Below are 71,491 nucleotides of genomic sequence, written 5' to 3'. Positions count from 1 at the left end.
ATGTATTATTATAATAGACCAACTCCCCAGGATGTCCTTATTGAAGAACAGGAGTATACTATAAATAATTCTTATAATGGAAAATATTTATGAATGGAATATTGATGGTTATAACGATAGACACATTCAAAATATTATCCATAGAATGCTCATGTATAGTACTGTAGCAAAAAAACCTTGGTAATACTGATAGCCAAATTGCAAAAATGATAACAGCAGGCTTTACAGGTCAGTTAAAAGGTTGGTGGGATAATTACCCTCACCACAGAAAATAGAAATGTTATTCTTACAATCAATAAAAACTGAAGACAATAATGTTATAGAAAATTCTGTTTATACTCTTGTCATAAATATTATGGAACACTTTACAGGAAGATGGTCTGATAATAGTGAGACTATTAGAACTCTACTTCAAAATTTAAGATGCAAAACTCTTACTAATTTTAGATGGTACAAAGATACTTTTTTAAGTAGGGTTATGGAACTCCCAGAGAGTAATAGTGCTCATTGGAAGTCTAAATTCATAGATGGGTTACCTTATCTCTTTGCTGAAAGAGTAAGAACCCAATTAAGACAAGGAAATATTAATATCAATTATGATAATTTTACTTATGGTAAATTAATAGGATTCTGTATCCAAGAAGGATTATCTCTTTGCAATGAGATAAAACTTGATAGACAAATTAAGAAAAATAATCTTAATGAGAAAAAACAATTAGGGCAATTTTGTAACCAATTTGGTGTTGAAAATATCCCTGTTACAAAAGAAAAAACTAAAAAATATGATAAAAGAAAAGATTATAATGTCCCCACTAGAAAAACTCATAAAGAAGGGAAAAAAGAGAAAAAAGGGAAACTTATAGAAGGAAGAAAAATATCCCTGTTATATGTGATTTTTGTAAAAAACCAGGTCACTATGCTAGTAATTGTTGGGTAAAAAATAAGAAAAATATAAGAAGAAAAATTAACAATCTTGAGATAGATAAAGATCTCAAAGATTCTATTATAGAAATTTTAGAACAAAAAGAAGAATTTAGTGATCATAATTCCGATGAGGATATGGCTTGTGAAGAAACAGAAAATAGTTCTGTTTCAGATTCCAGTAATGATTCCTGTAATGATTCTTGTAAATGTGATAATCTTTACGAAATCATAGCCCAGTTTCAGGATGAAGCAGAAAGTAGTAGTATAAATGTTATAACTAATAATGATATAACAGAACTTTTAAAAACAATAAAAGATGAGAAATTAAGACTTGAGATCTTTGATCAATTAAAAAATAAAGGTTTAATTGAGAAAGATAACGATGATTATGAACCTTATACTATGACCTATAATAATTCAGAGCCATATACTATGGCCGAAGTTAAAGGTTAATGAATCAAAAATACTCTAATAAACCAGTGGTAAAAGATTTAAATTCAGAAATAGATAACCTTAAAAAAGAAATTAAAGAATTAAGAGATAACTTAAGGATCCAAGATTTACGTATCTCAACAATTGAAAAAGGAAAAGAAGTTTCTACTTCAAATAGCAACGACAAAGGGTTATTTCTTTCAAAACTTGAATTTATTACTTCTCAGAAATGGTTTATAAAAATCATTCTTCTTATTGATAATAATTATAAGAAAGAATTAATTGCTCTTGTTGATAGTGGTGCAGATCTTAATTGTATTCAGGAAGGTTTAATACCTACTAGGTACTTTGAAAAAACCTCGCATAATTTATTCTCTGCTAATAATCAAAAAATGGAAATTAGTTATAAACTTCCTAAAGCTTTTATATGTAAAATAAAGTTTGTATTCCTAATAGCTTTCTTTTAGTTAAGAATATTTCAAACCAAATTATATTAGGAACTCCTTTCCTTAGGAGAATCTTACCTATCAGAGTTGATAACAAAGGCATAATAGGAAATTTCGGTGATATATCTTTAGAGTTTCCTTTCGTCACAGAACCTATTACCAGAGTCCTGAATAATATTAGAGAAAATATTATTAATAAACAAAACCAAATTAATTTTATAAAACAAGAAATTAATTCTATTAATATTGAAGCCCAATTGGAAAATCCGAAGCTTAAAGAAAAAATTAAATTAATAGAAAATAATTTTACTGAACAAATTTGTAATGAACATCCTAATGCTTTTTGGGATAGGAAAAAACATATTGTTAACCTTGATTATGAAGATGATTTTGATGATTCTAGAATCCCTACTAAAGCTAGACCAGGTCAAATGAATAAAGAGTATCTGGATCTTTGTAAAAAAGAAGTCAAAAGTCTTGAAGAAAAGGGTCTCATACAACCCTCTAAATCCCCTTGGTCCTGCACAGCTTTCTATGTTAATAAGCAAGCTGAGCAAGAAAGAGGAGTTCCAAGGTTAGTTATTAACTATAAACCGCTTAATAAGGCCTTGAAATGGTTTAGATATCCGATGCCCAATAAAAAAGATTTATTAGATAGGCTTTTAAACGCTATTATATTTTCAAAATTTGATCTAAAATCTGGATATTGGCAGATTCAGATTAATAAAAGGGATGTTTATAAAACTGCTTTTAATGTTCCTTTTGGACAATTCGAGTGGAAGGTGATGCCTTTTGGTTTAAAAAACGCACCTTCAGAATTCCAAAAAATCATGAATGATATATTCAATCCTTACAGTGATTTTATCATTGTTTATATCGATGATATCTTAGTCTTTTCAAAAGACATCCAAACTCATTTTGAGCATCTCAGAATTTTTAAAAATCTTATCTCAAATAATGGCCTGGTTATATCCAAATCTAAGATGAAATTGTTTCAGATTTGTGTTAGATTTTTAGGTCATAATATTGAGAAAGGAAAGATAATTCCTATTAATAGAAGCATCGAGTTTGCGTCTAAATTTCCTGATGAAATAAGGGATAAGACTCAATTACAAAGATTCCTAGGGAGTATTAATTATATTTCTCCTTATTATAAAAATCTTGCTCAAGATACAGCTATTCTTTATGAAAGACTCAAGAAGGATCCTAAGCCCTGGAATAATAGTCATACAGAAGCTATTAAAAAGATAAAAGAAAAGGTTAAAAATATCCCTTGCCTCTTAATTGCTAATCCTGATTGGGAAAAAATTATAGAAACTGATACCATCTTTCAAGGTTTCACAAACCTTGAGGATCGTAAGAGGGGGATGCCATAATTATAGAATTATCATCCTAATAAGGGAAGGAGAAATATACCAAAAGGAATTTTACTGATTTCTTATTGATTAAGTATGGCCAGACATCCTATGTCAATGGAGGCAAGCCCAAGAAAACGCCTAATCATTGGCAACAAAGGGCGAATCCAGACCCAAGGAAATAGCCATAACAATCAATAATTAATCAAACCTGGGTATATTTTCCTTTCGATATTAAAATTATATTTCCATAATTAATTCCTTAGTATCTTATCTCCTAGTTTATCCAATACTTACAAACTTAGCCAATCATAAATAAATACTTATAAAACAGAGTAGTAAAGGAAACTTACAAAATATATATTGAAAAACCTTTCCCGAGGGATAATTTACAATAGGAGTAAGGATGGAGGGTTACAAGAGAGAGAGAGAGAGGGTTCTTATCTCAACACATGAGATTCTGATCTTTTCCTATCACAAGACCTTATTTAAAGACAACAAAGTCGGATTTCAAATCCGGATTTGAAATTTATAATTTTTCAGCTGACGTAAGGGCTGACGAAGGTGAATGCTGGCGAAAGCGAATGCACCCTTTATTCTTTCATCTTTCCACTTTGTTGGCTCTCATTTGCCTTATCTGGCGTCTTTTCTATCATTTTGATGAAGTTCGCAAAATTATCTTCTGTTGAGAAGCCTTCTTCTTCCTCGAATGGATCCTGAGCATCCCTAAAGTTTTTGTGCTCATTATTATTCGGAGAGAATTCTGGAGAATTAATATCTGTGTCTCCTTCTTCGTTTTCTTCTTCGTTTTCATCTTCATCCATATGATCAATGTCTTTTCCAATACTAGCCATATAATTTGCTATAAGTTCCTTCTCATTCATTTTTGAAATATTCTTTCTCAAGAATTCTTCAAAAGGAGAAATGTCTTTTTTCAGAGATTTATTAACTCTCTTTTGTTCTTTATAAAAAGAAACTTTCTCTTTTATTAATTGAAGAGTCTGGAGACCTTGAATATCTCCTGACTCGTCCTTCTCCATCATTGTAGGCCAAAACCTAGTGAAGAACTTCCTTTTAAGGCACGGAACATTATTATGATCAAAACCAATTTCTGGTTCCCATTTCCAGATCCATGGGATACCAAATTCTGCATAGAAATGAAGAGTCTCCATATTATGAAAAAATCTATTTTGATTCTCTGCTTCTATTAATGCAGGAGAAACTTGTTTCCATTTAAAAAATAAGGACTTAAACTCTTCTGGAAGTATTTTCTCAGAAGTTCCAAAGGTTTGCCACCAGTCATATACCCATGTTGGCAGTCCTTGTTCATAAACTTTTGGGCAGATTTTAATCCACCACGAATGTTTATGATAAGGATTTTGATAAAAGAAGGTTTTATAATAAGCTTCCTTAATATCCCAATAATTGAAGTTTATAACTTCTCTGCCACCATTATTATTCTTAACTTGACATTCTCTTTCTCTTAGGGTTCCAAAACCCCAATCTTCAGCTGTTATTATTTGCTTAATAATAATTCTGCTAAAATTATAAACTTTAGCTTCCCTAAAAGTTTTGAAATGCCTGATCTCACATGCTCCCATGCTTGTCAGGAATTCTTCATAAAAGATTCTTCTTTTATAAGAAGGAGCAGCATATGATGCTGTATCCATATAACGCTGCATAAGCTTCCAAGGCTCCTTTTCCCATCTAAGGTCATGAGTCTCAAGGAAGACAATGATATCTTTGAAGGGAGAAGGAATATACTTTTCCCTGTCTTCTGATGAAGCAATTGCCTCAGCATAAGATGTTGAACCTTGAACTTTATTAGCCCAAGATGATGAGGTTCCCTCATTATCCTTTTTCGAGTTCAGATATTCCTGAACTTTCTGAAATAATTCTGGATTATCTTCCAGTTGGTCGATACCTGTGATATTCTCTTTGAAGAGTTTCTTATTACCATGCTGAATGATGGGGATTCTTCCTCCTCTTCCTTTATAAAAGGAAGGGAATTGGCTCCTATGGCCTCTTCCTCTGGGGAGCATAACTACAAAATGAAACGTTTTTAGGTTAAACCAATGAGAATAATCATATTAATTTTATCTTCACAATTTCTTATCAGTCTTTTAAGATTAAGAGCTTCTTCCAAGATAGGTCTAAGGGAATCCCAAGGTCTCCATCTTCTAATACCTTTCTCTGTCAAGCTCTTCCATTCTAATCTTATAATTAAAAATCATATTTTGGAGATTCCTAATCTCCTGTTTATAGTGATTCCTGTAAGGATTAACCATTAGTAATAAATTCTCTGGTTAGGAAATCGGGTAAATTATTGTCCGATCCTTTTTTATAAATAATTTCAAAATCAAAAGGAGCAAGTTGAGCTTGCCACCTAGCAAACATCTGCTTAGAAACTGATGCCTCAAATATAGGATATGGAGGTATCCTTAAACAAATTGATCCAAAAAATAAACAAGAATATCTTGTTAGATTTTACTCAGGAAAATGGAATAGTAGTCAAAAGAACTATGCTACGGTTGTTAAAGAAATCCTGGCTATCCTTAAATGCGTTTTAAAGTTTCAAGACGATTTATTTAATAAGAGTGTGAATTTCCTAAAAACTGGATTATAGAGAACGCTGTCCCACGAGTTCCTCGAACTCAAAACAGGCCTTTAAGTATTACTCAAACACCTGATGGGCAAGTTCAAATTGAATTTGAAAATCACAGAAGATCTAGTGACAGCCTATGCTCTAGATCTGATAAAGAAAATTATTTCTATATAGCCCCTAATTATAAGGTTGAATATCCCGAGTCCTCTAGAGCCTCTACCTCCAGAATAAGAGAGACAGGAGTTAGAGAAGATAAAGTTGAAGGAATTAAAATAAAAGAAGATAATATTGCTAGAGGAATATACACTGTTGATCCTAACGCAACAGTATCAGAATTTAATTTCTCTGATTAAAATGGATAAAAGAAAAATTGATTTTAGTCAAGGATCCCCTGCTAGACTTAAAATACAGGAGGATTATAAAAAACCCATTTGGAAAGATTTTAGAGATTGGTTTGATACCAGCTTCTCTTTTCAAGAAAAGAAAGATTTTGCTGAAAAATTTTATAAAGAACTGGCTGAAATTAATCTAGAAATTTCGTTTGTTCCTTGGTTCATAAATACTTATGTAAAAAATTACATCTCTACTATTGAAAGAAATTATACTCTTTCCCAAACAGGAGAAATTATTAAATCTAGTTTTCCTCCTCATAAATCTTTTCAAATAGAAGAAGACAATGAAATTAGATATTTTAAAGCTTTTCATAAATTGATTGATAACGAATCCTTTATTAATACCATGGGTTATATTAACGAGATTATTAAACAAAGAAATTTTACAAATCTTTATCTTATAAGGCTGGGAGAAAATATTAATTGTATAACAGGTAAGATTGAAAAAATAACTTCTGAATTAAAGAGTATTAAAGAACACTTTTATATTGAAAAAGAAATTAAACAGGTTGTTTGTACTCCTAGTATACAACCTCCTCCTATCATAAAAGATTTTAAAATGAAAGCTAAGGATAACATTGAAGAAGTTATAATTAAACAATTCAATAAGTTTAAGATCAATACTCTCAATAAAGGAATGGAGGAAACTGATAGTGATAGCCAAAATATAGAAGAAATTTATAAACTGGAAAAATTTAAATTTGCTGATAGACCAACCCAAAGGATGTATTATTATAATAGACCAACTCCCCAGGATGTCCTTATTGAAGAACAGGAGTATACTATAAATAATTCTTATAATGGGAAAAATATTTATGAATGGAATATTGATGGTTATAACGATAGACACATTCAAAATATTATCCATAGAATGCTCATGTATAGTACTGTAGCAAAAAACCTTGGTAATACTGATAGCCAAATTGCAAAAATGATAACAGCAGGCTTTACAGGTCAGTTAAAAGGTTGGTGGGATAATTACCTCACCACAGAAAATAGAAATGTTATTCTTACATCAATAAAAACTGAAGACAATAATGTTATAGAAAATTCTGTTTATACTCTTGTCATAAATATTATGGAACACTTTACAGGAAGATGGTCTGATAATAGTGAGACTATTAGAACTCTACTTCAAAATTTAAGATGCAAAACTCTTACTAATTTTAGATGGTACAAAGATACTTTTTTAAGTAGGGTTATGGAACTCCCAGAGAGTAATAGTGCTCATTGGAAGTCTAAATTCATAGATGGGTTACCTTATCTCTTTGCTGAAAGAGTAAGAACCCAATTAAGACAAGGAAATATTAATATCAATTATGATAATTTTACTTATGGTAAATTAATAGGATTCTGTATCCAAGAAGGATTATCTCTTTGCAATGAGATAAAACTTGATAGACAAATTAAGAAAAATAATCTTAATGAGAAAAAACAATTAGGGCAATTTTGTAACCAATTTGGTGTTGAAAATATCCCTGTTACAAAAGAAAAAACTAAAAAATATGATAAAAGAAAAGATTATAATGTCCCCACTAGAAAAACTCATAAAAGAAGGGAAAAAAGAGAAAAAAGGGAAACTTATAGAAGGAAGAAAAATATCCCTGTTATATGTGATTTTTGTAAAAAACCAGGTCACTATGCTAGTAATTGTTGGGTAAAAAATAAGAAAAATATAAGAAGAAAAATTAACAATCTTGAGATAGATAAAGATCTCAAAGATTCTATTATAGAAATTTTAGAACAAAAAGAAGAATTTAGTGATCATAATTCCGATGAGGATATGGCTTGTGAAGAAACAGAAAATAGTTCTGTTTCAGATTCCAGTAATGATTCCTGTAATGATTCTTGTAAATGTGATAATCTTTACGAAATCATAGCCCAGTTTCAGGATGAAGCAGAAAGTAGTAGTATAAATGTTATAACTAATAATGATATAACAGAACTTTTAAAAACAATAAAAGATGAGAAATTAAGACTTGAGATCTTTGATCAATTAAAAAATAAAGGTTTAATTGAGAAAGATAACGATGATTATGAACCTTATACTATGACCTATAATAATTCAGAGCCATATACTATGGCCGAAGTTAAAAGGTTAATGAATCAAAAATACTCTAATAAACCAGTGGTAAAAGATTTAAATTCAGAAATAGATAACCTTAAAAAAGAAATTAAAGAATTAAGAGATAACTTAAGGATCCAAGATTTACGTATCTCAACAATTGAAAAAGGAAAAGAAGTTTCTACTTCAAATAGCAACGACAAAGGGTTATTTCTTTCAAAACTTGAATTTATTACTTCTCAGAAATGGTTTATAAAAATCATTCTTCTTATTGATAATAATTATAAGAAAGAATTAATTGCTCTTGTTGATAGTGGTGCAGATCTTAATTGTATTCAGGAAGGTTTAATACCTACTAGGTACTTTGAAAAAACCTCGCATAATTTATTCTCTGCTAATAATCAAAAAATGGAAATTAGTTATAAACTTCCTAAAGCTTTTATATGTAAAAATAAAGTTTGTATTCCTAATAGCTTTCTTTTAGTTAAGAATATTTCAAACCAAATTATATTAGGAACTCCTTTCCTTAGGAGAATCTTACCTATCAGAGTTGATAACAAGGCATAATAGGAAATTTCGGTGATATATCTTTAGAGTTTCCTTTCGTCACAGAACCTATTACCAGAGTCCTGAATAATATTAGAGAAAATATTATTAATAAACAAAACCAAATTAATTTTATAAAACAAGAAATTAATTCTATTAATATTGAAGCCCAATTGGAAAATCCGAAGCTTAAAGAAAAAATTAAATTAATAGAAAATAATTTTACTGAACAAATTTGTAATGAACATCCTAATGCTTTTTGGGATAGGAAAAAACATATTGTTAACCTTGATTATGAAGATGATTTTGATGATTCTAGAATCCCTACTAAAGCTAGACCAGGTCAAATGAATAAAGAGTATCTGGATCTTTGTAAAAAAGAAGTCAAAAGTCTTGAAGAAAAGGGTCTCATACAACCCTCTAAATCCCCTTGGTCCTGCACAGCTTTCTATGTTAATAAGCAAGCTGAGCAAGAAAGAGGAGTTCCAAGGTTAGTTATTAACTATAAACCGCTTAATAAGGCCTTGAAATGGTTTAGATATCCGATGCCCAATAAAAAAGATTTATTAGATAGGCTTTTAAACGCTATTATATTTTCAAAATTTGATCTAAAATCTGGATATTGGCAGATTCAGATTAATAAAAGGGATGTTTATAAAACTGCTTTTAATGTTCCTTTTGGACAATTCGAGTGGAAGGTGATGCCTTTTGGTTTAAAAAACGCACCTTCAGAATTCCAAAAAATCATGAATGATATATTCAATCCTTACAGTGATTTTATCATTGTTTATATCGATGATATCTTAGTCTTTTCAAAAGACATCCAAACTCATTTTGAGCATCTCAGAATTTTTAAAAATCTTATCTCAAATAATGGCCTGGTTATATCCAAATCTAAGATGAAATTGTTTCAGATTTGTGTTAGATTTTTAGGTCATAATATTGAGAAAGGAAAGATAATTCCTATTAATAGAAGCATCGAGTTTGCGTCTAAATTTCCTGATGAAATAAGGGATAAGACTCAATTACAAAGATTCCTAGGGAGTATTAATTATATTTCTCCTTATTATAAAAATCTTGCTCAAGATACAGCTATTCTTTATGAAAGACTCAAGAAGGATCCTAAGCCCTGGAATAATAGTCATACAGAAGCTATTAAAAAGATAAAAGAAAAGGTTAAAAATATCCCTTGCCTCTTAATTGCTAATCCTGATTGGGAAAAAATTATAGAAACTGATGCCTCAAATATAGGATATGGAGGTATCCTTAAACAAATTGATCCAAAAAATAAACAAGAATATCTTGTTAGATTTTACTCAGGAAAATGGAATAGTAGTCAAAAGAACTATGCTACGGTTGTTAAAGAAATCCTGGCTATCCTTAAATGCGTTTTAAAGTTTCAAGACGATTTATTTAATAAGAGTTTTGTAATAAAAACAGATTGCCAGGCAGCAAAATTTTTGTTTGATAAAGATTTTAAGCATGATGTTTCTAAGCAGATGTTTGCTAGGTGGCAAGCTCAACTTGCTCCTTTTGATTTTGAAATTATTTATAAAAAAGGATCGGACAATAATTTACCCGATTTCCTAACCAGAGAATTTATTACTAATGGTTAATCCTTACAGGAATCACTATAAACAGGAGATTAGGAATCTCCAAAATATGATTTTTAATTATAAGATTAGAATGGAAGAGCTTGACAGAGAAAGGTATTATATTAGAAGATGGAGACCTTGGGATTCCCTTAGACCTATCTTGGAAGAAGCTCTTAATCTTAAAAGACTGATAAGAAATTGTGAAGATAAAATTAATATGATTATTCTCATTGGTTTAACCTAAAAACGTTTCATTTTGTAGTTATGCTCCCCAGAGGAAGAGGCCATAGGAGCCAATTCCCTTCCTTTTATAAAGGAAGAGGAGGAAGAATCCCCATCATTCAGCATGGTAATAAGAAACTCTTCAAAGAGAATATCACAGGTATCGACCAACTGGAAGATAATCCAGAATTATTTCAGAAAGTTCAGGAATATCTGAACTCGAAAAAGGATAATGAGGGAACCTCATCATCTTGGGCTAATAAAGTTCAAGGTTCAACATCTTATGCTGAGGCAATTGCTTCATCAGAAGACAGGGAAAAGTATATTCCTTCTCCCTTCAAAGATATCATTGTCTTCCTTGAGACTCATGACCTTAGATGGGAAAAGGAGCCTTGGAAGCTTATGCAGCGTTATATGGATACAGCATCATATGCTGCTCCTTCTTATAAAAGAAGAATCTTTTATGAAGAATTCCTGACAAGCATGGGAGCATGTGAGATCAGGCATTTCAAAACTTTTAGGGAAGCTAAAGTTTATAATTTTAGCAGAATTATTATTAAGCAAATAATAACAGCTGAAGATTGGGGTTTTGGAACCCTAAGAGAAAGAGAATGTCAAGTTAAGAATAATAATGGTGGCAGAGAAGTTATAAACTTCAATTATTGGGATATTAAGGAAGCTTATTATAAAACCTTCTTTTATCAAAATCCTTATCATAAACATTCGTGGTGGATTAAAATCTGCCCAAAAGTTTATGAACAAGGACTGCCAACATGGGTATATGACTGGTGGCAAACCTTTGGAACTTCTGAGAAAATACTTCCAGAAGAGTTTAAGTCCTTATTTTTTAAATGGAAACAAGTTTCTCCTGCATTAATAGAAGCAGAGAATCAAAATAGATTTTTTCATAATATGGAGACTCTTCATTTCTATGCAGAATTTGGTATCCCATGGATCTGGAAATGGGAACCAGAAATTGGTTTTGATCATAATAATGTTCCGTGCCTTAAAAGGAAGTTCTTCACTAGGTTTTGGCCTACAATGATGGAGAAGGACAAGTCAGGAGATATTCAAGGTCTCCAGACTCTTCAATTAATAAAAGAGAAAGTTTCTTTTTATAAAGAACAAAAGAGAGTTAATAAATCTCTGAAAAAAGACATTTCTCCTTTTGAAGAATTCTTGAGAAAGAATATTTCAAAAATGAATGAGAAGGAACTTATAGCAAATTATATGGCTAGTATTGGAAAAGACATTGATCATATGGATGAAGATGAAAACGAAGAAGAAAACGAAGAAGGAGACACAGATATTAATTCTCCAGAATTCTCTCCGAATAATAATGAGCACAAAAACTTTAGGGATGCTCAGGATCCATTCGAGGAAGAAGAAGGCCTCTCAACAGAAGATAATTTTGCGAACTTCATCAAAATGATAGAAAAGACGCCAGATAAGGCAAATGAGAGCCAACAAAGTGGAAAGATGAAAGAATAAAGGGTGCATTCGCTTTCGCCAGCATTCACCTTCGTCAGCCCTTACGTCAGCTGAAAAATTATAAATTTCAAATCCGGATTTGAAATCCGACTTTGTTGTCTTTAAATAAGGTCTTGTGATAGGAAAAGATCAGAATCTCATGTGTTGAGATAAGAACCCCCTCTCTCTCTCTCTCTTGTAACCCTCCATCCTTACTCCTATTGTAAATTATCCCTCGGGAAAGGTTTTTCAATATATATTTTGTAAGTTTCCTTTACTACTCTGTTTTATAAGTATTTATTTATGATTGGCTAAGTTTGTAAGTATTGGATAAACTAGGAGATAAGATACTAAGGAATTAATTATGGAAATATAATTTTAATATCGAAAGGAAAATATACCCAGGTTTGATTAATTATTGATTGTTATGGCGTTTTCTTGGGCTTGCCTCCATTGACATAGGATGTCTGGCCATACTTAATCAATAAGAAATCAGTAAAATTCCTTTTGGTATATTTCTCCTTCCCTTATTAGGATGATAATTCTATAATTATGGCATCCCCCTCTTACGATCCTCAAGGTTTGTGAAACCTTGAAAGATATCGAAAGGAAAATATACCCAGGTTTGATTAATTATTGATTGTTATGGCTATTTCCTTGGGTCTGGATTCGCCCTTTGTTGCCAATGATTAGGCGTTTTCTTGGGCTTGCCTCCATTGACATAGGATGTCTGGCCATACTTAATCAATAAGAAATCAGTAAAATTCCTTTTGGTATATTTCTCCTTCCCTTATTAGGATGATAATTCTATAATTATGGCATCCCCCTCTTACGATCCTCAAGGTTTGTGAAACCTTGAAAGCCGTTAAAACCCATTTTGACTCTGTGAGTGTTTTGATAAATTGTTAGAAATTATGAAGAAAAAGTGAATGAAAAAAAATAGAGAAATGTGAGTTTTCAATTTTAGTATTCTTTTTATATTGAATTTTCAGTGTAATAACTAAATGGAGTGTAGGGTCACATAACAAAGTTATAAAAAAATAAATAGATCTTTAAATGAAAAAATGAGTTTTTGAATCGCGAATGAAGAGTGTAGTATTAAGTAGGTTGCATAGCGAGTCTCTGTATCCACCAGATGACGTACACATCAACTAGTGCTCACATTTTGACATTCTTACACTTTCCGCATCTAACACACATCAATCATACAACTTTGGCATATTATTTTTACTATCCAAGAAGTGATTTTGAGAACATGCTATAGTCATCTCCTCACCGTAGGATTATCTACAACCATTAATTCGCAAAGAACTAAATATACAACTACTATATAAGTTCTACTACCATCTCAAAACCATTTAACGCCATACAATCTCAAAACTATTTTTTGCAACTTACTAACGACAAAAGTAATTTGATTTTTTTTTATAGAACAATCGATTATGAATTCCAAACTTATGTCGCTAATTATGCCTTTGTTGGTTCTACTGGTTACAAGAGATAAGAGCCGGGCGTAATACAACCCAAAAGAAGGAATACAAAAGAGGAAACTGAACTAGAATGAGATTACAAATGTAAAAACGAAACAGTAACCGTGAAAAAAAGTTTGAGCCGAGTCGAGGAGGCCTCTTCCCGCAAGACGAGATACGCCCCGGTAGTGCTCTTCGGTTTGGCGTGTCGTCCCCAAAGGTAAAACGGCTACGTCTCTATTGATGCAGCACCGCAATCAGTAGAGCTCCGGCGAACTGGATGTAGGAGAGGGCAGAGCTTCGACAGAAAGACAATGCAGAGAGGGAGAGAGCTTAAGCTGTAATGCTTGTGAATGATGTTGTGTAATGCATGGAGTGGCTAGCCTATTTATAGGCTCAGTCCACTGCTGTGGGTCAACAACCATGAAGGCTCATCATGGCATATTTGTAACCGCCGACGGTTACGAGCGTGTGGCAGGAGTGTGCCATCCGTGTGTGGAGCGTGTGGATTTCTCACGTGGCAGCCGTGACTGTGCCTCGCTTGACGACGTGTCAAGCCACTTGGATTGCTGACTCGGCGGTGGTCCAAAAAGAATAGTTTGGGCCAAGCCCCAAGCCCAAAGACCAATTGCCAAGATCCAAGTCCAAGTCCAAGTCCAAGCCCAAGATCGAGATCGGGATCGGGCTCTGGCTCGGGCCCGGGCCCGCGGCCCGCGCCCACGCCCACGAGTACGAGTACGAGCACGGGCTCGGGCTCGGGCGGGCGGCGGCGGCGGCGCGCGCGTGTGGGCTTTTTCACCCATCTTGGTCCACTATAATTATTAAGTAACATAAAGTCACTTAATTTATACACATTAAAAGATGTGTTAATCTTCCAATGTGGGATAATTAACACTAGTTAATTATTCCCTAAGCTCCAACTCCAAGCTTTAATTAAAAGCTAATTATGCCCAACTTTAATCCACTATTTCTCACTCACCGGAAATCGGATTTGAGAAAGTGAATATACTACATTTATCTACGTAAAATGTAGATCGACGCTATGTCATTTAATTTCACAAAATTAAATGTCTCGTCACATTTATTATTTGGTCAAAATCCATTGACCGGGCATATTTAATACCATGATTTCTACAATCCCCCACATGAGTGGAAATAGCCGAATGCATATGCATGCAGACACAAGCTCAACCCTCGAGAGGTATATAAGCATAAGGATAGGTAGTTGTTGACTTTGAACCCTCCATAGTCGACACCATCGGATACACAGGCGGCTTAGTAGCGCGATGCTTTGAACTAATCCCCCACGGCGTGCACCGAGACAATGGTGTTAACGCTTAAACACCTCAACCTCATCCGTTCTCACGTTTTGTGTCCATTGCGGTCTTGGACACCACTTTGGATTCATAAGTACGTTTTATGAAGCGACCACACTTCGCACTTACATAGGTGATTCTTAGTCAAGTACCTTGCCATACTTGGTCTCTTTGAGAACTCCATCTCTTTGAGATCTTTAAGAACCATTAAAAGTCATAGACTTAGCCTTTACCACTAGGCAAGTTCTCCAACACTCTATTGCTCTTAGGGAATAGATATAGTTGAGTGTTTCTCATGAACTCTCATAGCTTAGTTGTCCCTTTGAACCAAGTTCTTGGGATCTCCAGTCATCATGGTTGGGTTACCACTGTGATAGTTCTTTTAGTTTGTGGATTTCAAACCCATTCCCTCTAGCAACTTATTCATTTGATCACGGTTTAACCCTTTGGTAGCGGATCTGCTAGATTATCTATTGACTTCACATAGTCAATTGTAATCACCCCTGTTGTGATCAAATGTCTCACGGTGTTATGTCGTCGACGTATATGTCGAGACTTACCGTTATAGAAGCCATTGTTTGCCCTTCCAATAGCTGCTTGGCTATCGCAGTGGATCAGCACTGGTGGCACTGGCTTAGACCAACATGGAATGTCTTCAAGGAAGTTCTTAAGCCACTCGGCTTCCTCACCAGCCTTATCCAAGGCAATGAACTCCGATTCCATTGTTGATCGGGCTATACAGGTCTGTTTTGTGGATTTCCACGATACAGCACCACCCCCAATAGTAAAGACATATCCACTTGTTGAAAGTGAGTCTCTATTATCGGATATCCAATTGGCATCACAGTACCCTTCAAGTACCGGGGGGTATCTCGAGAAGTGTAGCCCAAGATTTTGAGTGTGTTTTAAATATCTCAAAACACTCACAAGAGCTCTCCAATGCTCTTTGCTTGGATTGCTCGTGTAACGACTTAACTTGTTCACGGCACAAGCAATGTCAGGTCGAGTGCAATTAGTCAAGTACATAATGCATCCGATGACCTGTGCATACTCTTCTTGTGCAACAGGCTCGCCTTTGTTTTTGCTCAAGTGAACGTCGAGTTCAATTGGAGTCTTAACCGGCGCGCCATCATAGGCTTTGAATTTATTCAATATCTTCTCAACATAATGTGATTGTGTTAAGATGATTCCATCATTCGTTCTTAGAATCTTCATTCCAAGAATTACATCGGCTAGACCCATGTCTTTCATGTCAAAGTTTCTCTTTAACATGGCCTTTGTATCGTTAATTACTTGAGTGTTACTACCCAAGATTAACATATCATCAACGTAGAGACACACTATAACATGACCGTTATTAGTGCTCTTGATGTAGACACATTTGTCGCACTCGTTGATTTTAAACCCATTTGATAACATCACATTATCAAACTTCAAGTGCCATTGCAATGACGCTTGTTTCAATCCATATAGGGACTTTACGAGCTTGCATACCTTTTTCTCTTGTCCAGGTACTACAAACCCTTCGGGTTGTTCCATATAGATTTCATCTTCTAGTTCACCATTTAGAAACGCGGTCTTTACATCCATTTGATGAATCTCAAGATTGTGCAATGCAGCAATAGCGAGAAGCACTCGTATAGATGTAATCCTTGTTACAGGTGAATAGGTATCGAAGAAGTCATGTCCTTCCTTTTGTTTAAAACCCTTTACTACTAATCGGGCTTTATACTTATCAACTGTTCCATCGGCCTTAAACTTTCTTTTAAGAACCCATTTGCATCCTAAAGGTTTAGCACCTTCGGGCAAATCAACCAACACCCATGTGTGGTTTAGCAAAATTGAATCAATTTCGCTTTGAACAGCTTCTCTCCAATGCAGCCCGTCTGGGCCAGCAAAGGCTACTTTTATCGATGTTGGTTCTTCATCCAACATGAAAGCAATGTAGTCAGGACCAAAAGTTTTTGGTGTTCTGACTCTATTACCACGTCTTAGTACTGTATCTTTTGGATCGGGCCTTGCACGCTTGCGCGATTCAGGTTCCGCATCTGCTGATTTAGAACTAGTGGCTTCTTCCACTTGTTTAGAACTAGTGGCTTCTTCAATTCTTGTCTCAGAATTGGTTGAGACTTTTTCCTTGTCTTTGCAAGGAAATGTATTTTCGAGAAATACAGCATTCCTCGACTTAATTGTTGTTCCTACTGTGATAGTCGATATTTCATACTTGTGAACAACAAATCGATATGCACTACTGTTAAGTGCATATCCAACGAAGATGCAATCAACCGTCTTAGGTCCGATTGTAACTTCTTTGGGCGGAGGAACCATCACCTTTGCCAAACACCCCCACACTTTGAGGTATTTGTAGGATGGCTTCCTTCCCTTCCACAACTCATAAGGAGTGACATCTTTTCCTTTGAGAGGGATCTTATTCAAGATATAGTTGGCTGTCAAAACAGCTTCCCCCCACATGTTATGTGGTAATCCTGAAGTTAGAAGCAGTGCATTCATCATCTCTTTTAGAGTTCGATTTTTGCGTTCTGCAACACCATTAGATTGTGGTGAATATGGAGCAGTTGTTTGATGAATTATACCACTTGCGTTGCATAACTCCTCAAACGGGGCTACATATTCGCCTCCTCTATCGCTTCGAATCATTTTGATTTTACAACCAAGTTGATTCTCAACTTCGTTCTTATAATTTTTGAACGCTTCTATTGCTTCATCTTTACTTCTTAAAAGATAAATGTAGCAATACCTTGTGCAATCATCTATGAAAGTGATAAAGTACTTTTTACCACTTCTTGTTTGCACCATCTTTAAATCACATACATCCGTGTAAATTAATTCAAGGGGTTTTGTGCTTCGTTCAACCGAGTGAAACGGCAACTTAGTCATTTTTGCTTCAAGACAAATTTCACATTTATCTTGGGTATCCAATTCATTAGCCTTTAGTAAATCTAAATTCACTAATCTTTTAATAGCTTTTGAATTCACATGTCCCAATCTACAATGCCACAAATTTGAAGACTCAATCAAATAAGAGGAAGTGGATGCTTTATTCTTATTAGCCAATGGCTTTGCAACACTGCGAGTTGCTACACTAAGCTTGAAAAGCCCATCGGTTACATAACCTTTTCCGAGGGATTTTCCAAACTTATACAAGACAAACCTATTAGACTCAAGTACAAGTTTAAACCCCTTATTAACTAGTATTGATCCTGACACTAGGTTCTTGCGGATGTCCAGGACATGCAGCACATCCTTCAAAGTGATTGTGACGCCAGACGTCATCATGAGAATCACGTTGCCAACGCCGAGGATTTCAGACGATGCTTGATTCCCCATGTTGATTTTCCTTCCTTCAACAGCCGTGTAGGAGGCAAACTTGCTCCTGTCGGAGCAAACATGAGCAGTAGCGCCGGTGTCGATGTACCAGCCTCCCTTGTTATCAACAAGGTTAACCTCTTCAGTGACCACTGCAATGAGGTCGTTCTCATCCCAGTCCTTGAACTCCTTCTCAACGACGTGGGCTGCCGGCTTCTTCTTCTTGCTGCGGCAGTCTTTGGCAAAGTGGCCCGGTTTGCCACATTTGTAGCAGTCGCCTTCAAACTTCTTTGAAGGCTGCTTTCCCTTCCCTTTGTCGTTTGGACGGTTTGGGCGAGGGCGTTTGTTGGAGGGACCGCCCCGCTCCAACAGGTTTGCCTTGGCTTCATTTGGGGCGAATCCCTTAGCCTTTTGATCACTTTTGCGCACGTCGGCCTCGATGCGCAACTTCACGATCAAGTCTTCAAGGGTCATCTGCTTTCGCTTGTGCTTGAGATAACTCTTGAAGTCCTTCCAACTTGGAGGGAGCTTGTCAATGATCGTGCACCTTAGGAATTTATCGGGCAAGGTCATCCCTTCAGCCACTAATGAGTGGATGATCATTTGGAGCTCTTGGACTTGCTCCATGACGGGTCGACAGTCGACCATTTTGTAGTCCATAAACTTGGATGCTACAACTTGTTCCGTCCCTGCGGTAAAGGGTGCTGGATACTGCGTCCATCCTGGAGGTCTCGAGTTCGAACCTTGGGTGGCGTAATTTGTCTTTCCTCCTTGTTATAGGAGTTGATTTGTAATTTCCTCCTTCATATATATGATATAAATATATGAAGTTAATTTAAAAAAAAAAAAAAAAACTTGTTCCGTCCCTGCAACATTATCTATGTTATACTTCTTTTCTAGGTTTTCCCACATTTGTTTAGATGTGGTTACATTGGAGTATACATTATAGAGGCTATCATCTAATGCACTTAAAATAAAGTTTTTACATAGATAATCCCCTTTTCTCCAAGCCTCATAGTCCGCCATGACTTCGAGCCTAGTCTCTTGGTCGCTTGGCGCGGGCGGCTCGTTCTCCGTGAGGAAGTTGGCGACGCCCAATGTTGTCAAGTAGAACAACATCTTTTGGTACCACCTCTTGAAGTCTGATCCTCCAAACTTGGGTGGTTTCTCGGCCGGTGGCATCATTCTTGGTGCCAAAGGTGCCGCAGTTGGTCCTTGGAAGGAACCAATTCCGTTGCCCCCGAAGGAGCCAACAACGTGGTTGGGCATAGAGCCCCCACCATTCACGTTAGGCATAGAGCCCGCCATGGTCGTACCAGCCCCGAAGGGACTAGCACCCGCATGAGACCCGAAGGCCCCAGCATTCGTGTGAGACCCGAAGGCCCCAACACCCGTGTGAGACCCGAAGGCCCCAGCACTCGATCCATTAAAGGACCCGAAGGAACCACTCAAAGTGGAACCAACCGACCCACTCGAAGTGGATCCACCAGTGAGCCCAAGGGGGTTAACGAACTCCCAAGGGGTTGTTGAGGAAGAAGGATAGCGCCCGGGAGTGGGCATCATCGTCGGAATCGACGACGTGTTGACAGGTCCAGTGGTCGCCATGGTTGAAGGAATGGCGGCGGTGGTGGCGGCAGCGGTGGTGTTGGATTCCGTCGACATCTCCAGCAAAGGTGTATTAAGTTTCGAAATTTTAAGTTCAGTTTAGAGGTCAAAAACCCTTCAAAAGCAAGTTATCTCGTCTTGCGATTGTTGGTTCTACTGATTACAAGAGATAAGACCCGGGCGTAATACAACCCAAAAGAAGGAATACAAAAGAGGAAACTGAACTAGAATGAGATTACAAATGTAAAAACGAAACAGTAACCGTGAAAAAAAGTTTGAGCCGAGTCGAGGAGGCCTCTTCCCGCAAGACGAGATACGCCCCGGTAGTGCTCTTCGGTTTGGCGTGTCGTCCCCAAAGGTAAAACGGCTACGTCTCTATTGATGCAGCACCGCAATCAGTAGAGCTCCGGCGAACTGGATGTAGGAGAGGGCAGAGCTTCGACAGAAAGACAATGCAGAGAGGGAGAGAGCTTATGCTGTAATGCTTGTGAATGATGTTGTGTAATGCATGGAGTGGCTAGCCTATTTATAGGCTCAGTCCACTGCTGTGGGTCAACAGCCATGAAGGCTCATCATGGCATATTTGTAACCGCCGACGGTTACGAGCGTGTGGCAGGAGTGTGCCATCCGTGTGTGGAGCGTGTGGATTTCTCACGTAGCAGCCGTGACTGTGCCTCGCTTGACGACGTGTCAAGCCACTTGGATATCCAAGCCCAAGCCCAAGCCCAAGTCCAAGCCCGCGGCCCACGCCCACGCCCACGAGCTCGGGCTCGGGCGGGGCGGGCGGCGGCGCGCGCGTGTGCGCGCGTGTGGGCTTTTTCACCCATCTTGGTCCACTATAATTATTAAGTAACATAAAGTCACTTAATTTATACACATTAAAAGATGTGTTAATCTTCCAATGTGGGATAATTAACACTAGTTAATTATTCCCTAAGCTCCAACTCCAAGCTTTAATTAAAAGCTAATTATGCCCAACTTTAATCCACTATTTCTCACTCACCGGAAATCGGATTTGAGAAAGTGAATATACTACATTTATCTACGTAAAATGTAGATCGACGCTATGTCATTTAATTTCACAAAATTAAATGTCTCGTCACATTTATTATTTGGTCAAAATCCATTAACCGGGCATATTTAATACCATGATTTCTACATCCTTAACAATAAATTAAGCCCGTTAATTTTTATGTTAAATAACATATCCCGGAGATTTTTTAGATGAATGATGATGAAGATTGTTTCGAGGAAACCCAATCAAAATTTTATCGTCATAATAAAAATTTAATTGTGTGTTAGATGCATGGGCGTGAAACTAACAAATTATGGGTTTCACAGAATTGAGCTTTGTTTTAGCGTAGGTAAGTGGAGATAATCCAATAAATCCTAGTGTTTCTAGTTTTGGGGCAAATAGGTCTTTAAATGTATATTTAAATGTCTTTTATTAATCAAAAAAATAAAAGTACGACTGTACGAGGATATTTAAATGTATTTTACCTCATTTTTATGATAATTGTAGATCGACCAACCATCCAAAATCCAAATATATAGGCAATAATCAAATGATAATATCTCCCTGTAGTAATTACGATTTAATATAGACCCTTCGTATATTGATGATATATGGTTTTCAACGATAGTATGTATTAAAACATACAAAAAATGTACTATAAAGAAAACATTAACCTATATATAACGAAGTACTATTTATTTAATTATCATTACTATTATACTATATATTAAAAAGAAATATTATCTATTGTACAAAATGTACACGGCAGCATCTATCATATTCTACGATTAGGCCATTGGGGTGTAAAGAAACACTACCATTTTCAATATATTAAGTTGGTTCAGATCTTGATGCTCGAGTAGTTCATACTAGTATATATTAATTCATTGGAATAACTATTAAATTTATCTGTTGTTATTTATAATAAATCTGCAACAAGAACACAACCTTTGAATTTAAGTACACAAAATTTAACAACAATCACATCACGGATATCGAAATTAAAACCGATGACATATATATAAAAATCCAATTGATAAAAATTGATCATGCACAAAAGCTTGTTTACTTCCGAACTGCTGAAGTACTTAAATAAAAAAACAATGCACCATATAATATAGTACTCCATCTATTACCTCCATTAAAGAATATTCATGAAAGAATTTCTTACGTTAGGAGAAATACCAAAATAAGAATAGCAGAATGATTTAATGCCCCAATGAAGACCACCAGTTCATTCAACCTAATACACAGCATGATCCAATATTAAGGAACCAAAAACGCATGTATATGCTTCTTGATGGTTATATGTCGGAAGCTAAGAAGTTTCCAGACAATGCAATCTGCCAAAACATGTATACTGATCAAATATGCTTAGCATGGAAAAAACTTCTGGTGACTACATCTTCACCAGGAAAGAAAACATAGAACCTAAAAAACTACCATTTGTTCCCCAACAGTTTGAGAATCCAGGTAAAAAAGGACAGATCCACCAGGTTTTAAAACTCTAGAGATATTTCCAAGCAACTGATCACTGGGAAACTCCAATTTTTTACAAAGAGAAACAACATCATCTATAGATGAAGACTCCAGTGACATTAGACCTGCCAAAAGATATGAAAGAGAACAACTGTAAATATTAAGCGAGCTACCGTGAAATGGAAACATAGTCAAAGTAAAAGCTATCAACCATGCTTCTATATGGTATTAAGCTTTTGTGCAGACGAAGAGAATTTAATATAGTACTAATAAACTGTAGAGCTCTTCTACGACATTCAGTATCTGCAACACCGTACAGTCACCAATAGACTCCAAATCGAATAATTAACATGATGCTATCAATTAGATAACCGTATTCTATCCTCCACCATCAAGAATTTCCATATCAAATGGAGTACAGTATATGGCCTAAACTACATAAATGATCATAGGATCAACCACTACAACTTCTTCCTTCCTAAGCTTCTTAATAGCATCGGAAACTGCAGAAATCGACACAGCTACCTGATCCGTGATCACCAACAATCTATCCTGCCCCATTTCTGTTCCCTACTTAGTTAGTTGCTAGTATGCCAGATTATTGAATGATACCAGTGTAGGACTATTGAATGTGTATTTAAACAAGGAAAAGAAAAATATGTTTAATTCTTGGAAATAAAAATAAACTAGAAAGTAAATGTAGATCTTGATTGATATGCAGGGAATGATATTTTTAGGAGAAACTTAAGTTCGAAATTATTGACATCAGTTAAATTTGAGTTGATAACCTATGAAGTCAACCAAGAGAAACATTTGATCTTGTCCTTCTTCCCATTTTTAAAATCTTGAAGAGTATGATCAAATTTAAGATAATGTTACTTTGCCATTCGAATTACTCATATATTTAAATCAAATTTGCAAACAATATGTTTTTTATAGATAAACGTGTTGAAGAGAAATTTAATTCCAATTTCTGTTGATCTAGTTTTGCCCCCCGCTTTCATTGGCATCATTAATGGTCATAGGCTTTCGTTTTGAACTAGTGTTATGCCCATGTGATGTACAAATAATAATTTGTGACTAAAAATTAGCCATATCACAAAAAAGTTAATGAAGAAATAAGATATATTCCATTTGTTCGAACATAAATATGTAATGTTGGAACATACCCATATTTTAGAAATTGTTCGAAGAAGTATAAGGGAAAAGTTAGTGAAATGTTATTGTACTTTTGTATTACTTTTATGGGGTGATAAATTGTGAGTTAAATGAATACGTGAAATGTGATTCAATTAACAAAAACAGTCAAAAGTGATATATACTTATTTAATAGCTCTGTTTGACAAAAAAATAGCCATGTTTTTTTCATTTTTAGTCGTCCATTAGAATTAGTCTCTATGGTAAGTTTTTATCTCTAATTAGATGGATGTGTTTCCACTAAAAACTTCAGGTTTTTTTTTTCAAAGTAGACAACTATAGGGAACAAATTTCTTGCTGGTGAGACTTTTTTTTTACTTTAAAAAAAAGGGCAAGAGACATTTAAATTTCACATTTCTAAAAAAGACACATAATTATAACGAATCTCTTAAAAAACATACTCTCTTCGTCCACTATTTAAAGAATCATTTTGACTCGGCACGACTTTTAAAAAATTGTTTAACTTTATGAAGAAAAGTAAAGAGAGAAAGTAAGTGGAATGTGGGACCCATTTAAAGTATTAGTTTTATATTAGATTATGAATGTAAAAAGTTGGTGGGATATGAGATCTGCATACTAAAATTGGAATAAAGTAAATGGTTCTATAAATCATGAACAAACTAAGATGACAAAATGGTTCTTTAAATTGTGGACGGAGAGAGTAAATGTTAACTTTGAAATGTGAACTAAAGTGTGTTGTTAGGCCCAGGTATAAATTGCATGTTGCCCTAAAATTTGTTTTTATTTATTACTAGTACTTTATAGTAAGAAAATTTATTTTAGCTAGAATATAAAAACATTTTTATTTTTGCAATGTACTTTTTCATATAAAATATGCAATAGACACTTAATATTTTTTCATAATAATATTTAGCTTGCATATAGTAGGAAACACAGTTTATTTTTGTAATATAGTTTTTCAAAATATTTATTAATTTTTTTAAATATGCGTTTTCTCCCGACCAAGATACACATCAACGGATCTTTTTGTAGAAGAGAGTGCTACTCCTACTCAGGACTCTACCACTCTAAAATCTATCATAATCTAAAGTGCAAATTGGATGAAATGACTTTGATGTCCTTTTTGGAGGGAAAATGGAAAGATGCAGTGTCTTCTATCCAAAAATAATTGAACAAATAATGATCCAATAAAAATGCTAGCTTCTTAAAAAGTTTGACAAACACAGATTTTGCATGTTTTTAAGGACTAGATTTGACTCGTTTTAAATGTCAATCATGCAAATTATGTTCTTAAATTGCATATGTTATACATTTGGTATTTTTGACGTGTTTGTTGATAAATGATAGAAAAAGATAGAAAAAGGTGGAAAAAAGGCCAAAGTGCAACAGCCTCTGTTCGAGCCCATTCTGGAAGCGATTTTGAAGTGCAATCAGTGCCTACTAGATACCAGTCTCTTCGTCATCGAAAGACCTTCGTGTGGATACCTTAAACATCTAAATCGGAGTTTTGTGGAGAAAGTTATGGCCATTTTACAAACATCGCGCAGTGCAGTCAAAATCTGGCGGAAATTAGGCGGAAATTCACGGAAGAAAAGAAATTATTATATTGTGAAGCCAAATCTCTCCTATTTCTTGTAGGGCACGAAATTTATCAAAAATAAACTTTTTTCCAGCCTATAAATACCTCTGAACCTAATTCATAATCTTTATCTCAGAGCCTCCAATCCTTCTCCATCTCTACACCTCTTTCCATTCCATAATACACACATAATTCATCCATCTTCCATTGGAGCGGAGCTCTGCAGATCCAGGCAAGAGAAGACTGAAGATTGAAGATTCAACCTTGGGTTTTATCAATTTCTTTCATGTCTCGTACTTTAATTGTAGTTTTTACTTGTCTATGAGTAGAACATCTTTTGTAGAATTTTTGGTATAGATATTCGATTGATTTTTCTTGTTAGCTCTTGCAGTTATTTGATTTATCTGGTGCTTTCTATGTTCAATTGATTAGCTACCTCTTGAATACATGTTAGAGTTGATTAGAATACTAGCGAGACGAAATAATTGACTTGGAAAAGGGGATAATTCACACCTTAATTCAATAGAACTCGGGAGAGTTGAGGTTTTGTGTGAGGTCTTTGATCTTATATGCTTTTAGGAGTTAGGGGTTTAAGGGTTAGAAGGGGACTTCAATCCTATCACCTAATCTACAGGTTTCTCACCTCGGGAGGAGGTTTAATCTATAATTGTGATCGACTTAATAGCTCTGGAGACCGTAATTCAAGGAAGTCGATTGTGTTTTTGGATCCTAAAATTCTACATTCTTAAGTCTGCTTTGTATTATTTCTTTTTATGTTTTCCTTTTTTTGTTTATTTCTTCCAGTCTAGTTTAATTAATCAACCCAAAAATCACGTGTCTCTAGATAGTATATGACGCTTAGTATATGGTAGTCAGTTGCAATCTTATTCCCTGTGTTCGATATACGGTACTGACCTTTAGCTATACTAGATCTACCTTGTATGCTTGTAGGTATTTTTAGTGCTAATAAATAGTGCATCAAAGTTTTAAAACACATTTAAATAGTGCACTATCATTAATTTTTTTATAATTAAGTTATTAAATTTATATATTAATTAGCCGTATATTTCGGTTAAAATTGAAATTGTGCTAGAGAGCTTAGTTTGCCTTCCATTTATTTAGGTTAAAATTGAGATTTAATCCTTTATTGCAATACTTTTTCTCCGAAGTAATTCACAAGCTAAACGACAATACAAATATATAATGTTTACAATTTTCATCCTATATTTACTCAATTAAAGTTTTTAATTCTTATATTTTAATTCGCCTCTAATTAATTAAACAATACTACTAAGTTTATAGATTAAACTACGGAATAAGATGAAATTATATATATTTAAAATTAAATCTAACTTACAAAGTTTGTATAACTTCTTAATATAAAGAGTAGTGTAAATTGTCACATTATTCACAAGAAACAAGTTGCATAAAATATTATCGTTATTTTAAGTGATAATTTACTTTTTATACGTATATATGGCAGGAAGTAAGAAATTTATTCTTTCCAATATAAAAAATTCATTTAGTCTTTGGCCATGTATATCAAGTTATGCTATGCTATGAAATTAAACGGAAGAAATAAGTACTCAACTAAAATGTGATTAATGGAAAATACAAATTTTCTAACTTGACTTCTCAAAGAAGTTTTAAATTTTTATGATTTAAATTATTCATATATTTAATGTGGATATGTTTAATATTCCATATATATTTTTCAAATTAAACTATTAAATTTACATATTAATTTACCTTTTATTTGGATTAATAACTTGCATATAAACATCTTTTACTCACATATTTTCTTTATTTGCATATCTTATTCTAATTAACTCACTCTTTGATTATTAGTCAAGCATCTCCTTTGTCATTAATCTTATTATTTTTACTCTACATAGATTATAAATCAAAATTATATAAATGTTTCATTCATTAGGGAGTAGTAAAATTTTCATTTAAAGTGAGACAAATACATTTCTGTTTTTAAAATCTTCACAACGTTTTGAATTCTTATTTTCTATATTTATTATATTTTGAATTCATTATTTGAAATCCATATGTTATCGTGCATTGGACATGTGTTAATACTAACGCTATTTAAACTGAAACAAATTCCAGTTAGTTAGATTTTCGTACATAAATTTTATCATGCCATATGTTGTGACAATATCATAGCCAAGACACGATTTTATAAAATAATAATGCTAACCATCCTTAGAATGTTGATCATCGCATATAATGACAATTTAATTGACAGTGTATTAAAAATCACTAAATTCCCAGACTCGGTTTTAGCTATGAAATTGCATTCATCCCATGATAAAAAGAAATATGGAATTATAGTATTTTCGCATTTTGTATTAAGTTTTGTTTATTATTCTGAATGTACTACGAGATCTTGGTGGACAAAAAAATCAAGGAGTGAATTATCAGAATAATCGGGCGGTACAAAATAAAATGAGATGGATGGCAAAATAAGTCAGAAGTAGCTGGTACTAATGATCAAAGATCGAAATCTCATTGGGAATCCGTCTGATTTTTTCATCATTCATACAATGCCATCATCCAAAATAATGAAAATTTGTATCCACCAAAATAATTGAAAACGAGGAAGAATTGGGAACTAAAGGTAGTTTCACATAAAGAGGAATAAATACACACGACATGGAATTCAATCGTTAGAACATTTTATTCGTCGAAAATTGGGGAAAACCATGAAAAATTAATTTTAAAAAAGGGGAAATTGTGATAATTCGAAGGGAATTTGAGACGGATTTAGTAGACAAGCACCGTGGAAACGGCGGCGCTAATCTGTGGATCCATCTCAACGGTTGTCTGGCCGCCGCCGAGGTTAACTCGGCATTTCATATCCGCACAATCGCTCAGAGACTACTCCATTCAAATATTGTTTTTAGGAATATTGGCGCAGCCTCTTAAGCGTAGTGCGATTCGGATAGGAAGCAGAAACGATAAAAATATAAAAATAAAATCCATAAATCATGAAAGTGTAAATAAATCTTCAAACAGTGAAGGCGGAGCAGCAGAAGAGATATAAACTTTAGGGTTTTGAAGAGCAAAGAGATATGCGTAGCCTACACTGGGTTTGGGTATAAATAGCTGAGATTGGGCTAATGGGCCTCTAATTAATTGGGCTTACAAAGCCTTATAATTTTACAATAATTAAATGCTTTAATCACGGTAATTATGAGATCGACACAGAAAGAAAAAGAGCATAGGTCAGCTAACATAGATATTGTTGAAGAACAATTGAAATGATCGAACAAGAACGAGATATCTTTGAGGGAAGAAGATGGAAGAGGGTTTGAGAGAATTGTGTGAGAATCTTTTACTGAACTCGAGAAGCAACTACAAAATCACACTCTCTACAACGAATTATCTAAACTATTTATACACATCAAGAAACTAAGCAAGTGAACAAGAGCTTCACTTCTTGATCAGTTACAACCGCTATGAACTAACATCAAATGGCTAGTTGTCGTTGAATCAGCTCGTAATTGATAATTGCCTTAACGACTACTTTCCTTTCTCCTTGATCAAGCCTTCTACTTACTCAATCAAGTTGCAGCTCTACCGTAGCTTATGCCTTGATTAGCCAATAATGCCAACAGATATGTATTCCATTTTTTTGGTCGCTTGTTGGATTTTTAGAGCATTTACAATGTATCATGTATGCATTCACTCCGGTCTGTGACTCTCGACAAGTCGTCATTTTCCTTCATTTCTGTTCTAGGCCACAATTCTTATAATGTATGTCCTCTCTCCATACCCCTCTCAAGTCAAAACACTTAATTAACATTTTTCATTTTGTTGTGTCAATATGCAAGGTGGAGATGGTGATACCCCCGGCTACGTAGACTCGGGACACGACAACTATCCACCTTCCCAGTCCTGGAGATCGAGTCCCACTCCCCCTCCACCCCAGTCGTGGCATCCAACTTGGCCGTTGTGGCAACAGACACCTCAATATCGGGGCCAGTCCTCATCTCATCAAAGGAATGTGGGTCATCCCCAATCGGGGCTCGGGGATTACCGATCCAACATGGACGCTATCAACTATCGGTGTCCTGATACCCCTTCTCACTCTTTCCAACCCACCCAATCTCCTCTGTCTGATTACGATAGATTCACATTGGAGCAGATGATGGGTATGAGTCTGGGCCTACCGGAGATTCCGCCGTCCGGACGTGTGGAGGCGGGGAGAGGTGGCGGCGGCGGCAGACGAGGGGGTGGCGGTGGCGGTGGGAGAGGAGGTGGTGGGTGAGGGCCTGGCGGCGGTGGTGGTGGTGAGGACGCCGGCGACAGTGGCGGCAGCAGCGAGGGCAGCGTCGACGTCTGTCCACTCACTACACCACACAGGAGTCCATTTCCCTTACCAGGGCTTGGGACGTGATCACGTCGGATGCCGTAGTTGGCACGGATCAGACCTACACAAGCTTCTGGAGGCGCATCCTGGCGGTGTACGATGAATTCAAGCCGCCGGGAAGCGCCCTGCGTAAGCCGGACCAGATCCGCAAAAAGTGAAGGAGGATTGCTACCGTCGTCAAGAGGTTCGCGGGTATATACGAGAACAATCTCCGCACAGCTGAGAGCGGCCGCAACCAAGCCGACATAAAGGCATTGTCGTTTGAGATGTTCAATACTGATGGCAACCCCAAGTTCACCTATTGGGACGAATTCCTCATTCTGCAGGCCATCTGCTCGGAAGAGCGTGCTCCTTGTTCAAAGCGGACAAGACTCGGCGTCGTCGGGAACTACAACAGTAGTAGCGTCTCACGTCCCTTCGACCTGAACGACGATGTTTCAGAGGAGCCCCCCTCTACCCTCCGCAGGCGCCCGCGTCCACTGGGCCAATAGTCCACTATCCGAGCCACTAGAGCCGCCTCCCACCTCTCTGCAGCCGCGTCTGGATCGCGCCTGGTGATGTCTACACCGGCCTTGATGTTGAGCAGTAACCTGGAGGTGCAGATGATGAAGCAACTTCAGGAGAACAGTGTCTTGTACCAGACCGCGTCCGACCCGTTCACCAAGGGGGTGTTGTTCGAGCTCAGGCTGAGGACGAAGCTGGGGTTGACAATGACGTCGGCGCCTGCAGCGGGCGGCGATGGCGGGGGCGATGAAGCTGGTGACGAAGCGTCGAATTATGATGACGCCACCGAGTAGGCGGTGGCGTTGTCTTTTTTAGTGTTTTTATAAAATTTTCGTTGTATAATTTTCCCCAATCTATAATACAACTAGGCCTGCAAATTTAGTTCGCGGGTTTCGGGTATACCCGATCCCGACCCAATAACCGACAGGTTTTGGGTACCCGAAACCCGATATTATAGGTTCGGGTAGTTAATGTTAGGATTTTTCGGATTTAGGGTACCCGATTAATTATGTATTTGTGATAAATATTTTTATTTAGTATAGGACCTATGGCCTGTAGGTTAAATCTAGAGTAAATTTATTTAATCACATGTAGATTTATGCCAAAATTTTCTTTATTTTAAAATTAAGTAGTGTCTATTTGTCTAATGTCTATTATATACTCCCTTCGTCCCATGAAAATAGGCCATATTTTATTTTTCGTCTGTCTCATATAAATAGCCCATATCCAATTATGACAATATTTTTCTCCTTCTCTTTACTTTATCTTTTTATGGGTCCCACCATTCACTACAAAATTTCAACTATTTTTTCTCCTTCTCGGTTACTTTACCAATTATGCATTGAAACTCGTGTCAATCCCAAATGACCTATTTCTATGGGACGGAGGGAGTATATAAATGTATATAGTCATAGAATCATAATCTAGAGAAAGCTAAAGCATTAGAATTTGAAGTTTAGACTTTTAATAATAGTCTATAAATAGTATTATTGTGTTATTTTTAATAATTTCTATTCTTATCACAATATAATTTATATAAAAGAATAAATTTGAAATACTAGTTTCGGGTTTATGGGTACCCGATTAGTTAGGTTCAGGTACCCGCACCGGGTTTTAGGGTACCCGAATTCACATACGGGTCGGATATTGGGTATGATATTTTTGAAATTTCGGGTTTGGGTACCCGCGGGTACCCGAATTTACAGGCCTAAATACAACGAATATTTGGTTTCAAAATTTTTTAATTAAATTATGCATTTTTTATTCTAATTATTATAGTTCGATAATTTTTATTCTAATTGAATTAAAATATACCAATAATTGAAAATTAATGTGAGTTGTGGCTATGGCTATGGGTTGTCCACTATTAGGTGGACAACTTTTTTAGTGGATGTGGACTAATTTTTGTGGCCGTGGACAAAAAAATGTGGCTTGGCCCTGAAGTGTCCAAACTATTGTGGACGTTCTTAATGCATTGTTATTTTTAAATTTAATATTTTTTTGTTGGAAGTATATTTACTAATTACGTGCATCTTAAATTTTAAATAATCACGTTGGAGTTTGGACTAAAATTTATTGGATCTTAAATTTATAAATATTATATAATTCTTTTTTTTAATCTTAAATTATTACTACTATATTAGGAAAACAAAAACTAATAACCCTTTTTAATACCCCTCGTTCCACTGAGAATGACTCATTTTCCTTTTTAAATTTTCTCATCTAAGATGAATCATTAGTAAAAATTGAAACTCATTTATCTCTAATTTATTTTATATTAATTTTTACTTTATAGTTTATTCTCTCCACCTAACACATAAACATAAAAATATATAAAATTCCGTGCCATCCGATAAATGAATCATCTTCCTGGGACATAGGGAATATTGTTTTTTATTAAAAGAAGGCAGCACGTTTTTTAGAAAAACAATATTTTTATTAAGAATAATATTCGCTTGTGCAATAATAATTTTGAATCGCAAAACTGGGTTTTTCAAAATATACTCCATTATAGTCTCACGTTTGCGAATAAGAGTCTCGTTTTTTTCATTTTAGTCCGTCCGCGGATATGAGTTCCGATGCACTTTTATCATAAACGGTAATAGAGTCCCACATTCCACTAACTCATTCTACTCACATTTCATTTAAAACTAATATATATACAAGTGGAACTCATATTCCACTAACTTTTTTCCACCCACTTTTCTTAACATTTCTTATAATTCGTGTCGCGAGTAACTTTTATTTGTAACAACAATTTTAGATTCATAATTACCTTCAAATTTCAATAAGAATATGCCACATTTTTTTCAATTAAATTTTGATTCGAAGGCAGTAAGAGCATCTCCAATGGCGGCTAGCGGACCGGCTAGTTGATTCCTGGCGCTAGCCGGTTCGCTCGCCGAACCATTGGAGTAGGCTAGCGCCAAATCGGTGAAAAAATCGACGAGCGGACGCTGATTCTCGGGTGCTGGCCGATGCGCTCGCCGATCGGTTGGCCGCCATTGTAGGCGGGCGATTGGCGAGCGATCGACCAGCACTTTTTTTTAATTTTCGAAACACTATATAAACGCGATTTGCACGTCATTTTCATTTGCACCGCTTGTTTTAACGAGTTTCTCTCTCACTTAATTTCTGTACAAGAGCAATAAAACAAAATGGAGAACAACAACGAGGGGTTTCCAGTGACAAGCGGGTTTCAAACTCCCAGGGTACCCGTGGGAGGTGGATGGGGTCCGATGGCTGGGTACTACAACATGTACCCTTTGTAGCAGATAGGGGAGGCAAATCGTGCGTGTCGGGTCGTTATCGTGTCGACACGATAACGACACGAACACGAACACGACCCGTTAAGAAAACCTCAAACACGAACACGACCCGCTACCCTCAGACACGAACATAACACGAACCCGTTAACGACACGAATCACTTTGGGTCAACACGACACGATAACAACACGTACATGAGATGACACGATAACGACTTGATAACAACACGACCTGATAACGGTTAAACCTATTAAAAACATCCAATTGCTAATTAAAAAATCTGATCTAAACATTAAAACATCAATAATTTCTTAGTAACAAAATCCAACAAACTTTAACAAAAATGAAAATAATAAGAATTAATAATATTATAATATTATTTCTTAACGGATAACACGAACCCGACACGAAATTTTCGTGTCCTTAACAGGTCGACCCGATAAGTACACGAACCCAATAAGCTCTGACCCAAACCCATTAATTTCATGTCGGTTCGTGTCGTGTTATCGTGTCGTGTCAAAAATTACCAGCCCTAGCAGCAGATGATGCCCGGGATGGCAGTCGGGGGTAGTATGCCGGAATGGCAGGGGATGCAGGGCGGGCAGGGGGTACCAGGGATGCAACCCGGGATGCTGATGATGCCGGGGTGGGCAGCCAGGATGCAGATGATGCCGGGGTTGCAGCCGGGGATGTAGGGAACGCCGGGGGGGGGGACAATGTCTATCGCCCCAGTTTTGATTTTTTGACTGCTTCTTCGTACACATCGACCCCATCGGAGACGCAGTTCACTGGGTGTGAGACTTTCTCCTTAGAGGAGTTGGGGATAGATCTCGAGGATGCGGACATTCCCGTTCAAACGGGGGGAGTAGGGCGGGGTCGGGCCGCACTAAAGAAGAAGAAGGGCAAGGGGAAGGGCAAAAGGGTGGTCGGCGAGTCGTCGCAGCCGGCTGATGACGACAGCTCGGCACGGAGGAAGTGGACGGATGCGGGGAACGTTGCGTTGTCCAAGGCTTGGGTGAGTGTTTGCAATGATCCCCTCCATTCGAACAATTAAAGGATCGTCAACTTGTGGGCTTAAATATCAGCAGTCTATAAGGCATTTTGCCAGGAGGGGAGGCCACACAGCGGGGAGGAGTGCCTGAAGGGGTGGGACCAAATCAGGGTTGCGGTCTCCCAATTTTCGGGCTTGTACACCAACGCCCTCCGCATGCAGACCAGTGGCCAAACTGACGATGACTGCAGGAGGATAGCGGAGAAAGCCTTTCTCGTGCTCGGGCTTTATAAGGAGTTCACCTACTGTAACTGCTATGAGGTCCTGATGGACTCCGAGAAGTTTCGGGTAGGTGTCGATGCTGGCTGGACGAAGAAGCGGCGACTGAACTCTGCCGGTGATTACAGCGGCAGCAGCGGCGATTCCCACAACCTCCTCGAGGATGTCAAGAGTTCCCGTCCCCTCCATCGTTTACTCGACGCACTCGCCGGGTTGGGCAAAGGCGGGCGCAACAGGTAGCGAGGGGGGTCACCCAGGGGTCCTAGGAGGTTCAGTTGGCATCCCCCTGTTGGCTCGTCACCAACCGAGCTCACCTTCTTCGCGCGTCAACAAACGCGGGCTCAGATGCACAAGATCTTAGCTGAATGGAGGGCGGCAACTGACCCCGTGGATAAGAGGTTTCTTCGCTCAATGCTCGAGAGTATGCGGGTAGATTTGAATGCCGCCGTGGCACGGTTGGGGGGCTCAGACGCGGGCTCAGATGCCGCAGAGGTGGGGGTCCCGGATAGCGGCGACAACGGCGACAGCGACGGCCACGAGGAGTGAGGCGGAGGCGGGGGCTCATGTGTGGAAGAGGGGGTTTTTTTTAAATTAATGTAATTTTTTTTATATTAATTTATATTTTTTGTAATTAATGTACTTTTTTAAATTTTACTATTATTATTTAATTTTCTCGTATCTGTGTTGTAAATTTAATTCTGTATTTTGTGTGATTGTTAATTATTTGTTTTTTATAATTTTGTTTATTGTGGCTAGCAATAAGCTAGCATATTGTTTTTCCAGTTACTTGTCCTGATGATGTGACATGAGGAGTTTTTAGTGCTAATGATGTGGTAGGAGGAGCCGTGGCTAGCCTATGGCCACGGGCTAATCTAAAACCACTGTGGATGCTTAGAGCATCCATAATAGCGCCTAGCGCACCGCCTAGCCGAGCGTCGGCGCTAGGCGATCTATTGCAGCTGCCTAGCGGATTTCGCGAAAAAAAACCGCCTAGCGCGAATTTTTAATTTTTTTTTTGTTTCCGAAACACTATATATACGCGACTTGCCCGTCATTTTCATTCGCACCACTTGTATTAACGAGTACTCTCTCTATCTTAATTTCTGTACAAGATCAACACCTAGAAATGAGTAACGCTGGTGGTAGTGGTGGGAGTGGTGGGGATGCTGAGGAGTACGAGCGTATAATGAACGAAGCGCTAGAGGTCAATACGAACCGTGAGATTGATCAATGGATGCAGAGGGCTTGCAGCCGGTGGTACCTCGACCTCGACCAGTGGTACACCGCCGAGCGGTGATTGATCGTGATCACGTAGCTGCACATCAGCGCCTATACGAAGACTACTTCGCACAGGAGCCGCGGTTCAACGCCAACCTTTTCATGCGCCGTTTTAGGATGCGCAGGTCCCTGTTTATGCGTATTGTTAACGGATTGGAGCATCGATATCTGTATTTCCGCTTTAGGCACGATGCGGCTGGCAGACCCGGCCACACTCCTATTCAAAAGTGCACTGCGGCAATCCGGCAGTTGGCCTACGGAGGCGCTGCAGACATGTGGGACGAGTACCTCCACATCGGTGAGACGACTGCCCTGGAGTGTATGAAGTATTTCTGTCAGGGCGTGATTGAAATATTCGGTGATCAGTACCTTAGAAGCCCTACCCCCGATGACTGTCGGGATCTGCTGCGGATGCACGGGGAACAGCATGGGTTCCCAGGGATGTTAGGCAGCATAGATTGTATGCATTGGGAGTGGAAGAACTGCCCCGCCGCCTGGAAGGGGATGTACACTACCGGCTACAAGGGAAAAAATCCCACGATGATCCTCGAGGCCGTAGCTGATTACCGGCTGTGGATTTGGCATGCGTATTTTGGGATAGCTGGTTCGAACAACGACTCAACGTCCTCAACTCGTCGCCACTTTTCAACGAGCAGTGTCAGGGTGTCGGTCCGGCCATCAGTTTTGTCGCCAACGACAACCGACATGATATGGGCTACTACTTGGCGGATGGGATATACCCTAGGTGGCCCGTCTTTGTGAAGACGATCCGATGCCCAGGAGATGAGAAGAAGGCCTACTTTGCAGCACGACAGGAGTCAGCGCGCAAGGACGTGGAACGCGCATTTGGTGTGCTCCAGGCTCGATGGGCGGCAATTAAGGGGCCAACGCGTTTGTGGCACGTCGACTGCATTGCTGATATAATGTACGCCTGTATAATCATGCACAACATGATTGTCGAAGATGAAGGTGGACAACTGACTGATTGGGCCAACGACGATAATGAAGCTGGTCCAAGCCACGGCGTTGCTGCCCCTAACGTACGGAGTGGGGTACCCCACGATGAAGACGGCCGCCTCCAAGCACATGCCGACATGCGCCAAACGGAGGCTCATATTCGACTCCAAAAGGATTTAATTGAAGAGTTATGGGCGCGGAGGACTGCACGACGTTAGTTTTTTTTTATTATGTAATTTTTTTAAATTAATGTACTTTTTAAATTTTATTAATATTAGTGAATTTTCTCGTTTTTGTGTCGTAAATTTAATTCCGTATATTGTGTGATTGTTAATTATTTCATTTTGTACATATTTGTTAATAGTGATGTGGATAGTATGTGGCTAGGCTATGGCTGGGCTATTTGCTTGTTTTGATGATGTGGCAGGAGGATTGCTAGTGCTGATGATGTGGCAGTGGCTAGGCTATGGCTGGGCTATTGTTGGGCTATTCCTATTGTAGATGGTCTCGATGAAAAAAAAGGGCCCAGGAAAGGTGCCCAATTTGTTTTAGTGCGCTGAGCTTACCGAGGAGCCCAATTCACAGATTATTTGCATTTGTAAATTTTCAGTAATCCAACTATCTACTCTCTCTCACCTCATCTTCTCTCTCATTCGGCAGCTGCACCAAAATCTTCACTTCTCAGACCAGCAGCAATGGACTCTCTCATCCTCTCCACGCCGCTAACCCACCGCTCTCTCCCTGCCTTCCGCCGCCTCTCTCACCTCCCCGCGCCTTCACCCTCCACGCACTTCCTCCGCGCTCCTAAATCCCTAACTTCCCCCCTCAGATGCTCGCTTTCTTCCTTCAGTCCGCAGACGCTCACCTACCCTGATTCCCTCCTCACGCACCTCGCCCCCGCGGCGCAGCAGTCTCCCGCAACTGCCATGCGCGGCGCCGAGGCCGACGCCATGGGGCTGCTGCTTAAGGAGAGGATTGTGTTCCTCGGGAACAGTATTGATGATTTCGTCGCTGACGCCATTATCAGTCAGCTCCTTCTGCTGGATGCTCAGGATTCTACCAAGGATATCCGGCTTTTCGTCAATTCCGCTGGTGGCTCGCTCAGGTAGGGTTGTGTTCTTCGTATGAATCCAATTTTGGGGGTTTCAATGTTTTAGAAGGGTTTAGTTCAAACGAATCGGACAAATTTTCGAATGGTATGTTCTAAGTTGAGTATCGGAAATTTTATATTTGGCGTGGATTTAGGGTTTTAAACTAGACATAGGGAGCTAAGTTTGGGGAATATGAAATTATATTTTGATACCTTCGTGTTTGAAATTCTATATTAAGCCCTAGGATGTGATGTTTATACGGTGATTGTTGAGTTTATTCTCCATTTTTGAAATTGGAGGCCTTCCTGTTAGCAGTATGTTGGTGAAATAATGCTTGGTGAAATAATGCCCTTGTTGATAAGATAGGTCGATAATAATATTTCTGATGGCATATGAGTCGATTAAGCGACTATGTTATGCATCTGTAGACTATCCATATCCGGTTTTTTATTCAGTTCGTCTATTATTCATAAGTTCCTGAGATTAAACTCTAGATTTTGTAGCTGCTAAATATGGTGGATTTCGCTGGTTTTGTAACTACAACGATGCATAGACACTGATTTGTTATGAGTGGATGCAAACAAATGACAGATTGTACCATGAATTTCTGTTATGAGCACCTCAAAAAGATGACTAATAGAAACATAGTGTGATCATTGTGATGTGGTTTTACTTTCTTCTCCACTGAGTGTCATGCTATTTAACTTCATTTAGAACAATGTTGTCCCACTGTATTATTTTTCCAGTTGTTCGTTGTATGAGATGCATGCACTCATGTACAATGTGGAGCATAAGTCAGTCATGTGCTTTGTAAAACGAATTAATGACACTGATAGTGATATCCCACACCTGATTCAAATTGAGGCAGTTAGATGTTACTCCCTCCGTTTTTTAAAAATAGCAACTATTTCCATTTTGGGCCGTTCCTTAAAAATAGAAACTATAGAATCTTTCTATTGTAGGACATGGATCCCACAATCCACTAACTCTACTTTCACTACTTTTTCTCTTCCTCTCTCTTACTTTACTCATTTTTCTTTTCATCTCTCTTACTTTACCAATTCTTCTCACTTACTTTACCAATTGTGCATTAAAACCCGTGCTTCAAATGTTTCTATTTTTTGAATACGGAGGGAGTAAAAAGTAGGATATGGAAGCCTAGAAAGCTGAATAACTATTTTAGCAAATATCCTATGTCCCCTTCTTTTTATCTGTCCATTTGTTTTGCTGGTTACACCTATTCTGATGTTGTATTTGGTGAACAAGGCATGTCCAACTCTTCACTTGATGTCATTTATTACCTTCTATTTCCGAAACATGCATTGTGGTGACTGTTGACTAATTTCTTACAGAGCGATCACACGCCAATGTGAGAACCTGTCGTGTTGTACATTATTTGTTGTTATCCTTTTCACTGCTTTTTCATTATGTAATAATTCCTTCATTTGAACTTTACGATTATACTCAAGATTAAGCTTTCTTTAGTCCTTCATTTACTTACTGACTTGTACAGTACTAATCTTTACCGATCTCCAGTGCTACAATGGCCATCTTTGATGTTGTGCGCCTAGTGAGGGCTGATGTTTCCACAATTGCACTAGGCATTTCTGCATCAACAGCTTCCATCATCCTTGGCGGTGGCACTAAAGGGAAACGCTTTGCAATGCCTAATACAAGGATAATGATACACCAACCGCTTGGGGGTGCTAGTGGGCAAGCCATAGATGTGGAAATTCAAGCCCAGGAAGTAATGCATAACAAGAAGAATGTAACAACAATTATATCCGAATTCACCGGTCGATCATATGAACAAGTTGAGAAGGATATTGATAGAGATCGCTACATGTCACCAATTGAAGCAGTTGAATATGGCATAATTGATGGAGTCATTGATGGAGATAGCATTATTCCGCTCGAGCCTGTTCCTGACAAGGTTAAGTCATCTACATTCGATTACTTGGAGATCAGCAAAGATCCCAAAAAGTTTTTGACACCAGATATCCCTGATGATGAAATATATTAGTCAAAGTTATCACATGTAAGCTGTCCTTTCTTGAATTATAATTTTATGTCTGTGATGGGTTCTATTTGTCCTTTGTGCGATGACATAAACATGAATTGTCACCTTGAGCTGAAATATGGTCATGTGAATTCCTGCATACTCCATTTATTTGAATTTTTAAGTACAATTAGAAGATGATAGTTCTGCCCTCATAGAATTATATTGAGCATGTCTCATCAAGGCACCAGTAAATTATTCAGCGCACCTAATGTTGGCTGCTATGCATCTAGTCATGTTCTTTTAAGTAAAATTTTAGGTAGCAAACACTTGACAGTATGCTCATACTGTTTGATCCATTCATACTGGTAAAACATCCATGATCAGTAGTTGTTTGGTCCAAATAGGAAATGAAGTAGAATAATATTAACTTGATGCTGACCAATTAGCTCTGATGATCTCAGAGTTTTTTATCATCATTTTTATGTATAAATTTATACGTATGCCTCATGATGCTACTGCCTTCTGAAATGTTGTTATATTCTGGAAAAATCATAACCATTATGTTTTATCCATGCTTTTCCTTGCCTAGGCATCATTGATATGATTCCATTGAAGATCAATGTTGAGATAGGTCAGATTTTGCTTGGTTTGCTTCAAGTGGCGTCTGGATCCTTGATTGTAACTGCAAAATCTAATCAAATGGATGTAGCAAGATTTCTCGTTGGTAATCTTTGGCAGGTTTTGTTTAAGCAAGGCATACCCCGGTACGATTTATCTGTATTTGCTAGTAACATGGAATACTATGCAATGGTTGACGTTGTGCCTTTTACGTTCACAATAAACACAGTGCTAGGTGAAAAGGCTTGCCATATTGGAAGTGTTATATTGCTGCAGCAATTGCTTTAGTTCTATTCCAATTGATTGTAAAAGTGTAACTACTCATAGACTTCATTGTGGCATTCTTGAAGACTTCACCATCTTCACGACCCTAATATCTTGATCCATAATGGAGTATTTGATGCTCGTATTTCATTCGTACAACGTGTATTGATGAAATGAAATATGAGGTAGGAATGACCAGAGAATGGTAAACCATGATTAATCGATTATTTCGAGTTTACAGAGAAATTTATGAAAGTATCACCATGTATACGAAGGTTATCTCATTGTCTGGTTATGTATATTCCAATTTTAGATTTTTCATATATGTGAAACAAAATTAAAAGGTTTACACGCAAAAGTGAGTTTTTTCCACTAATAATTTTTAACTAAAAAAAGTTACAACAACCCGACTTAAAAAGAAATAAAACTGGTGCCAAACATGCAAGTTAATCAAAATCTTGTGTTGTAAAAAATAATCCCTTTCCTTTTTATGACAAGTTGACAACTATGACTGTTTTTCAAGATTAGTGATAAATATGGAATTTATTAAATAAAAACATTTGATGATTAATTAAAGTTGATATTTTATAGAGGGAAAATGTGAAATTGTCAAGATAGATTGACAAAATCAGCAGGAGTTGGTGAGATATCAACTTTATTTAATAGTAGAATTCAGTTTGTAATAATCAAAGATCTAGATTTTATCTGTTTAATTATAAATATGTGAACACGCAATATAATACAAAGGCAAACCAATATTACAATTTTGTCCTACTACTTTATTATTTTGAGAAAATAGAGTTTTACAATGTACAAATAGCTCAAAGTATGTTTCTAATATATGCACGGTAACATAATATCTTCAGACCCCGCCGATATCATTGTTGCTCCTCTCTAGTAGTAGAGGGAGGAGCATCTGAGTCGACAAATCCAGCAAAAAGGGCAGAGTGAGTGTCTGTGTCGACAACGATTGAGATGGTAGGTTGTCGCGCTTTGGCTATTTGCCCTCCAACTTCAGTTGCCGCTCGTCAACATTTTCTATATATAGCATCAACAACTAGGTTAATGTCGTAAGACTCGTAACTCCATTTCTCCCCCTTAGTTGGACGACCCACAATACAACCATCGATAATTAACCTTTAAAGTCACCACCACTACTTGTTGGTAGTTGTTGATTAGGTTTAACTTTAATCAACTATAGTAGAACTAATAGAAACATTAGGTTTCAAACTTAGACATGTAGTTTGAATTTGGTCAATTCATATTATGCATGCGGAACATGTATGTGGTCGGCCTCGACGTTGCATGTGCATGTGTTGGTATGTAAGGTATGAATTGTACCAATTTATACTATGCATACCAAACACATTTTAGGTCTAGAAAACGTAAGTGTTAACAAAAGATTTACGTGGTGAACACGACAAAAACATCTAATCATTGGAGTGACAATAATGAACGACAGCACACAATAACATAGTTTTGGCAAATGCAATAAACATGATAATATTGTCAATTCATACCATGCATACCAAACACATTCTGATCTAGAAACACACAAGTGTTAATAGTTTGCACGAAAAAACACAATTGAAAATCTCATCATTAGAGTGAATCAGATGAACGAATAACTGCACATGATAACATAACTCTAGTAGATCCAATTACAAGATAATGCTTTTAATTCATACCGTGCATACCAAATATATTCTAGATTTCTAAGCATAAATGTTAGAAGAGGATTTACATGCACACAACCGAGAATCTCATATTAAATTGAAGTGACATAAATGAGCGACTACCCATAATATCATTTCTAGATGATACTAGTAATATTGAAAAAAGATAAGAATAAATTAAAAGAAAAATAAATTTAAATTAAATAAAAGGCATTTACATCTTTTTGCCTGAAATTTACTTTTACATTATGGAAATAAAATCAATAATAAGTTAGTATTTCGAGTATTTAAATATTGCTTATTTGCACCACCACTATCATTGTTTTAAAATGCTAATGTGAAAGATTTATTTTTGGAGAAATAAATCAAAATTTGTGTTCACAAACAAACGCGAAATAAATAACGGAGCACAACTACCTACGACTGAAACTCCGATCACCGGATGAAATTTCCGGTGGCCGGATTTCCGTCTGAGAGAAAACCGCGCAACCTATTAGAATAGATTCGACCCCCTCATGGATTCGCCGGAGAATAGCGAAGAAGAGCTGAGGGATTGCAGCGACGACGGCGGCGGCACCACTCTCCGTCGCTCGCATCTCCGTTCGTGCCTCGCCGTCGCTTTCGCTTTCGTAATCATTATGTTGCTTTCATTTTCGGTTATGTACTTCGCTGTTTTGATCGGGAATTTATCAATTTGGAGCCCGATTTCGGTTCAGTCTCGCTGCAGAATAGTTTCCAGCAGTAAGCACTCAGCGCTCTGATTATATTCCTTTTATATTTGTAATGGATGACTGGATTTTGTTATTCCGTGCTGAATTTGAGCGATTTGCAGCTTCAGCTTAGTTATTGATGATGATTTATCGAGTAGTGAGGGGGAATTGGAGTAGTAATTTTTTGAGTGTTTAATGCTTTCGTGACTCCGTTTCCTCGCGTGTGGTTGTTGTCAGGAATCTATTTGGTCTTTTAGCTATTTGTATCGTAGTTAACGGTCTTCTTTCAGCATTGTTATCAAGTTAATGAAATTGGATTAAGTTGGTTTGGAGAATTTAATCAAGCTCATGAAATTGAATAGCTGTAAAAATACATTTGTGTGATGTAGTAAGTTGGTTTGAAGAATTTAACAGTCATTATTACATCATCTGGAAAGTTTATTTGGTTTCTCTGAAAAAGAGAAGTTTAGATCACTATATGAATAATGAATCTTATTTTCATAGTAAATTTTGTTTCCAAGGTTGATGTGACTGTTTCAACACAGTGTTTTTGTTGTTTGTGCACATTCATATTAATTCTTTTCTCTATCTCAGGTCACTGATCTTGATGTGTATGCAGGTGTGGATCTGAGGTCATCCAAGGTCTGTGAATTAGGTCTTCTGAATTATAAAGGCAAACCTGTGTTTTACTCTTTTGAACGGAAAAAGTATCGGTGCCATTATGACTACTACTGGGCTTCTGTTTTTGAGGTGATTGCATTTTTTTGACATTTTTGAAAAATACTTCCTGTTAGATTGCTGATCTCTGTGGTGGTTTATAAGTATAAATGTTTTCATAGCAATTTGCGACCCTCGGGAACATTTATAATGCTTTACGATGTACCCTTATTAGGTCATTTGGCTTCTTTTAATTGCAAAATGTTGGTCCTAGTAAAACATCAAAGAACTTTGAGGGTTTAAAGGTAGTTAATATTTGAAGTTTGAGAACTCCTGCTACTTAGCATTATTCAAAATTAGTTCTGCTGGACATTTATATTTCTCCATTGAATATTTATACTGGGCCCTTGATAGCTCAAAGAGCCAATCCAGCAGTAGTAATGCATGGAGCCTCTGAGACCACCCTGTTCATGCTGATAAAGTTCAGCATCAGCTAGTATAGCTTTAAAGGTGGTCATATGCCTACGAGTGACATAGTGTCGCATGACCTGGATAGTAGTATTTGCTTGGAAACAAGTATGTAATCCTGATCTCTGCCACTAAATAGATTGACTAAAACTTTCTGGGACTTGTTTTAGGTCATGTTTGACAAATAATATAATACTAGTATGAGGTAACATAAACACTTGGGCCTGTGAATGATTTCCATATCAATGACATGGGTGGCTTTCCTAATCATTTCACTGTAACTTTTGGTTTACACGATCCTGTTCACAAGTATACATTCCATTTACTACATACTCCGGCATGCGAGTATGCTTTATGGTGCCAATTCAATTAATCTACAAGTGTCAGATTTTTGGTGTGCCTCTTTTGTAATTTGTTTCCTAATGCATCTTTCTAGCTTTTTAACTGCAAATGCATTTTCTTATATATTCTCAGGTTGAATATGTAGATTATTCAGGACAAGCAAGGTTTGCATCAGCAGAAGCCCCAAATGAAGCTCTTCCAAACCACTGTAGACCCAATTTTGGTGCTGCCTGGTTGACCAAGGATAAATTTAAGGTGAACCTTCGATACGCAGCCTTTTGGCAAAACTTCAATCTATAATGGTGATCTGAAAGGATCTTTTGCTTTCAGAGTTTGTTCCCTTCAGCTCTTGGATTCTAAGAGACGTATGTAGTTACCTAATTTTGAATTATACTTTCATTGGTATGTGATTTCATCCTAGCATATCTGATTTTTCAGGTAAATGAAACGTACGAGTGCTGGTACACTCTGGGTATTTCTAAGGTTAATATAAATAATGACGGTTTATTCAATTGCCAAGCTGAGGATCCTTCTACTGTCGAGATGCTTAAACGATATTCCATACTGTAAGTATATATTATACAGTACCCATTAATAGTTTTGGAGCTGTAAGTTTCTCATCTAGGTTTTTTATGTTGACATGATGCTCATATTTACACTTGGAGATTCCTGGTTGTATCATAGATAACTGAAAATATCGGTGTCAACTTGTCATACTATTTAGTTATAAGAGCAGTCCTATGTTGTGTCCGGTTGCAAGGTAGGTTTTGAGTTGAGCTTCTCTGTCTTCTGACACACCTCTTCAAATGTGTATTCATATTTAATTATGTAAAATCAATAGTCTTCTATGCTGTTTTATTGCACGGGACAGTGTAAAAGTTAGCTCAGCTTTGCTGTAAGCTCTTAAATCGTGAAGTATGTTGTATGTAAAATACCTGGCACCACATGCTGCTCCAGAGCTTTCCGACTTAGCATTTTGAACACTTTAATCTGCCCCTTTTGCACACCCAGACCCTATTTAATTAGCTGAGGCAGCCATTTTGTCTGATAGCTAGAGTTCCATTGGACAGATATCGTTTAGTGGAGGGTCCTTAGTCTTGTATTCAGTTTTCTGGAACCAAAATTGGAATGTGGCTTAATTATTTCTTGGTAATTAATAATGATATACTCCCTCCGTCCCTGAAATTTTGTCACATTTTTCCATTTCCGCCCGTCCCACAAAATTTGTCGCATTTCACTTTTTACCAATTTTGGTAGTGGACCCCATATTCCACTAACTCATTCCCACTCACATTTTATTATAAAACTTATATTTAAAAGTAGGACCCACATTCCACTAACTTTTTCAACCCACTTTCCATTACATTTCTTAGAACCCGTGCCTGGTCAAAGTGTGACAATATTTAAGGGACGGAGGGAGTAGAAAAGACATGTTGCTATATTGCTGCAGACATTTTATGGCTGTTAAGCTTGCTCTAGATAGATGATTGTAACTTGAAACACAGCATTTGTAAGTCAGTCCTAATGTTGATATCAAGAAAGTAAACTTTTGCTGTTAAATACATGTATGTATCTTGTTTATCTTTCCAGATGCTGCTTTGATGTCTATATTCCTAGTTGTAATTATTTTGTACAAATTCTCGACTGATGATTTAGTATCTGATCGTATTTATTATTGGCTCAAAAACCACATTATGAATTACTTGTTGGGTAAATACCATTAACACTCCAACGTTTATTAGTTTTCCCATTTTTCCCAGTTGTATTCTGATGACCAAAATCAGACCCATTTTGCCTAGTTGGCACTCTGATTTTGTCAATTCAGGCCATATTTGCCAAGTTGGCAACATGAATCATACAAATATACAACGCATCGTTTGATTAAAGAATTCATGTCATTTTTTAAAGAGTTGGAGTCATGTGTCTTTTGTTAAGTGGAATAACAAACAGAATGTGTGAAACAACACTGTTTTTTTCATTTATGTTAATGTGAATTTCTGACTAGCCAACAAGGCAAATGGGCCTAATTGCTGTAACCAGTACATTGATATAAATATGCTTAAAAGGTTAGCGCATGATTTGTCAATATGCTTATGTTATGACACAAATATAAAATATCGCAAACAGTGATCAATGTGTTTACCCTTCTTTGTTTCTGCAGCATGCATGCCATATTTTGCTTTCATACTGGTCTTTATGCATTGAAGATACTTAGCTGCTTATGTGATTGTAAATATATTTATGAAAGTCATTCTTTTTCTGCATCATATTACCCCTTTACCTTTTATCTGGTCTATAAGTTGCTTGTATCATCTCAGGTCCACAAGGTTACTGAAGTCATGGTTTTCCAGTTGGGGATCTATACAGCTGTGGAGATGGGATCTAATAGCTGGAGCTATTTCCGGCTTTCTAATGTCCTTGCTATCCGTTCCCTTCATTGGAGTTGTCTACCCATTGCTAGTCATAATTCGCCGACTCTTTGCATCCTGGACATCCATGCCTTACCCAAGTACTGTTTTATTAAAGCGAGTTTGTTTCTTTGGAGTGTATTTTTCCTTTATGAGTTGGGTCACCATTCAATACGTGAAAAGGCTCGGGTTGTCATAGACGTATAGATGTTCACATTAAAAAAGGCACTCCATTTTCCAATTGTGCTGTTGACAACTTTGAAACCTGCATCTCTAAGGCATGAAACAATGACAGTTTTGTATAGAGACCCAAAATATAACAATTTTAGCAAGTAGTCGTCTGGTTCTGCTGTAGGTAGCTGCCTTTCTATGAGGACCATACATGTATAGTTTATATTTAGCTTGTAAAAATTGGTGTGTCACGAGAATTTCAAAAAAGAAGAGCTGCGATTCTCCCTATTTCCATTGCTAAGCTTTTGCTTTGTTTAAATTTGCAAACACACATACACACGCATTCAGGTCAGTCATGCATACCAGGTGACTCGAACCCCTCAACTTATTGGTTGGAAGGAAAACATCTTACCAACTAATCTTCGTTTCATTTCATTCTTATGTGATGAGATGAGAATGGTGGTATTTTATGTGCAATATTAGGTATTTTGGTATTGTATTGTGAATCTTTGTCCACATTCTTGGATTTACTATTAAAAGATGAGAGCATAAATTTGATGCTTGTACATTTTGTCCTTGGGCACAAAATTGACGTTCCCCAGTTTTTATTTTTTATTTTTTTTATAGGATAATGAATTAGAAGAGTTTTGGTTAGGAGTAAAATAGTTACATTTTGCCAGTTTGTGAAACGATCCTCTCAATCTCTTCCTCTTCGAGTAATCGCTCCTTTTCATCTCCCAGATCCTGATTCTGTTTCTGAAGCTCTTCGATTTGTTTTGTCTGCTCAGAATCCTTTCTGGGAAATAATCTCTGGGAAAAAAACAGAGTGAAGTGTTATGTTCACCTGTTCATGAAGGCCAAGTTGAGTTTAAGTGATTCTCACACCGTTTTAAGACGGATTGCATGTCCGATGCCACTGGCGGTGTCGAACTTTTCTCCTTAGCCTCGGCCATCCTTCAAAAAGGCATCAAGAATCACTTGTGATAGAACTGATAAGTTTTAACGGCCGCGACAGAATTGATAGTCACTGAATATCGAGATATGATTAATTAAGTAAATACGTACTTGCGTGATCGCTCCACCCTACGTTTTTTTGTGGGATCTCTCCTCTGTCCACTGCATAACATCAAAAAACAATATCTTATCATGTTAAGTTCGGACTTTGAGATCCTCTAATTCACAATTTGTGTTTGAAAATTCTCTCTATCATTCTAGGATTCATTTATTTCCAACTCATTTTCAGACCTTATTTTCCAAACAATGTGAAAATGCAAGGTATTTTGCAAGAATGCTTATAAAATACTAGTTCATACCTGAACCAGATGATTTGATGGATCCATATCTAACTAGCCGTTCTTGCTGCTAATCATACCAAAAACAAGGTGTCATCAATTTTTGCAATGTTTTTTCAAATTAGAAAAATTCTTTTCTTATAAAACATTAGAAGAAAAATAAATTTATTTGGTAATTACCTTTTGATCGTCTCTTTAGCTGTCATACACACGTTCTATAAAATCTGCAACTCAAAACTCAGAAGGAGAAAAATCAACATCAAAAGAAAAAGAAATCTTGTTTGTTGACAAAATTTCAAGAATGTGATCAATACCTCTACTTCTTGAACTATCTTCAGGGCTTCTTCTTGTCCCCATTTGATGCCTTGAGCTCTCACAAACACTAGGAGCTTGTGCAGAAATGCAAGGATCGTCGTAGACATCGACACCACCCGAAGCCATGGGTGCAGCAACAGAGAACTCACTCTGAGATGGCTCCCTTGACAGTGTACTCATCTGGTTGAGAGGTCCCATAATGCCCTCCATCAACGACTCCTCTATCGTCTGCAGCACCCTCGTCTCATCAGCTCCGAGCAAAGAAACATCCCCAAAAGTCCCTTGGTTCTCAAATGACACTTGGTTGAAGCAACCATGGCTTAACACTTGTGCTGCACCACTATCATAGTAGGTGCCCTCAACGGCCTCATGCTCGACTTTCTTGCGCTCTAACATGCCCTTGAGCATGCTCACAACGGACGAGATCTTGTCCTCATGTCCCATTTGGGGGTTGTTGAAAGTGGAAGAAGAGGAAATGGATGGAGACATGAATGATGATGATGTATTGAAATGAGTTGCATTCTCATAGATTGTTGACATGTTGTAGTAGTTGAAGTGTGTGTTTTCTTGTTGTTTAATCATGGCCTCAAGTCCTATTTGTGTTTGTGAGTTTTGCATTTCAACATATTTCTTCCTTCAAGAAATGATATGATCACATAAGGTAAGAGGATGTTAGGCCTATGATCAGGTCATAACGCGGTTTCTTAGTTAGTTTATTTGCTGCAGAAAATGTACCTCAATTCAGATGATCTGCTCCTTGTCATAGGCTGAGAACTGTTGAACCATGCCTGCATTTGCATCAATGGCTGAGATTGAATTCGAGAATATATCTTCGAGTAGTTTGTTTTGGAAGTTTAGTTTATCTTCTTACCTTTGCCAGAAACAGATTGCTAGCCTGCACTCCTTTCTCAACTCCACTTCTGATGAAAACAAAAGCCATTTTCATTTTTATAGTTTTGTAAAATTAAATCAATTTATATATAGATATAATGGATTTGAAGGTTTGATTCTTGAAGTCTCTCACCTTGTTGATTCAAGATTAGTGGAAGAATCAGCAGCAGCCACATAACTGGTTTGTTGGAACGTATCTTCGTTCATCTTCTGCATTGCAGCCGCGTTTTGATTGCTTAAACCAGCTAGTTCTGTGGAGATTCTGCTATTTTTAAGGAGATGAGAAATGTCATCAACTTGTGTTATTTTGTGATCCATTTTCACAGAAGTAACAAATCAAACACATGGTCTGACCTCCTTGATGCTTGTCGAGGGCGATGCCCGATGCCTGCTGAATGGCAGCCAGTGTTCTGATAATACTAGAAAAAAGACATCCAACTTCATTAGCTTTCACTTGATGCAGTATTTGTGGCCTAATTCATTTTCAAAGACTGCACTAATGTGTGTCTCTCTTGTTTCCTCATTTCAAATTTATCAAACAAACACAAGCAATAAATCCCAGATCAAGCAAACATAAGTAGAAAAAATTCATCATAACACAAAATCATCACAAAACATCCAACTTTAGCATCAAAACAAATGGTTTATATCTTTTCAAGAAACCAATGCAAACACATGAGGCATAAAATAGTTGCTTGCCTCTCCATTTGTGAGCCAGCTCTTGAAGAGTTCCTCGCTGTTTGTTCGAAAACTCTGCGTGAGGTTCTTGAATCCCAACATCTCCATTGTCGGAGACTTTAGCATCAAAACAAATGGTTTATATCTTTTCAAGAAACCAATGCAAACACATGAGGCATAAAATAGTTGCTTGCCTCTCCATTTGTGAGCCAGCTCTTGAAGAGTTCCTCGCTGTTTGTTCGAAAACTCTGCGTGAGGTTCTTGAATCCCAACATCTCCATTGTCGGAGCTGGTATTCCAACGGGGCTCTCCATCATCGTCTTGATAAAAAGCTCCTCGCTCGTGTTCCTGTAAAAGTCTGAGTAGCCTCTCCCCTCCATTTCCATCAAATTCTTCCTTGTTCTGGTCTATATAAGTATCACAAATAATGTACTCAAATTCCATAGCCTGTTTTGATCAACATTTACATATCAAAAGTAGCTCACAACTATCATTTTTTGTAGCCTTTTTAACTAAGGAAAGAGCCATCACAACTTCATTTTTTCCCTGGAAACTTCAAAGCTCAAGAAAAGTTGTGATTTTTGTGGTGAACCAAGCAAACAAGTGTTATAAATTTGGAATGAGTAAATCAACCATTTCATTCCTTTCACTATCAAGATGTCACAGATTTCCTCAACTTGAACAATTAACATGTTGAATAGTGGTGCAAAAAAGGTATATATTTCAAACTTTAATGCTATATATCTATGTGTTATTTATAATTTTTTAAAATTTTGAAGAAATCTTTGATGTATGCACGGTATAAATGTTACGGTTTAAACATAGGAAGGTCTTCAAAAAAAATATCCTAGAAATTGCGACAGTATCATAATTTTTTCTGATTAATAATAAACCATAATATTTTTAATTTTTCTTTTCATAATAATTCGTTATTAGGAGTACTATTATTTCCTCCATGTATTTTGCGTTTCGAACTAGGTTTTATTAAAGAAATATAAACATTAAGACCATATTTTTTATTTAATATAGTGAGATAAACTCAGTAAATTATAAAATGTATAGTTATAAACTCTCAAGAGTTTATAACTATACATTTTATAATTTACTTTAATTTGATTGCAAAACTAGACGCAGAGCGGCGAGACTGATTCTTTAATAGACGTGTTCATATATATGTCTTCATCAACTAGTTTTTCTCTGAATTTTAGCACTCAAAAACTAAGACAACGACTTAGAGTGCTACTACTATTTTTTATTTGTTTTGTTTAAATTCATTCAAGCCCACACTATTTTTAAATTTCTCGAACTATATTAATTGGCAGTAGTGCTAGCAAACCCTGTGGGGCCTATAAGACCAAGAACAACACTACATCAATATTTTCTTCTGAAAATGATTTTCAAGCACATGTACCATGGTATAGCATATTGTTACATCTATACGTTGATGAAGTAAAATGTATAAATAAACTTAATTAAAACACAATAGATTGCCAATAATTATACATATGAATTCATAAAGAATTATTTTCTATTAGAGAAATAAAACCGTAGCCGGCGGCTTTCCAAACTTGGAAATTTTGGCCGGTTAATAATTTTCAAGGGCAAGTCGCATTCAATACAAAATTCATGCTGTCTAATAATCCCTTCAAGGGCAAGTCCCATTCAATACAAAATTCATGCTGTCTAATAGTATATTTTAGTAGTATTAAAAAAATGTTATTGTTTACTACATTAAAATAAGTTAAATAACAACATACCCGACAGTGATTTATATTGCAATAAATCAGTTTATTGATTTAATTTTAATTAAAGCTCGATTCCAAGAGAATAGAACCTTGAACTCTGGATCCAATTCCTGCAGGCATTATTATATAAGGTGCCGGTTTTCCACTTCAGCTGGGCCGGCACTCTGCACCCAGTTCCTGCTGGCATTGAAGTCGTTCGAAATTAGTAACGATGTAACGGAGGTCCATTACACTTTTTTAGAGAGAGAAGAAGTAAAGGAATGAGGACTTTGGAATAACTACAAAAAATTTTCAAAAAACAGAAAAGCCCCTCAACATGGCCGACGCCTGGCACCGACCGTCGCAACTCCCTCCAAGTCCAACAGGGGAGCCTCTCGGCAGATCACAGCTCACTCCCCTTCCGTAGTATTCATGTTTTTGCTTGTTTAATTAAAACTAAACTTGAAATTCAATAAATAGATCCAAATTGTATTTTTATACTGTAATAATAACTAATAACTAATAACTATATTAAATCTAGATTAAGTTAATTCCATATTAAGAACAATAAATATTTTAGTACTACTATTATTTTTAAGACAATTTATTTCTGAAACAATTTATTTAGTGAAGTTGTTTACCAAATTAAACCCCTTCGTTAAACCCTGGCCGCAGTATCTAGCCATCTCCTCTTCCTTTCCGCGATTCCTTTTCCGTTAATGGCGAATTTCTGCCTTCACTGCTAGATGAAGGCGTGCTGGAATCATCTCGGTAGGCCGAAATGAGACTGAATCGTAGTGTTTGTCGACCTGTTAATATCGGCTTGTCTCTTCGGTTTCAGCGGCGTCAAGATACCAAAATTTCAACTGCTTCTCTGCATCCTGGTAACTTGTGATAGTCCAAATTATCGATTGGGAGATTGTTCGGTGCATTGCTTTTGCTTTCGGCAAACAATTTTGTGCGGGAATTATTGTTTCCTTGAAATTGAAACTGCTTTAACTATTGGAACCTCAATTTATAATTTTTGGGTGATTTGTTTCTTATACATGTATAATCTGCTCATTTGTTGAGAATTGTTTGGTTTTTAAATCAGTGGTTACTGATGCTTTCGTCTCAGTGGCAGTGTTAGCTGATGCATCAAATCTAGGGCATGGATCGAAGTTATTGGGGCGCGATCGATTATATGCTTCTGCTTCTGCTGCAACTTGTGCTCTGGAAGACAGAAAGCCTCGTAAAAGACCTTCAAAGGATGAACGCAGAACTATGGTGGAAACCTATGTTAACGAGTGTGTATTCTTCAAACCTCTTTTTGTTCAGCTGATTAATTGACTTCACGTCGTTTTAATAGTTCAATGTTGGATAAATGTTATTGAAGTTTATTTCCTTTCTTCATGTGGTATCGATTGATTGCGATATGTTCGTATGAGACGTAAAGTGATGCTTGCTGCCAATTGTGAATCCTTCTCAGGTTGGAATTTGGAATACTTGCAGTACCTCTAGGCCATAGTTGCGAAAAATGCCGAGTTGTGTTTGAAATTATCTGTTTTATGGTTCTGATCCTTGGCGATTCATTGCTGCTATACATACTTAATTGTTCCAAGCTTTCGATCCGGTCACCCATTTGATATTCTTAGACGCAGTTGGAAGCTCTCTCCATTGGAATTGCTTGGCCAGTCTTTGAATTTTGTGAGATTTTCTTATAGTAAGAAAAATTGTTTGAGAATGCAACCTTAATGTTTGTACACTTTGTAGTTGAATGGTCTTAAATAAGCACCATATATAGATATTTTCCGTGCTAATGCATTTTTCCCACATATGGTTCCTCCTTGTTTCCATTTTCTTTTGTTATTGCTGCTTTAGGTTAGGTGATGAGCTTCACTCTCACCTCACGTTTTGCTCGGGGGGATACGCATATGGCATATCTGTTGTGAAGAGAGTTTTTAATAGACTAGTCTATTCACTAGTTTTATCAATGATGATTGCTCTTAAAGAATATGCTGTACTAATCACCAACTGTTATAACAAAAAAAATAAGGACATGCTTGTTTTGTCCAATACCCCTATGATGGCTGATTGCTTATCAGGTTCTTATAAGTTTATTACCATACATGAATTTTTTTAAAAAATCATGTCATTTACTGGTCAACAGGTACAGAATAACAAATGATGGGAAGTTTCCAACTGTTTCTCATACTATAAAAGAAGTTGGTGGTGGTTACTATACTGTGAGACAGATCATACAGGAAATGTTATACAATTCCAAACAATCATCAACTGATGCTAAGTACGTCTCCATTGGGAAAAGCTCAACGAAAGAGACTGAGATAGCATCCAATTCCAAGAACGAAATAGATTTAACAGACATTAGGAACAATCACGATATGATATGCAATTCCGAAGAACAATCCATGTATACTAAGGACAATTCCTCAGATAAAAGTGCAACCAAAATTCATGAGATGATATGCAATTCCGAAGAACAGTCCATGTATGCTAGGGATGCTTCCTTGGAGAAAAGCATCATAAAAGAGGATCACATATTGACTAAATTTGAAGAGGTTCCTCAAGCCATGGAGCTAGGTGAAGGTACCGGACCAATCTTGAAGGATGTTGAGACTTCCAGTTCCATAGCCATTCAATCAAAGCAAGTCCAATTTGTTTCAGTTGAGGTAATTGATGAAACCCCACTTGTTTCCAACATTGCAACACACGTAGTATTCTATGAATTAAGTCCTGATTCTTTTGTCTGAATGTGATGCTCCAGTCATTGAGATAAATTGTTAGTCAGTTTCTTGTTCAAAGTTGTCTTCTTGTAGTTTATTATAACCCCGTGTCCTGCTCCATCTACTCATATTTGTATGTGCATCTTATTGCAGCCTTCTTTTTCTATTCTTTTGGCTGTTGAACAAGAGACATTTTATTATTATTCCTGTTTTGTAAGACTGATGAACCAAAAGATATGGAAGCTCAATCTCCAGACCTGATTGACAAACATGAAAGTATCCGGAACCTAGATTATGAGAAGGAACATGAGATACGTGAAGAAAAGGTGAAGTCCAATGCTTCAGAACATAGAGCTGGGCCACAGGAGTCGTCCGAAATATCTGGAAGGTAATTTTTCTTTCTTTACACGGGCATCTGGAAGAGCATGCTTTAGATGCAAATTGTTCAGGAGTGTGTTAGTTGATACTCAAATAAATGCTAGTGATGTTGTGAGATTTCAAGTCTGTTTAATTAATGGAATACTCTTTGCCTGAAACATGTTGTCCCCATGCGGATTGCCTTCCTTTTGTCGTAGCTTTCTACAAATTTTTCTTCATAGCCCTTGAGGCCCTTCAGCCCTTCTTTCTCTTTGACAGCTCTATCCTGTCCGGCAACAACTTCACTATGATATCGATTAAAGCCATGACATTTGTATCGGATTACGAACCTATTTTATGCTTCATGGGATATCTTCCAATTTTTAAGAAAATAGTTTTCATTTGTAGCTTTGCATTTTCTTCTCTTGCATTCTTGAGCCGCTCAACATACGCCGCACTTTACTGTTTGTCATCATATGCTCTGTATCTTATCTGAGATCTCTTATACTCCATTATCTTGAATGTAGAGAGCTGGACAACATGCCTCATGAATATGCAGATCAAAAGAAATCCTCAGTTTGGAATAATCTAAAGTCCTTTGCAAATGGAATTCTGAGCATATGGAAGAGATCTTGATTTTACTGGAAATTTGAAGCTTTTCATATTCGTTGAGAATTGCATAGATTTTTTATAGTCGATGTGGTTTATCAGAAATTGAAGTTATTAGTTTTTCTTCTGAACAAGAATATGCTAGTATTGCATTTAGATAGCAGCGTAGTCAGGTGATTTAGTAAATAGACGTGCGGGATTTGTTACTAGTAGGATAATTTTGTTTTCAAAATATTAATATTAATTTAAAAGATTTCTTTTTTATGGGGTAGTTGTGATTTTGAATTTGTTTGTGATTAATATAAAAAATATGAATTTCATTTAAATAGAAAGAATTACTACATATTTCATAAAAAAGGGTGAGATTATCTAATTAAAATGAAAATTAGATGAATTATGAGGGGGAAATGTGATCAAATGCAAATTTTAAATATTGTACAAATTTCAAACTTTGATCTGGACCGTTAGAAAATATCAGGTGATAAAATAATAGCAACAAAAAATGTCAACACAATGTCAACGGTTGATGTTGTATTGACATAAAAAACTTGAAATTTTATATTGTGTTGACATTGTGTTGGTACTATATTAAAAAGTTTGGAGTTAGTACAATATATGAGTTTGCGTTTTATCACTACCCTTATGAGGGGTATATATAAATATGAAAAGAAATAAAAAAAGTGATTTTATTTAAATGCTGATAGAAAAATGGCTATTTAGCTGATTATATATGCATGGGTTGCAATAGAAACTCCTCTTAAAATAATGTTACTTGTATCGAATTTAGACTATATTTTTTCATTTGAGTAAGAGGAGAATAAGGTATATAAAAAATGTATCTATTTACCCTATCATAAAGAAAAATATACCATTTCAAAAAGTAACAAATTTCAAAGGAAAAAGGTATATAGAAAGGTGGATTATTTTCTAAAATAAAAAATAGTACAAGATTCATTGCAAAATATAAATATATAATACATTCTCAAATACCTTCTCAAATACCTTATCCCTTGGAAAATGATTTTTCATAAAAAAAATAAATAAATATGGTAGTTGTAAGATTTTACCTCTCTACCGATGGAGAGATAAAGATGTCTACTCAAAACGAGAAAATGTATAATACATTCTCATTTACCTATCCTCTTGGAGATTTACCATAAAAAAGAGGTAAATTTGGTAGTTATCATACTTTACCCTCCCATTTCACTCTGATCTCTCCCCCTTGGATATGCTCTAATATCATTCTGTATCGAGCTCATTTTGTTGAGAAACATAATATTATCTTCACATAAAAAATACTACTCTGCTACTATATCATTTATACTACTCTGCTACTATATCATTTTTCCCAGCAATTGAACAATGCAATTTGACTTTCATTAATATCGTCATAAAATTATATAGATTTTGATGATAATTTTTAATAAAATTATGTGAAATTTTATATTATTCTAATAGAGATAAATTGATTTCCATATAGAATGTGAGAGGAATAGTTATTTCTTATATTCAATTGTGTAGAATCTGAAATTTTAGGTTTTTATTGAGGGTTTTTTGGTCATTTACGCATTAAAATAATCCTAAATATGACATATCCGAGCATGACCAAGAATTATATCAGTGTGGGCAAACACACTATATAATTTTCAATTCTCCATGAAACAGTTCCTCAAATTTTTACATATATAAATCCCGTCATATCCTATGTTTTAAAGTGAACACGCCCTTATTTTAAAATTAAGGAAAATAGAGATTAATTGTAGCCACATCCCAAGATTAATTCATATTTTTAAATGGTAGATAGAGTATTACGTAAGATGTGAATTATCATTTTATTACGGTGTTGTATGTATATGCATTTTGTGTGTGGTTCGCACACCTTGTGCCTGATATCAATTGTACGACAGTAGTGAGAATCGATCTTTGCCCATTTTTACAACCTGCCCCTTCAAAACTAACTGCACTGCCCCTGCGGGCTCAATGACTAGTTTTATGGTGGACTAGTCCCTTCTTTTCACTCACAATATAGTAGGAGTATTTCTTTTATAATTAAGAATAGTACCATTATGGCTTGACTCATTTTTCAGTCATATATAATATTTTCATTACTTCGTGTCATTCTCAAATAATATTTTTCAGGAGCTCAAAAGAGTATTCTATTGCTCTAGTAATAATAGTTGTATTACAAATAATGTAGAAAAAACAATTTAATCACTTTGCCATAACAGTGAATATTTTTAGATGCTAATAAATGATGGAATTTGGCATAAATGGTACGTAACAACACTCTGTGAGAGAAGTTGAATTTTGTGAAGTAGATGATATTCTGTGTTTAGAAAGATAATCTCCTCAATTGTAGACACTGTTGCAATTTTTAATGAATGAAACGTAAAATTAACCTTGAAACTTGAAAGTATGTAACATAATAGTGTCGGGATTGTCTTTAAAATATGGAGTATGAAATATATGTTGATTTCTGGGGATTACAAGAGATAAAAGCCGGGCGTAATACAACCCAAAAAAAGGAATATAAAAGAGGAAACTGAACTAGAATGAGATTACAAATGTAAAAAACGAAACAGTAACCGTGAATAATGTTTGAGCCGAGTCGAGGAGGCCTCTTCCCGCAAGACGAGATACGCCCCGGTAGTGCTCTTCGGTTTGGCGTGTCGTCCCCAAAGGTAAAACGGCTACGTCTCTATTGATGCAGCACCGCAATCAGTAGAGCTCCGACGAACTGGATGTAGGAGAGGGCAGAGCTTCGACAGAAAGACAATGCAGAGAGGGAGAGAGCTTATGCTGTAATGCTTGTGAATGATGTAGTGTAATGCATGGAGTGGCTAGCCTATTTATAGGCTCAGTCCACTGCTGTGGGTCAACAGCCATGAAGGTTTGAAGGCTCATCATGGCAGATTTGTAACCGCCGACGGTTACGAGCGTGTGGCAGGAGTGTGCCATCCGTGTGTGAAGCGTGTGGATTTCTCACGTGGCAGCCGTGACTGTGCCTCGCTTGACGACGTGTCAAGCCACTTGGATTGCTGACTCGGCGGTGGTCCAAAAAGAATAGTTTGGGCCAAGCCCCAAGCCCAAAGACCACCCAAAGACCAATTGCCAAGATCGAGATCGGGATCGGGCCCGGGCCCGGGCCCGAGGCCCGCGGCCGCGAGCGCGAGCACGGGCACAGGCTCGGGCTCGGGCTCGGGCTCAGGCGGCGGCGGCGGCGCGCGCGTGTGGGCTCTTTCACTCATCTTGGTCCACTATAATTATTAAGTAACATAAAGTCACTTAATTTATACACATTAAAAGATGTGTTAATCCTCCAATGTGGGATAATTAACACTAGTTAATTATTCCCTAAGCTCCAACTCCAAGCTTTAATAAAAGCTAATTATGCCCAACTTTAATCCACTATTTCTCACTCACCGGAAATCGGATTTGAGAAAGTGAATATACTACATTTATCTACGTAAAATGTAGATCGACGCTATGTCATTTAATTTCACAAAATTAAATGTCTCGTCACATTTATTATTTGGTCAAAATCCATTGACCGGGCATATTTAATACCATGATTTCTACAATCCCCCACATGAGTGGAAATAGCCGAATGCATATGCATGCAGACACAAGCTCAACCCTCGAGAGGTATATAAGCATAAGGATAGGTAGTTGTTGACTTTGAACCCTCCATAGTCGACACCATCGGATACACAGGCGGCTTAGTAGCGCGATGCTTTGAACTAATCCCCCACGGCGTGCACCGAGACAATGGTGTTAACGCTTAAACACCTCAACCTCATCCGTTCTCACGTTTTGTGTCCATTGCGGTCTTGGACACCACTTTGGATTCATAAGTGTGTTTTATGAAGCGACCACACTTCACACTTACATAGGTGATTCTTAGTCAAGTACCTTGTCATACTTGGTCTCTCTGAGAATTCCATCTCTTTGAGATCCTTAAGAACCATTAAAAGTCATAGACTTAGCCTTTACCACTAGGCAAGCTCTCCAACACTCTATTGCTCTCTAGGGAATAAATATAGTTTGAGTGTTTTTCCATGAACTCTCATAGCTTAGTTGTCCCTTTGAACCAAGTTCTTGGGATCTCCAGTTATCATGGTTGGGTTACCACTATGACAATTCTTTAGTTTGTGGATTTCAAACCCATTCCCTCTAGCAACTTATTCATTTGATCACGGTTTAACCCTTTGGTTAGCGGATCTGCTAGATTATCTATTGACTTCACATAGTCAATTGTAATCACCCCTGTTGTGATCAAATGTCTCACGGTGTTATGTCGTCGACGTATATGTCGAGACTTACCTTTATAGAAGCCATTGTTTGCCCTTCCAATAGCTGCTTGGCTATCGCAGTGGATCAGCACTGGTGGCACTGGCTTAGACCAACATGGAATGTCTTCAAGGAAGTTCTTAAGCCACTCGGCTTCCTCACCAGCCTTATCCAAGGCAATGAACTCCGATTCCATTTTTGATCGGGCTATACAGGTCTGTTTTGTGGATTTCCACGATACAACACCACCCCCAATAGTAAAGACATATCCACTTGTTGAAAGTGAGTCTCTATTATCGGATATCCAATTGGCATCACATTACCCTTCAAGTACCGGGGGGTATCTCGAGAAGTGTAGCCCAAGATTTTGAGTGTGTTTTAAATATCTCAAAACCCTCACAAGAGCTCTCCAATGCTCTTTGCTTGGATTGCTCGTGTAACGACTCAACTTGTTCACGGCACAAGCAATGTCAGGTCGAGTGCAATTAGTCAAGTACATAATGCACCCGATGACCCGTGCATACTCTTCTTGTGCAACGGGCTCGCCTTTGTTTTTGCTCAAGTGAACGTCGAGTTCAATTGGAGTCTTAACCGGCGCGCCATCATAGGCTTTGAATTTATTCAATATCTTCTCAACATAATGTGATTGTGTTAAGATGATTCCATCATTCGTTCTTAGAATCTTCATTCCAAGAATTACATCGGCTAGACCCATGTCTTTCATGTCAAAGTTTCTCTTTAACATGGCCTTTGTATCGTTAATTACTTGAGTGTTGCTACCCAAGATTAACATATCATCAACGTAGAGACACACTATAACATGACCGTTATTAGTGCTCTTGATGTAGACACATTTGTCGCACTCGTTGATTTTAAACCCATTTGATAACATCACATTATCAAACTTCAAGTGCCATTGCAATGGCGCTTGTTTCAATCCATATAGGGACTTTACGAGCTTGCATACCTTTTTCTCTTGTCTAGGTACTACAAACCCTTCGGGTTGTTCCATATAGATTTCATCTTCTAGTTCACCATATAGAAACGCGGTCTTTACATCCATTTGATGAATCTCAAGATTGTGCAATGCAGCAATAGCGAGAAGCACTCGTATAGATGTAATCCTTGTTACAGGTGAATAGGTATCGAAGAAGTCATGTCCTTCCTTTTGTTTAAAACCCTTTACTACTAATCGGGCTTTATACTTATCAACTGTTCCATCGGCCTTAAACTTTCTTTTAAGAACCCATTTGCATCCTAAAGGTTTAGCACCTTCGGGCAAATCAACCAACACCCATGTGTGGTTTAGCAAAATTGAATCAATTTCGCTTTGAACAGCTTCTCTCCAATGCAGCCCGTCTGGGCCAGCAAAGGCTACTTTTATCGATGTTGGTTCTTCATCCAACATGAAAGCAATGTAGTCAGGACCAAAAGTTTTTGGTGTTCTGACTCTATTACCACGTCTTAGTACTGTATCTTTTGGATCGGGCCTTGCACGCTTGCGCGATTCAGGTTCCGCATCTGCTGATTTAGAACTAGTGGCTTCTTCTTCCACTTGTTTAGAACTAGTGGCTTCTTCAATTCTTGTCTCAGAATTGGTTGAGACGTTTTCCTTGTCTTTGCAAGGAAATGTATTTTCGAGAAATACAGCATTCCTCGACTCAATTGTTGTTCCTACTGTGATAGTCGATATTTCAGACTTGTGAACAACAAATCGATATGCACTACTGTTAAGTGCATACCCAATGAAGATGCAATCAACCGTCTTAGGTCCGATTGTAACTTCTTTGGGCGGAGGAACCATCACCTTTGCCAAACACCCACACACTTTGAGGTATTTGTAGGATGACTTCCTTCCCTTCCACAACTCATAAGGAGTGACATCTTTTCCTTTGAGAGAGATCTTATTCAAGATATAGTTGGCTGTCAAAACAGCTTCCCCCCCACATGTTATGTGGTAATCCTGAAGTTAGAAGCAGTGCATTCATCATCTCTTTTAGAGTTCGATTTTTGCGTTCTGCAACACCATTAGATTGTGGTGAATATGGAGCAGTTGTTTGATGAATTATACCACTTGCGTTGCATAACTCCTCAAACGGGGCTACATATTCGCCTCCTCTATCGCTTCGAATCATTTTGATTTTACAACCAAGTTGATTCTCAACCTCGTTCTTATAATTTTTGAACGCTTCTATTGCTTCATCTTTACTTCTTAAAAGATAAATGTAGCAATACCTTGTGCAATCATCTATGAAAGTGATAAAGTACTTTTTACCACCTCTTGTTTGCACCATCTTTAAATCACATACGTCCGTGTGAATTAATTCAAGGGGTTTTGTGTTTCGTTCAACCGAATGAAACGGCAACTTAGTCATTTTTGCTTCAAGACAAATTTCACATTTATCTTGATTATCTACTTCATTAGCCTTTAGTAAATCTAAATTAGATTTACTAATCTTTTAATGGCTTTTGAATTTACATGTCCCAATCTACAATGCCACAAATTTGAAGACTCGGTCAAATAAGAGGAAGTAGATGCTTTATTATTATTAGCCAATGGCTTTGCAACACTGCGAGTTGCTACACTAAGCTTGAAAAGCCCATTGGTTACATAACCTTTTCCGAGGGATTTTCCAAACTTATACAAGACAAACCTATCAGACTCAAATACAAGTTTAAACCCCTTATTAACTAGTATTGATCCTGACACTAGGTTCTTGCGGATGTCCGGGACATGCAGCACATCCTTCAAAGTGATTGTGACGCCAGACGTCATCATGAGAATCACGTTGCCAACGCCGAGGATTTCAGACGATGCTTGATTCCCCATGTTGATTTTCCTTCCTTCAACAGCCATGTAGGAGACAAACTTGCTCCTGTCGGAGCAAACATGAGCAGTAGCGCCGGTGTCGATGTACCAGCCTCCCTTGTTATCAACAAGGTTAACCTCTTCAGTGACCACTGCAATGAGGTCGTTCTCATCCCAGTCCTTGAACTCCTTCTCAACGACGTGGGCAACCGGCTTCTTCTTCTTGCTGCGGCAGTCCTTAGCAAAGTGGCCTTGTTTGCCACATTTGTAGCAGTCACCTTCAAACTTCTTTGAAGGCTGCTTTCCCTTCCCTTTGTCGCTTGGACGGTTTGTGCGAGGGCGTTTGTTGGAGGGACCGCCCCGCTCTAACAGGTTGGCTTTGGCTTCATTTGGGGTGAATCCCTTAGCCTTTTGGTCGCTTTTGGGCACATCTGCCTCAATGCGCAACTTCACGATCAAGTCTTCAAAGGTCATCTGCTTTCGCTTGTGCTTGAGATAACTCTTGAAGTCCTTCCAACTTGGAGGGAGTTTGTCAATGATCGTGCACCTTAGGAACTTATCGGGCAAGGTCATCCCTTCAGCCACTAATGAGTGGATGATCATTTGGAGCTCTTGGACTTGCTCCATGATGGGTCAAGAGTCGACCATTTTGTAGTCCATAAACTTGGACGCTACGACCTGTTCAGTCCCTGCAGCATTATCTATGCTATATTTCTTTTCTAGGCTTTCCCACATTTGTTTAGATGTGGTTACATTGGAGTATACATTGTACAAACTATCATCTAATGCACTTAGAATGAAATTTTTACAAAGATAATCTCCTTTCCTCCAAGCTTCATAGTCTGCCATGACTTCGAGCCTAGTCTCTTGGTCGCTTGGCGCGGGCGGCTCGTTCTCCGTGAGGAAGTTGGCGACGCCCAATGTTGTCAAGTAGAACAACATCTTTTGGTACCACCTCTTGAAGTCTGATCCTCCAAACTTGGGTGGTTTCTCGGCCGGTGGCATCATTCTTGGTGCCAAAGGTGCCGCAGTTGGTCCTTGGAAGGAACCAATTCCGTTGCCCCCGAAGGAGCCAACAACGTGGTTGGGCATAGAGCCCCCACCATTTACGTTAGGCATAGAGCCCGCCATGAACGTACTATCCCCGAAGGCCCCAGCATTCGTGTGAGGCCCGAAAGCCCCAACACTCGATCCATTAAAGGATCCGAAGGAACCACTAAAAGTGGAACCAACCGATCCACTCGAGGTGGATCCACCAGTGAGCCCAAGGGGGTTAACGAACTCCCAAGGGGTTGTTGATGAAGAGGGATAGCGCCCGGGAGTGGGCATCATCGTCGGAATTGACGACGTATTGACCGGTCCAGTGGTCGCCATGGTGGAGGGAATGGCGGCGGTGGTGGCGGCAGCAGTGGTGTTAGATTCCGTCGACATCTCCAGCAAAGGTGTTTTAAGTTTCGAAATTATTAAGTTCAGTTTAGGAGGTCCAAATCCCTTCAAAGGTAAGTATATCTCGTCTTGCGATTGTTGGTTTCTGGGGATTACAAGAGATAAAAGCCGGGCGTAATACAACCCAAAAGAAGGAATACAAAAGAGGAAACTGAACTAGAATAAGATTACAAATGTAAAAAACGAAACAGTAACCGTGAATAATGTTTGAGCCGAGTCGAGGAGGCCTCTTCCCGCAAGACGAGATACGCCCCGGTAGTGCTCTTCGGTTTGGCGTGTCGTCCCCAAAGGTAAAATGGCTACGTCTCTATTGATGCAGCACCGCAATCAGTAGAGCTCCGGCGAACTGGATGTAGGAGAGGGCAGAGCTTCGACAGAAAGACAATGCAGAGAGGGAGAGAGCTTATGCTGTAATGCTTGTGAATGATGTAGTGTAATGCATGGAGTGGCTAGCCTATTTATAGGCTCAGTCCACTGCTGTGGGTCAACAGCCATGAAGGCTCATCATGGCAGATTTGTAACCGCCGACGGTTACGAGCGTGTGGCAGGAGTGTGCCATCCGTGTGTGGAGCGTGTGCCGTGACTGTGCCTCGCTTGACGACGTGTCAAGCCACTTGGATTGCTGACTCGACGGTGGTCCAAAAAGAATAGTTTGGGCCAAGCCCCAAGCCCAAAGACCAATTGCCAAGATCCAAGATCCAAGTCCAAGATCGGGATCGGGATCGGGATCGGGCACGCGGCCCGCGACCGCGAGCACGGGCTCGGGCTCGGGCGGGCGGCGGCGGCGGCGCGCGCGTGTGGGCTCTTTCACCCATCTTGGTCCACTATAATTATTAAGTAACATAAAGTCACTTAATTTATACACATTAAAAGATGTGTTAATCCTCCAATGTGGGATAATTAACACTAGTTAATTATTCCCTAAGCTCCAACTCCAAGCTTTAATAAAAGCTAATTATGCCAACTTTAATTCACTATTTCTCACTCACCGGAAATCGGATTTGAGAAAGTGAATATACTACATTTATCTACGTAAAATGTAGATCGACGCTATGTCATTTAATTTCACAAAATTAAATGTCTCGTCACATTTATTATTTGGTCAAAATCCATTGACCGGGCATATTTAATACCATGATTTCTATAGTATACTCCAAATTAAGAATCCTAAATATGAGATGTGAAATTGTCCAAAAGAGAGAGCTGTGCCTGTACCGTTTAAACATTAAAAAATGTCTTCATCTTAGTGTTATTTAGTCGACTTTTGCGTAATTTAAGGCCGCTGATTATGATAAAGGGGTAAATGTGTCTCATCACTCCCACAAATCATCATCTTAGTTTTACTTTTGGTTAGACCTAGAAATGGTGTTTTGCTTTCGGAGAATTGTAGTAGTAGTAGTATTCAACATACCAAATTCGTATACACTACTCCTATTATTGAGTGGCTATTTGATTTTACTTAAATAATCTATTAGTATACACTACTCCTACTACTATTATTGAGTGGCTATTGAATGGAGTAATGTTTAGTATTTTTTTACTTTCAAGTCTCAATATAAATCCTTTTTCAGTTGTTCTATTATAAATGACATTGATTTTCATTTTTAATAAAAACCCACATATTGACTCTATCTTATTTTATTATTTCTTCTTTTTATTCTTTTTTTACATTATTTTCTCTTTATTTAATTCAATAAATACTAGTAGGTCGAGTACTACCTCCATTCCAAATTATTGATGTCGTGTTCCATTTTAAATTGTCTCAAATGACGTAAGTTATTTCTCTTTATTTCTAAAAACAAAATATCTAATCTCACTTTATTTTTTTAACCATTTCACTTTCTATTCTCTCTCTTCTTTTATCCTTTCTCAGAGCATCCACAACGGTGGCGTCCGTCGCCACGGCGGTCCGCGCCGCTGGCACGGACGCCACCCACCGCCGCTGCGCTCACGCCGCTGGCACGGCGCTGCTCGATCGCCGTGCTCGATGCATCGAGCAGCGCCGTGCCAGCGAGCAGCTGACGTGGCGCGCCCTCATTCGTCAACGGCATAGCCGTTGTGTTTAAATTATTTTTTTTTAAAAATCAGTTTTTAATTAAAAAACCGATAAAAAATAAAAATAAAAAATTTTCACTTCCCAAAAAAATTATATCCGTTTATAACCGTTTTTTCCCACTTTTTAATTTTTTTTTAATTTTTTTTACCCCAAAAATACACACTTTCATCTATAAATACCCCCAATTTCACTCCCAAAAATTCACATCAAACTACACAATTCTCATCATCATTCTCTCATCTCCATTCTCATCTTCAATCTCTCATATCCATATTCATCTTCATTCTCTCACACCCTACAACACCACTATGTCCGGTCACGACGATAACCCAAGCGGCTCCCACGGTTGGAACCCCGAATGGTTCGGTTCACAACCGTTTCCTAGTCCGGAAACGGACTATTCGGCCCCTCCTCTCACCCAAGATTCGGGCGTTCCGGGTGGCTACCGGCCATACCCGGTCGACGACCAAGGTGGCTCCGATGGGCGATACGGGTGGACACCAGAGCCTAGGCCTCCCGTCCCTTCCCAAACTCCGACTCCTCCATCTCGCGCCGGTGTCCGCACACCGTACTCACCGGCGGAGATGGATAGATTGTTCAAGGCGTACTTGGAAATATCCGAAGATGCGGTGGTGGGCACAAACCAATCCGGCGATCACTTTTGGTGGCGCGTCTCTCGGCGGTACAATGCAAACCGGCCACCGGGAACGATCGAGCGCAACGAGAGTATGGTGCGCAACTGCATCGGCCGAGCCAACGACGAAATTGGCAAGTTCAATGGCTATTTCCTCCAGGAGTCGCGGAATACCGGGAGCGGCCGGAGCGAGGTCGACATCATCACTGCGGCGCTGAGCACCTACCAATCCATGAACGGTAAGTCGTTCAAGTACCTAAATGTTTGGCAGGAAACGAGGACGCACCCGAAGTATCTGGGAGGCGTAACATCCTCCTCTAGCGGCTCCTCCAAACGGTCACGGTCGGCATCTCTATCCGACGCCGGCGAAGAAGTGGCTAGCCAACTCGCCGAAGCTAACTTGGGTAGCCCCGACGCCGACCGCAAGGAAGGAAGAAGACGGCGACCGAACGCCGTCGCGCCGCGACTCTATCTGCCCCCGCTCCCGAACCCGCACCCTATGTTCCACCTCCACCCCCGAACAACTCGTTGTGGGCCCTTTTGGCCCAACTCAATATGGCCGATAGGTCATCTATGACCCCCACGCAACTTCAAACGCACGAGACCATGATATTGGGTCTCCAAAAACAATTGGGGTTGGTGCCGCCGGATGCGTAGTCTTCCTCGGGTAATATTAGCCAATAATTGTGTAATTTTTAATTTTTAGGATTTTAATTATGTAATTTATAATTTTTAGTATTTTAATTATGTAATTTTTAATTTTTAGTATTTTAATTATGTAATTTTTAATTTTTAGGATTTTAATTATGTCTTTTTTATTTTATTTGTAATTTGTAATATTTATTGTGGTTTTTTAATGAATTTTAGTATTATGGAAATGTTTTTGTGTAATTGAATTTTAAATTAATTGTGCTCGTCCTTGCGGAAGAGCACAGCTGTGGGTGTTGTGCTCTTACCAGAGAGCAGACGGAAAAAGTGGGGTCGGGCAAACAACCGTGCCGCTGGCAAGAGCACGGTTGTGGATGCTCTCATTGAAGTGTTTTATTTATCTCCATTGAATTCACAAAACACAACTTTCTTAAGTTTCTCGTTATTTTATCCTTTTTAACTCACAAAATACAACTTTCTTAAATCTCATGCAGAAAAAAACGCCTTAAGTAACGTGAGATGAACGGAGTACTACTACTTTTTGGGCTATCTCATTATAGTTGAGTCATTTTTTTTGAGCAAAAAACAACGCATCTCCTCACTTAATTTAGACTCCCTATGTTTTTATCTCTCTACTCTAGTCTGTATTCTACTTTATTCTATCTTCATTTAACTCATTTTACAGTTAACACAATTTTATTAAATATTGTGCCTAAAAGAAATACTCCATATCCACTAAAGAGGGACAGAATGAGCATCATTTTCTAAAATCTCATCTTCATTTTCTTAAATTTCATTTTCAAAAGAAATCCATCACTTGTACCAGGGATGGAATGTAATTTTTAGTTTAGTTTTTGATAATATCATCTCCAACCATTTATATAAGACTTAAACTTATTTTAGTGTAAATGTCAAATCAAATTAATTTTAATCCAACTATTTACACTGCAAACTTAAAACAATATTACATATCCATTTACTTTTTATACTCACAAAATTTTAAAAATGATTTGAATTTATTTTAGTTTAAAACTAAAAATGAATATATTTTGCTAAAAGTAAAAAATGGAATGAGTTTTAGAATACTATTAGGATTATTTGTACTAAAACAAACTCAGTGTAAATGTTATATTATTTCAAATATTGATTTCACTATAACCATTTACATTAAATTCAAACATCATATATCCACTTACTTTTATGCTCACAAAATTCAAAAAGTATGATTTTTAATATATTTAAGAATAAATTCAAAAATAGATACATTTTTACCAAAAACTCAAAATAGAATGATTTTGCAAATACTACTTCATCTGTCCCACAAAAAGATGACCCGTTTTTCTTTGTGGTTTGTCCCAAAGGTTTGCTTAACACACTAAATATAACTACATAAAATCTTGTGCCGTCCAAGGTTTGCTTAAATATATACCTATACTATTTTGAACTTTAAAAATGGTCTAATATAAAATAAAACTCAATAATACTTCCCCCATCCCTTAAATTTTGTCATATTTTTCCATTTCTCTCCGTCGCACAAAATTTATCATATTTCACTTTTTACTATTTTGATAGTGGATCTCATATTCCACTAAATCATTCCAACTCACATTTTATAAAAGTAGGATCCATTATCTACTAATTTCAACTCACTTTTTATTACATTTCTTAAAACACGTGTCTGATCAAAGGGTAACAAAATTTAACGAATGGGAGGAGTAATGAACATGGACATCATCAATACTAAAATAGTGAATCTCATATTCCACTAAATCATTTCAACTCATATTTTATAAAAGTATGATCCATTCTCTATTAATTTTTTCAACTCACTTTCTATTATATTTTGTAAAACACTCAAATGATCAAAACGCTAACAAAATTTAAGGAATAAAGCTAACAAAATTTAAGGAACTAAGGGAATCATGAACATGGACATCAACAATGATCAATGCCAAAAGCGATTTATATGGGGCAAAAACAGTAAAATCACGATCGAGTAATCTGTTCAGCACCCAATAAATCATAGTAATTGAAGCTTTCCTTTTCCACTGGATTTACCACTGTCGCACTCACAAGTCGATTTTTTTCCAAAAGTTCCTTAATTCATATGCCAACCAGCAACTGAGAGAGTGAGGGAGAGGAGAGAGACATTCGGCCATACTATTTCACAAAAACAGGAACCCGAAGCTCACTTTGCATGTCGGTTTAAATTTGGGAGTAAATCGTTTAATAGGGTGAGATGCACTTCAATTTTCTCCTCATTTCACCGCATCTCTCATACTCTCTTTCTACTTTTCTGGCTTATTCGATTTTCTTTTCATGTTTTGATACTTTGAGCTAACACTGCAAAAAGAGCTGTGGTTATTTGGGGAAAGTAGATCAGGTTTAGGTGAATTTCTTTATTTTCTCTTTCATTTTTATTTATTTGAAGCAAGCATTTTTGTTGTGGTTGTACTATGTTTTAATCCGAAATGCGATTAATTCCTTATTTTGTTGTTCATCTATTTGAGAATTGAGACATCCCCAAATTCAGTTGAATCACTTAAACTTTAGAATTAATTGCTGCAATTCTGAATCTGCAACAGGAGTTGAGCTTCTCTTGATTCTTTGAGCTGAATTTGGTTTTGCAATTTTTGGATATCTATTTACATCACTCTATGTCTTTATTAACCAGCCATGGTTAGGTGAGATTGATTATGGTAGTATATTTTATACTTTTGCATCTTGACTTTAGTGGTGAAGAAGGTCCTCACTCCTCAACAGTCCACAGAAATATCATACAAGTAATTGGGCCCATCATCATGTGAATTTATAAATGCAGACTGACACAGTATTACTATTATCACTTATGTCTCTATTATAGTATATGATATAATGATTTTCAAACTTCATTGAATCTGTTGATAATTGCATCTGCATAAGTCCCCCCCCCCTCCTCTCTCTCATTCTCTGTCCCACCCTGCCTCAAAGGTGAACTCTTTAAGCTTCTAGCTTTTATTGTTTTCCTCATAATCTGATCCTTTTTTAGGACTGGTAATTGCTGTTTGCATTTCCTGCTGTATTTGAATATTTGTCACCTATTTTTTGGAGAAATTTTTACATGGTTGCAGCTTTTTGATTATCTGATGTAATTGTTGTCTATATCTTTTTTGCTTTCTTTTTGTTGATATGTTTCACACAATCTGGATGAGTTGGTCACTGACATGAAACTGTTTTTTGATTTCTTTATCTCGCATTTGAAAAACATGATTTATCCCCATATCTGATGTACTAGTATTGAATTCATCATCGTATCTGCAGATTGTAGAGAGATCCTGACATCATGAAACCTGAAGAGGGAAAACCTAATCAACCCGATAGGCATTCTAGGAAGGTATCAACGGCACTAGTTCTCATTGTGCTGAGTGGAATATCTTTCTATCTTGGTGGGATGGGTTGTTCACAAAAGTACAGATATGGGATGCCGGATATTGGCAATGTGATTCAATCTTCGAAACCTGAAGCTATTGTGCCTCTCCAAATCAAAGCTGTTACATTTCCTGAATGTGAATCGAGTTTTCAGGACTACACACCATGCACTGATCCTAAGGTGACCTCTTTTTCACTCATATCTTGGTCGAGGGCCCTTTTATTTGTGTGATATTTCTAGAGTGACTTATGGTTTGTGATTGTCGCAATGTTATAGAGGTGGAAGCGATACCAACGCCCTCGTCTCTCGTTTCTGGAGCGCCATTGCCCTCCGTTGGCGGAGAGGAACGAGTGCTTAGTTCCCCCACCTGATGGTTACAAGTCGCCAATAAAGTGGCCAAAGAGCAGGGCTGAATGTTGGTACAGGTAAGCGAACATTTCGTGCAAGAGTTACAATTTTAGAGTAATCTAGCACTGTTCAGTAATCTTGATGCCTAATTGGGTGGATTGCCTCAGGAATGTTCCATATGATTGGATTAATAAACAAAAATCGAATCAACATTGGCTGAGGAAAGAAGGGGAGAAGTTTTTTTTCCCCGGAGGTGGTACTATGTTCCCAAAAGGTGTTAGTCACTATGTTGATTTGATGCAAGATTTGATTCCAGCAATGAAGGATGGGACTATCCGGACAGCCATTGATACAGGATGTGGGGTGAGTCCTTGTTTAAAGTCAACGAGGCGTCATGGCTAATCATGGTTTTGTGACCGAGATTGATTTTTTCAGGTGGCTAGTTGGGGAGGAGATTTGCTAGACCGTGGGATTTTGGCAGTCTCTCTTGCGCCAAGGGATAACCACCAGGCTCAAGTTCAATTTGCGCTAGAACGTGGAATCCCTGCAATGCTGGGAATTATCTCAACACAGCGACTTCCTTTCCCTTCAAACTCATTTGACATGGCACATTGCTCGAGATGCCTTATTCCGTGGACTGAATATGGTAATTACTCCCCCAAAACAGAGTATTTTTACACCCGGCTTGTTTCCGTTG

At 37.5% G+C, this 71,491-nt stretch overlaps 5 protein-coding genes, 2 non-coding genes and 1 pseudogene across 11 annotated transcripts in view; 4 read left to right on the top strand and 4 right to left on the bottom strand.

Annotated features, from left to right (window-relative positions):
- Positions 1 to 22,088: 22,088 nt before the first annotated feature.
- Positions 22,089 to 22,824, bottom strand: LOC121766759 (anamorsin homolog). The gene is made up of 4 exons (XM_042163013.1): positions 22,702 to 22,824; positions 22,539 to 22,566; positions 22,228 to 22,388; positions 22,089 to 22,127 (listed from the first exon to the last, which is right to left on the bottom strand). The coding sequence occupies exons 1-4, from the start codon at positions 22,822 to 22,824 to the stop codon at positions 22,089 to 22,091; spliced, it is 351 nt and encodes a 116-aa protein (XP_042018947.1).
- Positions 22,825 to 27,471: 4,647 nt separating this feature from the next.
- Positions 27,472 to 27,551, bottom strand: LOC121769649. Its single transcript, XR_006043667.1, has one exon. It is a non-coding gene; the product is annotated as a small nucleolar RNA R12 (small nucleolar RNA).
- Positions 27,552 to 27,757: 206 nt separating this feature from the next.
- On the bottom strand, positions 27,758 to 27,945 carry LOC121769599. The gene has a single exon (XR_006043628.1). It is a non-coding gene; the product is annotated as a small nucleolar RNA snoR143 (small nucleolar RNA).
- An 8,807-nt stretch (positions 27,946 to 36,752) lies between these two features.
- Positions 36,753 to 40,243, top strand: LOC121767399 (ATP-dependent Clp protease proteolytic subunit 4, chloroplastic-like). The gene is made up of 3 exons (XM_042163665.1): positions 36,753 to 37,263; positions 38,786 to 39,287; positions 39,841 to 40,243. The coding sequence occupies exons 1-2, from the start codon at positions 36,854 to 36,856 to the stop codon at positions 39,270 to 39,272; spliced, it is 897 nt and encodes a 298-aa protein (XP_042019599.1). The 5' UTR covers positions 36,753 to 36,853; the 3' UTR covers positions 39,273 to 39,287; positions 39,841 to 40,243.
- A 1,834-nt stretch (positions 40,244 to 42,077) lies between these two features.
- On the top strand, positions 42,078 to 46,853 carry LOC121767710. Its single transcript, XM_042164035.1, has 5 exons — positions 42,078 to 42,550; positions 43,139 to 43,269; positions 44,119 to 44,241; positions 44,425 to 44,552; positions 46,305 to 46,853. Exons 1-5 carry the CDS (start codon positions 42,325 to 42,327, stop codon positions 46,591 to 46,593), a joined length of 897 nt encoding a protein of 298 aa, XP_042019969.1. The 5' UTR covers positions 42,078 to 42,324; the 3' UTR covers positions 46,594 to 46,853.
- A 378-nt stretch (positions 46,854 to 47,231) lies between these two features.
- LOC121766758 lies at positions 47,232 to 50,121 on the bottom strand (annotated as a pseudogene).
- A 1,967-nt stretch (positions 50,122 to 52,088) lies between these two features.
- Positions 52,089 to 55,418, top strand: LOC121769071. Of its 3 annotated transcripts, none has more exons than XM_042165749.1 (5): positions 52,091 to 52,349; positions 52,589 to 52,751; positions 53,615 to 54,134; positions 54,407 to 54,576; positions 55,073 to 55,418. In XM_042165749.1, the coding sequence occupies exons 1-5, from the start codon at positions 52,247 to 52,249 to the stop codon at positions 55,179 to 55,181; spliced, it is 1,065 nt and encodes a 354-aa protein (XP_042021683.1). In that variant the 5' UTR covers positions 52,091 to 52,246; the 3' UTR covers positions 55,182 to 55,418. The 3 variants fall into 3 exon arrangements, with proteins under 3 accessions (XP_042021684.1, XP_042021683.1, XP_042021682.1); XM_042165748.1 differs by having other exon boundaries at positions 52,092 to 52,349; positions 52,583 to 52,751; XM_042165750.1 differs by lacking the exon at positions 55,073 to 55,418 and having other exon boundaries at positions 52,089 to 52,349; positions 52,583 to 52,751; positions 54,342 to 54,542.
- A 13,610-nt stretch (positions 55,419 to 69,028) lies between these two features.
- The window catches only part of LOC121769551 (probable methyltransferase PMT20), a 4,094-nt gene continuing 1,631 nt past the window's right edge, over positions 69,029 to 71,491 (top strand). Inside the window, exons 1-5 of one of the 3 annotated variants that reach the window (XM_042166396.1) lie at positions 69,029 to 69,271; positions 70,338 to 70,626; positions 70,723 to 70,871; positions 70,962 to 71,157; positions 71,230 to 71,440. In XM_042166396.1, coding sequence (XP_042022330.1) covers positions 70,360 to 70,626; positions 70,723 to 70,871; positions 70,962 to 71,157; positions 71,230 to 71,440 — 823 coding nt within the window. In that variant the 5' untranslated portion in view covers positions 69,029 to 69,271; positions 70,338 to 70,359. Of the gene's footprint in view, positions 69,272 to 69,294; positions 69,427 to 69,864; positions 70,008 to 70,337; positions 70,627 to 70,722; positions 70,872 to 70,961; positions 71,158 to 71,229; positions 71,441 to 71,491 lie in introns of those variants that run through there. The other 2 variants (XM_042166398.1, XM_042166397.1) reach the window with 2 other exon arrangements.

Source organism: Salvia splendens, chromosome 15, assembly GCF_004379255.2.
Source record: "Salvia splendens isolate huo1 chromosome 15, SspV2, whole genome shotgun sequence".
NCBI lineage: Eukaryota > Viridiplantae > Streptophyta > Magnoliopsida > Lamiales > Lamiaceae > Salvia > Salvia splendens.
The sequence above is the reverse complement of the archived record's forward strand: the minus strand, read 5'-3'. Positions and strand labels throughout refer to the sequence as shown.

Bases quoted from the DNA above. Each gene is read 5' to 3' on its own strand.
- LOC121769071 (XM_042165748.1), top strand. From the start codon at position 52,247: ATGAGACTGAATCGTAGTGTTTGTCGACCTGTTAATATCGGCTTGTCT. The intron at 52,350-52,582 runs GTAACTTGTGAT...CTTTCGTCTCAG, and splicing joins AACTGCTTCTCTGCATCCTG to TGGCAGTGTTAGCTGATGCA. The intron at 52,752-53,614 runs GTGTGTATTCTT...ACTGGTCAACAG, and splicing joins GTGGAAACCTATGTTAACGA to GTACAGAATAACAAATGATG.
- LOC121766759 (XM_042163013.1), bottom strand. From the start codon at position 22,824: ATGGGGCAGGATAGATTGTTGGTGATCACGGATCAGGTAGCTGTGTCG. The intron at 22,567-22,701 runs GTAGTTTAGGCC...ACGGTGTTGCAG, and splicing joins TTGATCCTATGATCATTTAT to ATACTGAATGTCGTAGAAGA. The intron at 22,128-22,227 runs GTAGTTTTTTAG...ATGTTTTGGCAG, and splicing joins AAACTGTTGGGGAACAAATG to ATTGCATTGTCTGGAAACTT.
- LOC121767710 (XM_042164035.1), top strand. From the start codon at position 42,325: ATGGATTCGCCGGAGAATAGCGAAGAAGAGCTGAGGGATTGCAGCGAC. The intron at 43,270-44,118 runs GTGATTGCATTT...ATATATTCTCAG, and splicing joins ACTGGGCTTCTGTTTTTGAG to GTTGAATATGTAGATTATTC. The intron at 44,553-46,304 runs GTAAGTATATAT...GTATCATCTCAG, and splicing joins CTTAAACGATATTCCATACT to GTCCACAAGGTTACTGAAGT.
- LOC121767399 (XM_042163665.1), top strand. From the start codon at position 36,854: ATGGACTCTCTCATCCTCTCCACGCCGCTAACCCACCGCTCTCTCCCT. The intron at 37,264-38,785 runs GTAGGGTTGTGT...ACCGATCTCCAG, and splicing joins TCCGCTGGTGGCTCGCTCAG to TGCTACAATGGCCATCTTTG.